Below are 58,588 nucleotides of genomic sequence, written 5' to 3'. Positions count from 1 at the left end.
TTCTTTCCCTTTCAACTAGTCACAAAGCAAGAAACATTTTTAACAATCTCTGCTTGTTTGAAAGTTCAGATTTTTCTAAGTTACCCTAGGGATTTTAACATACTTGTTGAATTTAACAAAATCTCAAGTTGATAACTTTACCTTCCTCTCAATTAATACAAGATCTTATTTCTCTACAACTTACATGCTGTGCCTGTTTTCTGACTCAGAAGTTAGATACTTTTGGAATACACATTCAGTGTTTACTTTCGCCATTTTTACTTTTTTTCACTGGAATCTAATCACTCACTTCTCTCCATATATACATATAAAACTTTCTTTTACTGGTTCTGTTTCTGTGCTAGAAGCCGAACTGATATAACAGACACACCACCGTCACCACAAAACCCCAGTTCAACCCTGCCACAGTATAAGCTTTCTGGGATTTTGGCTTCATGTGGGTAGCCATCCTCTCGGCCTTTACAGGCCTCTCGTTTTTGTCTGTTCTCCCTGGAGTGCAAAACCTCAGGTAGCCAGATGCCCACTTGGCAGATAGCAGCCAACCTTAGATTGGTTTAACACCTTGGATTTTTACTTCCTTATCTATAGCAAGGATCTTCCTTCTTTTCCAAACAGTTCAGCCAAGTGTTTTTAAAGATGCTCTAAGAATTATTCAGAATTTTTAGTTCGATACTAGATGACTTCTCTGGACATCTAATTTTCCATCTAACAGGAAATGGAAATGATCATATTTATCCTTATAAACATTTTCTTTGAGTTATTCTCTAACATTTAGAATGTCCCAGGAGTCTTCAAGCAGGGTGCACCAGAAGACTTTCAAGGAAGCATAGAGAGTAAGATATTTTTAAGAGAAGTGATTTCCGGATCTTTAAACTCGAATATATACTCTTTCCTAAACTGATTTGTCTGAGAAAAGACTGTAGTGTGCTGGTTCTTTCTCACCTATTTTCTTAGTCAACTTTGTACTCTTGTGCCAAAAGAAAGGGCAGGAGGAAAAAAGGAAGGAAAGGAGGGAAGAAGGAAAAGAGGGAGGGAGGGAGGGAGGAAAGGGAAGAAAGAAGGGTACTTGTCATCTTACTCATGCATTTCTGGAGTCTGGATCTTACTCATACTTTTCTCTGTGTTGCAGAAAACTTCTGGGTGACAAAAGGGACAGTTCAGCAATGGGTCCCTACTGAGAGTTCCACGGGGGCAAAGCAGAGCAAGCTGGTGTGTGAAGAGTTAGAGCAGCCGGCTCTATCCCCTTGGTTCACCCACGGAGTGGGTGCAGCAACGCTTCATGCCATCTCTGTCCTTGAGTTGAATGCAGAAGTGAGACTGTCATCACAGAAATCTGTGTCAACACTGTCATTTTCAAATCAAAGTCAGACTTTTTCTAATGTAAAGTACAAGTGTGATCTGGCTCTTTAGTTGGACGATGAGGATGGGCCTTTTCCTTAAGGTTACAAAGCAGACATCCTCATTAAAATGAGGGAGCTAATTATGTAGCTTCAGGGTCATGAGGGAAAACGTACAAGGTACATGTAATATACAGTAAGCTGGAAATTATGCCATTTAAACCACTTACACTGATGATTTAAAAATTATACAGAAGACACACATGACATTTATGTGATGTTTTAAACCCAATAAATTTAATTAAACACATAGATGCTAAATTAAAACTGTAAGAGGACATGCATAATTTTAAAAGCTGCTTCAGGGCTTCCTCAGACGAGTTTGAAGACCACTGTTACCATGTTTCTTTCTTTAATGTTTGTGTTTTTAAAATTGCTTGTACAAGTACAGTCTTAGTACTTTCATAATTTTAAAATAGATTTTGAAATGAATACAGTTCTTCATTTATCAGAATTTTTAGTTCTGTTCCACCTAGTTACAAACTATAAAAAATAACTAGAGGGACTATCAATTACCAAATACAGTAGAATGTGGGCTCAAAAATTACTTAGATTTCAAAGACCCCTTAGTGATTTTAGTTCAGCAACATTTGAATGACATGCACAGAATGACATTTTGGCATTATCTGTAATGACCAGAAACTGGACCAAATAGCCAGATAAATTGTGTCACAGTCATACAATGGAATATTACAGCACTGAAAATGAATTCATGTTATACATAACTTGTGGATACATCTCACAACATAATGTTGAGTATAAGAATCTATACTCGCAAGCGTGTACTCTGTAACTGCATTTACATAAGGTCCAAAACTACTGTGTGGTGGTAAGACCCACAGTGACGGTGCCCTTTGGAGGGCAATGAGGAGCAGAGAGGAAAGAGGAGGTTTCAGGGGCGCTGAGGGTATGTGGCGTATGCACCTGGACGGTGGTTACACAGGAGAGCTCACCATGTGAAATCTATTTACTGTGTACTTGTCTGAATGTATGTTTCAATAAAAGTTTGCTAAAAGGTAAAAATACAGAAGGCTTTGTGCTTCCTGACACTAAAAAATGCCATGGCAAATATTTTGTTAAATATTCCATTTTATCTATCTTTTATTGCTGCTGATCACAGTGATCATATTCTGATCGATTCTTCATCACTCAGAGTATCATTTAGCCTTAGCCTGCGCAGCCAACGCAGCTTCTTCACGCCACTTAGCTTTCTTTGCCAGGTTCCAACTTGTTAAAGATTCATGTCTTTCTACAGCCTACAAAAAAAAAAAAAGCATTGTAACTCTTGAGAAAAAATTTGCGTTTTAGGTAAATATATATAGGAGAGATTCTGTGAAGAGTAGAAAAGTAATTTAAAACATCCCTCACACATAGTATTCAAGAAAATGATCCTTTGGTATAGAAAAAAAATTGCTTCAGTTATTCGACTTCCAGTCAACAGGGCAGCTGGTATCAGGTATCTGCCCCACCCTCTCTCAGGCACACATAGATAATGTTGTTGGATAAAAAGTAACAAAAATGTTAGCTCAAAATAAATAAAGGGAAATGATCAGGTACCAGAAATGAAAAGAACTGAAAAGGCATGAATTGATGGGGGAATGAGAAGGACTGGAGCCGGGACAGAAGGACATGGTTTCATTCTGGAGCATTAGGAAAAAATACTGGCTTTAACAGCAGTGGCCTGGGAATTTAACCTCCATACCAACAGGAATGTCCAGGATTTGGATCCTGGGAATAGAGCTGAGCTACCAATAAAAAATTGGAAGTATCAGGAAACAAAATTTGAAAACTCTTCTCACCAGCTATAGGAACTGGCAAAGAAAATAGGCATTGATGTGAGAAGGAAAAAAATCACCTGTGAAAAGAAAAGATAATTAGTATCTTAATAGGAAGAACTCTTGCTAGAAAATAGATCTGAGGAAATAATCTAAATGCAGCACTGAGTTAAAGACACAAAAAATAGAAAACTGAAGTGACACGGAGAAAAGAATGAGGAGTTTCAACACACATTCATAACATGTATGCAACATACATAATAACAGACAATAGATACACTGTGGGGAGGGGCTGTGTTTAAAGCTATGACAGCTTAGACTTTTTCAGAAGTAAAGGAAGTTATATGAGGGGAGACCCCCAAAACAGAATTTATTTCTAAAAAACTGTGTATTTATTCTCACATGTTTAATCTTCAGTCACCTTTAAGGAACTCTCTTTTGATGCAGAACACCTATCAAGATGTTTTTTCTACTGCTCAAAACAGTTTTTGAACTTGTTGATTTTAATGCCTTTTAGTGCTTCTGCCATTTTTGCTTTCTCCTCTTTCACATGAGCAAAATGTTTCCCTGAGGACTTTTTCATCCAGGGAAACAAAAAAAGTTGCTCGGAGTGAGATCGGATGAATAGGTTGGATGAAGCAGAGGAGTCATGCCATTTTTGGTCAAAAACTGCGGAGTACTCCGCGTGGTGTGGGCAGGTGCACTCGTAGATCCATGGAATGGGCAAACACACTGAGAGTCTTCCAAAAAATTCAGTGAAGCCAAATGCAGCCTCTCACAACAACGCCAGCTGGTGCACTGATACACATGGGTCCAAGAACTCTCACCTACCAGGGAAGCCTGTACTACAAAGGCCTGCCCTCCAGGAGATAATTATGATTTGGGGGGGCTCCTCTTGTAGATTCTCAGACTAAAGAGCATACAATGGCCTAAGCAGAATAAATAAAAGTTTGACATTGGTGGCTAACATGCACCTCACCTAACACATCTAAAATAGAGGACTGTATGCCAACAAGTTCTTTCTCCAGCCTTATCTCAATGATGGCACTATCATCCATCTAGTTGTTCAAGTCAAAAACCCAGGCTATTGGGTTTCTTTGTTCCATTTTCTCACACCTTCTCACTTTGAACTTATCACAAAGCTCTCTTCTTTTTGCCTCCCCAAATATATTTCAAATTTCTAACCTCCACCTCCATCTGCCACAATCTTAGTTAAGGTAATTGCATTAACAACTCAAAATAGAAGGTGAATTGGAGAGAGGCAAGAGGGACAGCAGAGACACCATTTTAGGAAATACTACAATAAACTAGGAAACAAACCAGGGCAATATCAGGAGAGATGGTGAGGATGGGTCCAACTGTGGATATATTTTCAAACAGACCCAACAGGATTGATGACTGTCATGACTTACTCATGAGCAGCCGGAAAGATGATAACATAATCATCTTTCTGGGTAGCTGGGAGAGGCCATCATGGATGGGGTGATTAGTGAAGTTTTCTCAAAGGACAATGAGAGGAAGCCATCTAAGGCAAGAACAAGGAAAGGAAGGAAAGCCCAAAGAGGAGGAGGAGTTTGGTGTATTAAAAAATTAAAAAGAACCAGTGTGGATGGAGCACAATGAACAAAGAGAAGATAATATGAAACAAGGAGGGTCCAGACAGTCACAGGCTTCGATCTGTCATTTAAGAGCCAGAGAACCAACTTGTGGGCAGTCATTTTAACTAGAGTAGGCTAAAAACAAGAGATGACCAAATTGTTTTATTTCTGTTTAAGTGTTCAGCCCAGCCAATTTTTAAGAAATTTTCCAGCTCATGAGAATAATTTCAAAGTAGAAGTCCTTTGCCAAGATAAGCTAATAGAAATAAATGGACATATACACAGCATCAGTAAGCTTACAGACTCTAGGTCATATGTGAATCATCGGGCTCAAATGCCCTTGAAAACCTGGGAAATAGACAAGAGCAATACACAAAATTACCAATGTAAATTACCGTTCCCTGGGCACTTAGCCCAGAGAATTAAGATGCATGGATCCAAGCCAACTATTCTGTGTATGCAGCTGTCAAAACCTAGTTCCAACTCTTACTGCACTACTAAAACATAATATTCATAAACAAGAACGTTATAATCACTCTCTAAAAGGCTTAGTATCACAAAGAATAGAGACACAAATAAACCGGAATGTGTCCACAGGAGAGCTTCAAATAGAGGAAAGTTTTTAGGGAGACTGGAGAGTAATTAAGACTGGGGAAGACTCGCAAGGATGTATTAGATGTCTCCCAATATTCGTGGGGCTGCTGTACGTGGTAAAAAGTGATAAGCAGATGGAAGGATTTGGGGAAGCAAGAAAAAAAATTAGAGAAGAATGAATTAGCTCTTAATTTCAATCTAGAAACCCCATACTAAAGATGTCAAGAAATGCGCTTAGATACAGGATATAGACAAAGTAGTCAGCATTCGTGATTAATTCCAGCTTTTGCATTTCACGATTCTATGCAATAGCTAATTGAGTTTATAATTTAAGGAATGATCTAGTCTGGATAAGTTTCATACAGCAAAGTTCTTCTTGTGCAGAGTTTTAATCAGGTGATATACTGTTCTGGGTTTTTGTTTTGGCTTATCTTACAAATAGAGACAAGCTTTTGTGCCTCCTGCTCATATAGTTAATTAGTTGACTCAAATTTCCATGAACAAGTTTATTTCCAGTGTAGACAGATATATGTGGGTGACTCAAGGCATCTAAAACAACATTGTTCTTAGGTTGAAAGAACAGCAATAGTCCTCAAATTGAGAAAGCTCATATTTCTTAAAATTCACTTCTATTTTTCCCCATGATCCCCAGTGAGAACATACTGTACTTCCGTCTGTCTTTTATTTTTAAGTCTATCTTAATTTTAAAGAGGTACTCACCCTTTTGGCAGATGCTATCACTGCAAAGCAGGCGATAATAGTGAGTCCGATCATTATGTAACAAGCTTTCACTCGAGCTTTGTTTCTTGCGGCATCTATCATTTCTGGCCTAAGTCAAGATAAGTATTGTTAATTATATTAAAGCAAGGTGATTTTCGGACTGGAGTCATAGGCAATGATTTGTAATGTTAATATTCCAAAAATTTCCCTTAATGCAAATTGCAGACCTGAAAGACCTCCAAATGCTAGGTCATCATCTTAACAACTTCCCATGAACAGGTGTTTACTAATGTCAGCCATTGAGAAACACCACAGTGTAGTATTTAGTTTTTAACGGCTCAAAATAGAACTACAGATAGTACGGTCTGACTCTCCATCCTTTCCCCCTCCACTGATCGGGGTAAAAGTAAGAATTAAAGCCTCTTTATGTCTATGACTCATGTTCATTTGGTCCTTGTGGTCTTTGTTTTCAGTTTTAAACAGGCAGTTTTTTAAAACTCATTTTCATCATTTTGTATTTTACTGGCCTCTCAATGTCTTCTTGTCACGTCCCATAGCATCCAAATTAAAGAGACTATTATACATTTTGTGAGGATGACTTATTATACTGTTATAATGCATTACATATTTTTTATGAGAATAACTATAGAGAAAAGGCATTTCCTGCATGGCTTTTGCATGAAGTTTTTTAAAAAAATGATTACAATCAACAATTTGTCAAAAAAGGAGAAAGAAGATTCCATTTTCTTATTATTCTGAACTTTGATATGCTTACTTGAAATTGGGTAGTCTTATACATTAATAAAGTAATATACAAGTTGTCCAAAATTTCAGATATACTACTTACAAAGTAGTGTTACAAGACTAATTATGACTGTAAGCCTTTTATTTTAAGTCAACTTCAAAAATTTGCAATACTATGAAGTTCCAGTTTACAGATAATTAAAAAGTGATTCTGGAGAATGTACTCAGCAGTACTCTTTCTTATCAAATGTCAAGTTTAAATAAAATGCAGTTACATTAAAAAATTCCATAAGGACAAATTGCAATTTCTCTTAAAAATGAAAAACTTGCCCTGGTTGGTGTTGCCTAAGTGGATTGAGTGTGGGCTGCGAACCGAAGGGTTTTGGGTTCCATTCTCAGTCTGGGCACAAGCCTGGGTTGCAGGCCAGGTTCCCAGTAGGGGGCGCACAAGAGGCAACCACACATAGATGTTTCTCTCCCTCTCTTTACCCTCCCTTCCCCTCTCTCTAAAAATAAATAAATAAAATCTTTAAAAAAAGAAAAGTTTTTCTACTAGTTGAAAGAGCACAGAAAACCAATTACCTAGCCTGTTTTCCTTAGATTTTAGGCAGACTGGTGTAAGTTTTAAGATGCTAATTGCAAACAGGTGAATATGAAGACATTATTAGATTATATTTGTTGTTGGCTTTTGTTCCAGATGGAAGCTAAAAGATCCGATATTTTTTACCCATCCATCTGACTTTGATCTACTGTACCAAATTACTTTAGCACTGAAGGAACAAGAAAGAGGACAGTCTTTATTAAATATCATTAATGGCTGGTACAACAATTATAGGTCACTTGGCAATTATATGTCCATTAAGAGCATAAATAGTGAAAGCTGTTTACCCTTTAAGTCTAACACAGCACAAGAGGCATATCCCTCCTAGGGAATAATGCTTTTAAAAATTATACAAAATAAAAAAATAAAAAATATTCAAATACTTTCACGTTTCTGATGCAAAACTATAATACTTTGCATAAAAATCTTGTTTAAAGTTAAATTTCCCTGTTTGGTGTTGCAGGGTGAGTGGGGTGTATGGGGACTAAATGATAATTAAAAATAATAATAAATAAAAGATTGAAAGTCTAAAAAATAAAAAGAAAAAGTTTCCTGTTTATAATACTACTCTTAATTGTGATCCTGAGGAAATTATTGCTATAAAATGGGCTCTTCACACACACAGATATGGTAATGTATACTGGGACTAGCGTCTCTTTTTAAATTAAATTAAATTAAATTAAATTTCCCACCCCCAACACTATTTATCCCCCTAATCCCCTCTTCCACCTCCAGGGCCTAGTTTAATTTACAATAATGCTGGTTCTTTACATTCTTGATTACTTTGTTTACATGACTAGACCTCAAAATCCCGCGAAATCGAGGGTGATGTTTTAGCTTGCTGAGGCTAATTTCTTCTTCGGGCTGTCTGCAGTTTGGAGTGTATGGATTTCAAAAAAAAGAAAGAAAGAAAAATTTGTTTTATAATATTTTTAAAAATCTCTGTGGATGGATAAATGCTGAAAACACATTTTATATTCCATGCTTTTTCAAAATTTTAGTCTATTCTTCATTGAATACTTTCATCCAAGAAAGGAATAAATGTTTGAGAATTCATTACTGAGTGAACATTTTTCAGCACGTTCTATTTGTTCATTTAATAAGATGCTTTTAGTGACTTGTAAATTAATAGGCAATAAAAGTGTAGGTAATATGTGCAGAACAAGATGTACGCCCAGGTTTCATTATCTATTCTAAAAGGAATTGATTATATTGTATAAAGATAACATACAGTCCATCTTAAGTTCTTATTTGATATTGTAGTTCTAGTCTATTTTTAAAATCAATTTAAAAAGTATTGAATTGATTTTAGTTTCCTTCCCTTCTTAGCCACTGCCTCCCAAAAATGCTGCGTTGTTTTGCTTTGCATAGACTGAAACTGCAGAAAGAATAGTTTACTTTTCTTTAGTTTACATTTACTTTTCTTTTTTAACAGGTTGCATTTACCCTGGAGGTGAAGTTGTCAGCTTGCTTTATCATTTATAGAACCTTTTTCTTCGGTTTGGGACGGTGAACAAGCCAGCGACGCTCGCGTCCAGCCCGACTAAAGCCGGCGCTCCGAAGGTCGTAAAGCCACCACGCGCACCAGGCGTCCGCCACCCCAGAAAAGGAGGTCGCACGATGCTGCCCCTTCCCGGAGATTTTCCAGCCCACACGGGGGCCACGATCCTTCCTTGGGTGCTGCTGGGAACTGCCAGCCGCCCCCGCCCCGGACCCCGGGTGCCCCCACGGACGCCCACGGTACAGACCAGGACCGCGCCTTCCGTTTGGTCGAGAGCTTCGGGGCCTCCGGGCGAGGAGCTCGCTGGGAGCTAGCCGGAGGCGCGTGTCTGAGCTTCGGGGTAAGTGCTTACTGAATTTCTGGGTTTTCACGCACCTTCAGCATCTCCCTGTACGCTTTACTGCCCACTGCTCAGCCGGGAAACTGGACGTTTACCCGAACGGGGGCCGTAGGTAAATTCCTTAAAATGGTAGGTGTTGGTGTAAAGCACTGGGTAGCGTGCAGGCGGCCTCCGTTCCAGGGCGCGCCCAGGTCGGGTTATGGATGGACCCCGCACCCAACGCGGCCCGGAACAGAGCACACTTACGGGATTCGAGGCGGGATGTCCTCCATCGACTTGAAACGCCCGGTCCACAGCAAGATTTTCTTGTCGAATTGGGAAGGCTTGTGCTCCGCGGGGACCCTGTGAACCTTCCCTGCTGCGAAAGCGGCAGAGATGGACGGAAGAACCGAGACAGCCACAGTACTGCAGATCAGCGCGCGCTCACTCCTGGACCCCCAGCCCTAGCTCCTCACCCGCCCTGCCCCAACCCTCTTCCCACGCCTGACTCACCCGCACCCTGGGGCCCAGAACCGCTGGGGGTCCCGCTGCTGCAGTGGCGGGGGAGACCCTGGGAACGGATATCCGCCAACCGCCCTCCTGAGGCTTCTCGAAGAGCCCCCGGGGCGCAGCGGAGGATGCCCCCGGAGAGGAGGCGCAGGAAGCTCCTGGACAGCATGCTGCGTCCTGCTTCCGAGCCAGCAGCCACGGGTCGGACCACAGCACTAGCTCCCTGCACCCGGTCCCAGTCCTCGGAGCTCCCGGGGGAGCTGGGATGTGCAGCTGGAGCCTCTGACGCACGTACAGTCGGCGCGCGGTCCGCCCCCCTCGCCCGCCCTGGTGGGGCGGGCGACCGGGGACTAGGGAGTCACGACCCTGGATGCAGATTCCCGGGGAGCAGCCTGCCTCTGCTTGAAAGCTCTCAGAGCTTGGACCCACCATCTGTTTTTAAAGGCTCATATGAAGGCGTGTATATCTTTGTATTGAATAGAAACGTGTTTCCATCAGGCTTTCTCCCTTTGGTTCCACTTTCTGGTATACAAGAGCACACTAAATGCAAGTGCAGGACGCTGCGCGTGTTTGCCAAGTAAGTGTAATGACAGGCACACGCTTCTGATTTTGAAGTTAGTCCCTCACCACCCCCCGCTCTGTGCCCATGCTTCTCATTTCCAGACAACATCACCTAAGTTGTTACAATTGTTTTGCTCCACCTCTTAGTAAGACCAGCCTCCCCGAACTTACTTCAGAATGAGCCTTTCTTTTACCTTCCACCATCCTCCCTCTGCAAAAAGCAGGATGTATCTGTCAATTGTTCTGTGGTGACTAAATGGGAACAGGACTCAGGAAAAGGGCTCGTAGGAAAGCTGTCTGTACTGAAGGAATTTACTTTCTCCTATTGCAGGGACAACAGGCCCCAGGCAGGTGAAAGTGCTCTGGGGACCCAGACCAGGCCCAGCCTACCCTCCTCTTGTCCACTGTGGCTGAGACTCCTTCCACACCTAGACGTTGCCTGGAACTTTCACTTGGATCTCCAGATATGCTTTTTTCCCCCTTAATAACTATAGTGTCAGGCTCTTGAAGGCAAGATCTCTATACCTGTGTCTTTCACATAATGATGTTTAAAAGAAGACAGAGCCTTACCTCTGTAAAGAAATATGCAGTGAGCGGAGTCATTGCAGAAAAACGCGGGCTTTGCCTTCGTACTGAGGTTTAAACTCCTGATCTGTGACTTCAAGCATTTACATCATCAATCTCGGTCTCTTTGGTAAAACAAGGATTACTATCTCTTAAATTCATTCATGTGGTGACTACAAAACCCCTGCTGTATGGCAGCCATTCTCAGAGCTGGAGAGCCGTGAACAATGGCAAGTGAGGATTAATAGAGGAAGGAAAAAAACAGGATTTAAAAAAGTAAGCAGGGGTGGGGTGAAAGCTATTTAGAAAAGATGGTTAGGGATACCCCTTTGAAACGTGCCTGGCTCAAAATAGCACTGCAGAAAATGTATGGTTCCTTTCCCATTTTCTTGTTTGTTTAACTCGACCCAAAATGCAAAGGCATTTTAATTCATGACATCTGTTGTGGGGAATTGTAGGAGACTGAGTTCCCTGACTGTAAGGATTCCTCAGGATATAGCTGAAAATTTGGCATTTAGCAGATGCTTAATTTGTTAAATAAATGAATACATGAATGCATGTCTTCCATAGTAAAATGGACTCTCTCTGGGCTAGTTTCAGAAAAGAAGGCAACACTTGAGGGCTTGCTACACAACGAACTGAGAGGATGCCTACTGACAAAGGGGGCTGCCGGACATAGTGTTGGATTGTTCCAGGAATGTGCTACTTGACAATTATTCAAATGTGTTATTCTTCCATTATTCAAATGTGTTATTTTTTCTTTTAATACTTTATTTTTCTTCATGTTACTGAGAAGAAATTTCCATACAGGTAGAGGAAAACATCTCTGAGAGACCGCCAATCATTCATAGTTCACTAAGGAATATAGAACTAGCTAAATAAGTTTACTTCCCTGGAGAGATCCAAATGTCAGGCATCGACACGTGATTTTCTATCTCACATTTTTCTAGCCTGGGAGGACAGGCAAGAGAATAAGGGCTTCTGTCATGAGAGAAAGGACAAGTTCCATTCTCGTCTCTATTCCTGATGGGATTAAAATACCACTGTTTGGCAGTGAGCTACATTTAAAAATTACAGCTGCATGAGAGATGTTTTCTTTAGTTCTAGAACTGGAACAAATTCAAAAGAGACTTGAATCAATTTCTAGTAGAAGAAAAAACAAATTGTATTACATTATCCCTCCCCTTCCCCCACCCCTTCTCCTCCTTCCCCTTCCACCAGGGTAGCTCATTTATTCACTGAGTGTCTCCTGTGCGCTGGGCACTTTTCTGGGCTCTGAGGTTGCAGCAGGTAAGCACACTAACATCTTTGCCCCTCACGAAGTTTACTAATCCACGGAGTTTTCAGTTTAACTGTTCTATACTGTATTGTTTTTCAATCCTGTGGTTCATCTGACTTGTATATAGTATTTTCGGTTTTGTTCCTTCAAGTCTTGTTTTTTAAAATTATTTTATTTTAATTGTTGTTCAAGTACAGTTTTCTGTCTTTTACTCCCATCCTGGCCCACCCTCCCTCCCATTTCCACCCCCCTTAGTTGTTGTCCATGTGTCCTTTATTCTTGTTCCTGTAAATCCTTCTCCTTTTCCCCTGAAACTCCCTCCCTCAAGGCTTATTCTTGATTAGTATGGTTTATGTTTCCATTTTCTTAGGGTAAGTTAGTTACTTCTTAAGGTATACTGTTATAACTAGGAATACATTCTAAATAAAGTCATTATGTAGATTGAGTGGAAAGTGTGGATCATTTCAAAATCATTATTATTTTTCGTTACTAAAAGCTACCGTGTGCTTGACACCGTGCTGAGGAAGGAAATTTGAAGATTGCTGCAGAGCCATCCCTGGGAAGCTCCAGCCTGGCCGGGGTGTTCCCTCTTCAGGAAATGCATCATTCGGAGAGGACGGGCTGGGAGGGGCCCTAACTAGCTTGTTCCAACCTCTACACTTCTTTTTTGTAGGGGACGTTCTAAAGTGACAGTTCACCTGCAGACCCAGCTCACAGTTGTCTCCAGGACTTGTGGCAACCTTGGCAGTGGGTGGTCTAGGCCAGGGCCAGTGGCTCACTGGTACTAAGTAAGCATGGGCTTAGGACACCAGCCAAAGCTCAACATGAGATCTCAAAAACCTTTAGTGAGTTCCTACACACAAGCCTTCAAGTTATTCCTCTTAATTCCCATTTTCACTGTTTTCATTGTAGTTCAGTCCTTTATTCTCTTTCAGCCATCATCTTATAATGACCAATGAAGTATTTCCCCACCTCTGGTCAATTCTTCCTCCAATCCTTTTTATGCCTAGACTTCAAAGATAGTTTTCTAAAACAATAATGTAAAACTTTCACGGTGGCACTGTCTTTCTTACTCCTTCTCTATCCCTGCAGCCTATATCCTTATCCACAGACTACAAAAATAACTGAAAAAAATCATGATCAGCCAGGGAGGACTCTTTCCAAGTCTCCTGCTTTGGTGTTTTGAATAGTCTGATTCAAATTTTCTGCCCTTGTCATGTCCCTAGACCAGTGATGTTCAGTGATGTGCTGTAAGAGTTTTTAAAACACACAAGTAATACTTGACTATTTAGTCAGGGGCACTGACTACTTTTACCTTAGATTGTGAAATAAAAAAATGACAACAGTCAACACAACAATAGCCATCTGGTATAAGTGAGTAAAAATTTATGCCAACTTTTTGGTCAGATTGGCAAAAATATATTTCTTGGTGTGCCACAGAATTTTAGTAATTAGTTAATATGTGCCACGAGATGAAAAAGGTTGAAAATCAGTCCTAGATAATTAAAATGGCACCAGTCACAGGTAGGTAGGTCACACTGAATTTCTCTGTCCTAATGGTGATGTACAGCAGCTTTCAACTAATATCACAGTTTGTGTAGTTCTGGCTCAGACAGCTGGGTAAGCACTGAGTGTGTGACCAGTGCTTTCCAGGGCCCTGCTGAGTTCTGACTGGTTGAGTTACCTGCTGTCCCATTGTTATAGACATTAGTTTGAGAAATACATGCAGAAGAAAAGAGGCTAGGTTAACTGCTTTCAGCATTGTTCAAAGTCTTTTATGTTTTCCATACTACATAGCCTTTATTTGTTCTAGCAATAGCAAATATGAAATCCATGCATATTTATGAAGTACTGTTTTTGCAAACTGCCCTCAGTAAAGTTAAGAGGCATCTGCAATGGCCCCCAATGGTTGATTTCAGACTCCAGAGTCCCTGGTAACAATACTGTATGACAAAGTTAGCATTTTGTGGTCCCAAGAACTAGTAAATCTGCTACAGACTTTTCACCCTTGAGGCACAATGAGGACTTTACTTGGTTTAAATCTGCATGCTTCAGTCGGATTCTATGACGACCTGCGGCTGCTTCTCTAGCTCCCAGGCCCACACCACCCTTCACACACACGTATGCATTTGCACACACATAGGAAATGGGACTTGCAAAATCAACCACACCACTATAAATGTACAATATAACAACACCTTATCTGGTTACAAATTAAGAAGGCTGTTCTTTCATAAGCATGATGTGAATGACGCCACCCCAAATTCCCTTAAACCAGTGACCTCTTGTCTTACATGTATTTGTACAGTTCTTCTTTGGCTTCTCTCAGCTGCTTGTGTCTCTCTTAGCTTATATGCTCATATATTCTCAGAAATTGGGAACTGGCTTATTTGAATGTGTTGCTTCTTTAAGGCTAAAAGAAGACCCCAACTTATTAGGAGAATTTCTTTTTCAGACCTTTTTACTTGGGATTGCTCATACTGATTTCTAATTTTCAGTGTGAAATATACTTATATTGAGACAGAACTAAGTTAAAAAGCTGAGATTAAGTTGTTTTTTGTTCATTTTGTACATTTCTACATTTGTAGGGGACCAGTTTGTCTTAGCCTGGCAAATGTGACTCAGCTCTGTATGGAAAACCTACAGAAGCAAAGTGGCGGGCAGGAGCCAGACCTTCAAACCGAGTTTTCCCGTGGGAATCAGGCCTAGAAAATGCATACACATTGTTATGGCTTGCTCTTGCTAAAACTCCCTCACCCTGGTCTAAAGCAACAAATGTGTATTGTTTATCCTCAAGGTAACTTCCAAAGTCTGTGTGAGCTCTCCCAAGGACAGAGCTAATCAGCTCATTGCCATCCCCCCTCTGCATGTTATTTTTGTTTCCTGATTGTACCTAAAATGTAGACAATAATGTTCTATGTGATAGATAATAAATCTTTCTATGATGTAAGACCCCAAGAAAACAATAAAAGCCAGTGTAGGCAAGGGTCGGGGCGCTCCCCTCTTGAGGGAGTGGCCGAGGCACCATAGACACTCTCCCCTTGAGAGAGCAGTCGTGCCTGTTCCCTTTTCCCACACAGGATTGTCGTCACCTGTGCATTGATTCTCATTGTCAACCACAATAGGTGGACTCTGCTGGACAGGGTCTGCAACACACATTTCCCATTATATCACCATTTACTAATTAAAACTTAACTGTTATTTATGATAATTATAATGACTTACAAGAGAATTTGTTAAATATAATTAGCAAGGCACTAGTATTGCAAATCACCTAAATTATCAGAGTTCTCCAAGAAGTGGTCTGGGTTGGGTTAAAAAAACAAAATCTATGGGAATTTTTTTTCATTTTCTTATTTTAAAAAAATTTTATTTAGTTTTTTTTTTCTTTTTCTTTTTTTATTTAGTTACTTTTTCAAGTACAGTTTTTTGTCTATTTCTCCCATCCCAGCCCCCGCCCAGTCCCGTGCTCCCCACTTCCCTCTCATCTCAACCTCCCCTAGCTCTCGTCCCTGCGTCCTTCATATTTGTTCCTCCAAATCCCTCCTCCCTTTCCCCCTTAAATTCCCTTCCTTCTCCCCTCTGGTCACTGTCCCCTTGTTCTCTATTTCAGTGTCTTCTATGGGATTTTTTTAAAGGTTGAACTGGATAAGCAAGAGACAAAGTGTGAAAAAGTTGAAAAAATCATTTCTTCATTCAACCAGAAAGTGTAGATTAAATATGTATTATTACATATCCAAGAGTTATCCCTACTAGGCTACCCCAAAATCAAGCATTAAAAATATGTAAAATAACTGTTTCCTTGAATGTATACTCAATTTTAATGTATTATGTATACTTTGACTAAATACTAACTCTAAAAAGCATTTACAATTTTGACACGTATTATTCAGTAATAAAGTTCTGTTTAGATCTTGCAAGAGCAGATGAAATGGGATGGAGGTGTATGTACCTAAGTGTTAATTAGTCTTTGCTTCTGTTACAACCATCATGTTCTGAGATTGAAGTGCTTCGTAGCTTCCTCTAGTAGTCATCTAAAATCTCGACAGCTAGCTCATGAAGGCCAGGCTGTTCGAAGAGGCCATTCAAGAAGGGCTTGCAGCACTTAGTAGCGGTGCAAGTGTTTGTGAAAATCTGAACTGTGAGGTCACTTTTATGTATACTGTCTCAATTGCCTTTATAGAATAAATTTGGTTACACATAAGTGAAAAATCTCCTGCCTCATGGAGTAATTGGCTGTAATTAACCATAAGATGAATCTTTACCACAATGTACAAAATGCACACAAATATACAAAAAATGCACAAAGATGACTACTATGACATTTTAGAGAAAAATTAAAATGCGAATCATAATAAAATACAAGAAGAAAAATGGCAAAGTCAGTAACAGGTCCCTAAATACAGACTTATGGCTCCTATTCTAACTATAGAATATTGGGGTATTTGAGGAAGCCCAATAAACTGATACCTCTGTTTCCTGCCAATTGTAAACCAATGGAGAAATAAAAGTGTGCTGATGGGAGACTAAAATTTTACCTGTATTATTTATAAAGTTGATTGGAGAGTATGGCATCTACAAGGCAAGTGGATTTCTTAATACAGAAGCCTATAATTAGGTAGACTGACTCATCAAACCCTAGATTACCTGGACTTGCTGAAGCCCCATCTGTACACTGGAGTAGGCCTTGTGAGGTAGATTTTCTGAACTTTCCTTAAAATGAAACTTGCCTCCCTCTCTGAGCTCAGGTCTATTGTCAAAAGAAAGCCTGCCAAAGAAGGGAGGGACTGTGTGGTCTGTTTCTTTTTTATCACTTCCCCACCTTATGCTTCTCTTGATGCTCTGACTGGCCCTAACTCCTCTCCCTTTTCACTAGTCCTATAGGTGTTCTTTAAATTTGGAAATGAGAAAGGTTGAGAGAAGAGGAAAGGTCTTGCTGAAGAGATTCGTTTGTGATCTGATGCGGGCACTCTCTGTCTTTGATGGCTGTTACCAGCTGACTCTTTGTCTAAGAGGTAAGCTGCTTTGTGCAGGCTCCTGTGAGTACCCTCCTCCCCCTCCCACCACGTCAGTGCAGTTAGAGCTTGCAGATACATCTCTTCTTTGCTGCTTTAGTCACAATGTTTTGCATTTAAATTTCACAGTCATGGGTCAAACTCCAGGCTGCATGTGTCAAGTTCTCCAAGCAGTTCTTTCAAAATTTCACTCCTCTGGTTTGAGGTGAGAGAAAAGAACCTCTTCCCCATCCTACTCTCCTGGCCTTTCCAACATCTTAAGTATTAATAAGGTAAGTGATGATTTTGTGTCTTTTGAGTGTGACAGAATCCTTTCTAATTGGTCTAAACTGCAGATTTTATTCAGGATGTTATAAAGCTCATGGTATCATGGGAATGCTGGAGGACTGGACTCTCAGCTGAGATTCCAAGTACCACCCACAGAATTGGAACCACCCACAGAATTGGAACCACCCACAGAATTGGAACCACCCAGAGAATTGGCCTGGGGGAGCTCCGCCTCCTGCCACTTTGGAGCTCTGTTCTGGTTGGGTAGCTGTTGACCCCAGAACATGTTGCCTCTTCCCAATTCTCCACATATGTCACTTCTAAACCAAAATCTCATATGAGGGCATAACAACAGTGAGGTAGAATGGGAAATATATGCTGTTTGTGGTTTGTATTGGACATGTGGACATACTCATGGACACCCATTATGAATGCTGCCTTTCCAAGATGAAATTTTGATGATTTATTTTTCTTTTCTTCTATTTTTCTTTTTCTTTTTCTTTTTTTTGTTTTTAGGGAGAGGAAGGGAGACATAAAGAGAGGGGAGAGAGAAATATTGATTTGGTGCTCTACGCAGTTATGCATTCATTGGTTTAGTTTCATACGAGCCCTGATTCGGGATAGAACCCACAACCTTGGATTATGGAGACAACATTCTAACCAACTCAGCTGCCTGGCCAGGGTGGTGATTTCTTTTTTGTGTCTTCAAAGACAGCACAGTGCCTTGCTTTAAGACATGGGGATATTTAGCACCTATTGCTTTGTGTATGTTGTGAGTTAGGGCTTTAATTTATTTATTTTTTTCAATAAGGAGAGCCATTTTTCCCACCATCATTAATATTTCTGCCATCCAAGTTTCTGCATTGATTTTTAATGTGACTAGAATAGATCTGGTATTCGTTTCTGTTTCATTAGTCAGATCACTATCTCTTCACCAGCGCCGTGTTATCTTAAATCCCCTTATCTTGTTCTTCAAGAGTATCTAGAGTCTTTGTTCTGCCCTAGGTATCTTAGAGTCTGTTTGTCAATCCTGTTGAGATGTTTGCTGAAATCAGTCTTGGAGAGTTGATGATACAGGCAGTGTTTACCGTCTCTGTGATAGCAAGTTGTCCAATCCGTGATTGGAAGTCTGCATTTACCCAGATTTTCTTCTATATCCTTAATAAACACTTAGTTATTTCTCTGCAAAGGTATTTTTCTGTATTTCAGTTGATTTATTCTTAGGTAGCTTATAGTTTTTATTACTTGACTATTTTAATGATTATTTTTTGATGGGTTATTATCAATGAATGGAAATGCTGTGTAGTTTTCTGTCCTGATCTTGTATCCATCAATCTTGTCAGACTTTCTTACAGTTCTGTTAATTGCTTTGCATGTGTTCAGTTTTCTATTTATATAATATATTATAAAAAACTAGGCATTTCTGTTTTCTTTCCACTTTTATACCTCCTTGTAATCATTTGCTGTGATCTGCAGAACATGTTTATGAGAAGGCAGGATAGTGGATTTTGTCCCTGAATTTAATGGGAAACTTTTCACATTTCACCATGAAGTCTAGTATCGGTGCTATGATCTGAGTATTTATGACCTCATTCCTTGACCGCCCTTTCAATTTTGGGTGTTGAATTCCTAAAAGCCAAGATGGTGGTATAATGAGGTAGATCCTTTGGAAAGTAAGCCCTTGGGAACGGGATTAGTACTTTTATTGAAAATGACCAAGAAAGCTCCCTCGCCCCTTCTGCTATTTGAGGTTACAGTAAAAAGACGGCCATTTAGGAAGTGAGATTTTAGCAGATGTGGACTCTGCCAGCATCTTGATCTTGAACTTCCCAGCCTCCAAAAGCATGAGAAATAAATGTTTGCTGTTTATAAGCCACCTAGCTTATGGCATTTCTTTTTTGTTTGTTTTTGTTATAGCAGCCTGAATGTACTAAGACAATGGCTTGAAAGTTGGGGTGGAGTATTAGTTTCCTAAGGCTACCATAACAAATTATCACAGTCAGAGTGCCTTGAAACAATATCAATGTATTATCTCAGTTCTGGAGGCCAGCAATCCAAAATGAAGGTTTCGGCAGAACCCTACTTTCTCCAAGACTATAGGGAAGAATGTTTCCTTGCCTCCTTTAGCTTCGGGTGGTTTCTAGCATTTCTTGGTGTTCTTGGTTATAAATGCAGCTTTCCAGTTTTTTTCTTCTATCTTTATATCATCTTCTCTCCTGTGTGTTTATCTCAGTTTCCAAATTTTCTTCTTATAAGTACACCAGTCATACTGGGTTTAGGGCGCACCTTAACCCTGTACGACTATATCTTAACCACACTGCATCTACAAGGCTCTCATTTCCAAATAAGGTCACATTCATAGGTTCCAGATACACGTGAATTTGGAGTTGGGGAGGTACTATTCAATCCAGTATAAGTAGATAGATTCGATCAGGTAAAGAATAATGTTTTTTCTGTTCTTAATTTGCAAGGATATTTTTATGTATGAATGAATGTATGTATGTATGTATCTATTTTTAGAGAGGGGAAGGGAAGGGGAAAAAGAGGGAGAAAAACATTAATGTACGGTTGCCTTGCACACCCCCTACTGGAGACCTGGCCTGCAACCCAGGCATGTGCCCTGCCTGAAAATTGACCCAGCAACCCATTGGTTTGCAGGCCAGCACTCATTCCACTGAGCCACACCAGCCAGGGCTTAATTTGTAAGGATATTTTTAAAAGAATAAAAGAGTATAACTCATTAAAAGAGATTCTATGCTTTTTTCAGGTAAAATGGGGTTATTACATTAGCAAACTTTGGATGCTTAGGTTAAAAGCTGATTGTAAAGTTGTATTATTTTTGATATACTAATGAATTTCGATTAGTCAATAGATTTCTTTAAGATACTTATTCTTCTACTTATTTTGAAAAATTATTTTATATTATTTCATCACCATTTATTCCCTGCATACCTTCTTCTACCTCCATGTACCCTCTCTGCCCCCTGCAATGATCAGAGAAGCCTAATTCTTAATCAGAAATTTGCTAGGCATAAAATTTTAAAATAGAAAATTTTAATTTCTATCTTAAAAATTTAAGATAGAAAAAATTCTCTGCTTTTCTGCTTTTAAGAATTTACCTTTGCTTTCTATTTTTAATTTTCTTATGTTTAGTAAACTAGTAAGATATATTTTTTAGTCTAATACCTGCATTTGTCAGTATTGATCTAAATAAAAATGTCAATATTGGTGTTTATCAGGAAATTGCTCTACAAGTATTTCATGAGGGTCTTAGTTCCAGTTACACAGGAACAGGCAAAATTAGGTTTATGGTTATAATAGAAATGCATGATACAATCATTAGTTAATGATAATACTTTCACATTCTCACAACTGCAAACCTACTTTTACCTGTGCCAGTATTGTCTATACATAAAAAGTAAAAATGTGATTTCCCACCAGGTGGCAGTAGTATTTCAAATTGCTCTCCAAACACCCAGACAGAGTAGGTGCACTTCACTAAACCCAAGGAATATGATGAGGACGAGTTCTGTCCTTGCCCTCAGCTAACTCACAGTTTGTATTCTGAATCTCCAATACATGCACTTTTTGTCTTTTTTTTCTTTTAGTAGTTAAAAATTCTAAGTATAGACTCTTCTCACGTATCAGAAGTAAGTGTGAGTACACTATTGCCACTTAGCCTGAACGACCAGTGAGTTAAGTGATGTGCCTGGAGTCAAATTATGAGCTTAGTGTCTTACCCCCAGCCCCCAAAGTAAATCTATTAGATACTCTGTAATAATCGTGCCACTAAAAACAGATGTGGTTTCAGACATTGCATTTTTTCAGGATTTTTTTTCTCTACCTCCAGACAAGTGAAACTGGAATTTATTTAATAGAAAACAATTGTGCTTTATGGCTTCCAGTTCACATTTATTACACTCTCTTTATAGTGTATTCTTTCACCCTAACTAGTAGCAATAGAGTTGCAAGTTGATGGGAACAGTCTTACTCTTATAATCTATAAATTTCTATATACTCCATTAGATTACTTAAATATATATTATTAAAATAACATTAAAGGTAACAGAATTATCCCATACTCATATATCCTGAAAAAATATTTTCTATTTTTCTATAGAGTCTTTATCCATATTTATAAAGTTCTAATTAGAGTACCCAAAACATTTAAAAATTTTTACTTATGACTTCATAAGCAATTTCTATTTTGCCTCCTAATCTTTATCCTTTTAAGTAGTATCATAATATTTAATTATAAAAATAGGTTATATTTTAATTTATTTCTATGGTGGACATGGATTATTTCTAATTTTATCTCTTTCATTATTATTCTGTTTTAGAATATTCTTTATCATTTATTTTTTATTATTATCTTATAAAACATGATTTTCTTTTTTTATTTTTATTTAATTATTTTTCAAGTATAGTTTTCTGTCTCCCATCCCAGCCCACCCCACCTGTGCTCCCCACCTCCATCCAATTTCCAACCCCCTTAGTTATTGTCCCTGTGTTCTTTATACTTGTTCCTCTAAATCCCTCCCCTTTCTTCCCTTAAATTCCCTCCCCTCTCCCCTCTGGTTACTGTCCCCTTGTTCTCTATTTCAGTGTCTTTGTTTTTATTTTGCTTGCTTGTTTGTTCTGTTGTTTAGCTTCTTGTTAAAGGTGAGATCATATGGTGTTTGTCTTTCAACACCTGGCTTATTTCACTCAGCATAATGCTTTCCAGTTCCATCCATGCTGTTGCAAAGGGTAGTAGCTCCTTCTTTCTCTCTGCTGCATAGAATTCCATTGTGTATATGTACCACAATTTTTTGATCCATTTATTTACTGACGGGCACCTAGGTTGCTTCCAACTCTGGGCTATTGTAAATTGTGCTGCTATGAACATTGTGGTGCATAGGTGTTTGAGATTGGTGTTTTAGGGTTCTTAGGATATAATCCTAGCAGTGGAATTACTGGGTCAAAAGGCAGGTCCATTTTTATTTTTCTGAGAAAATTCCATACTGTTTTCCATAATGGTTGTACCAGTCTGCAATCCCACCAACAGTGAACTAGGGACCCCTTTTCTCCACAACCTCTCCAACATTTGTTGTTTGTTGCTTTGTAAAACATGATTTTCACTGAGATAAAAACAAATCAGCAAATGGACTGGTTAAGAAGTTATTTTTATTTAGTTTTTCGTTCTGAAATAAAACATGCTTATTGTCATGAAAATTCAAAACAATCATGAAACATAGAGAGTGAGTCTACTCGATTGTGCACTTTTGATAACTAACGTTATCAGCTAGATACTTCTTTCCAATCTTATATATATAATATATGCAAAAATTACACTTTTCTATCATTCACAATGAATGGAAGGCTCTTTTCGTATCTGTTTACATAAACTTACCTCACTTTTTCAAATGGTTGGGCAATTTTTTGTTAAACAAATGTTCCATTTTATAGTGGATTCTTTATAGACATTTAAGTGTTTAAAATTTTTAACTTTTAAAATTATTATAAAGATTGTTACAAAGAATATAGGGTAAAAAAATCTCTGAGTAGGTCAGATTATATTTCTGAAGATTAAATTCCTAGCAGAGGAATTGATAAATCAAAGACTGTTTCTTTGATTGTGATGAATATTGACAAATCCATCCCCCTAAAGCTGTTCTGTAAATGTCACAAATTTTGAACTCTGAGAATACAGTATCCGTTTCTCTCCATATCGGGTTTTGGTTCCTTCACTGGAAAAACAGGTTTATGATTTTGACCTGATAGTTTGACTTGGATGTCTGTAAGATTATTAACAAATCTTTTTAAAAGTTTAAACATTTTAGGTCAAATGAGTGAAAAAGTGTTCATATACCACTCTGAAAATCTCTTCTTTTTCTGTGTACACAAATGTGTATAGTGTACTAATAGGTAAGCAAGTCTGAATTCATAACACCTTGGCCATCAAATAGCTGTTTGACTTCAGGCAAAACATGTAATCTTACTGTTCCTTAATTTCCTCCTTAGTAATAGCTACCAACCTCACAAGATTGTTGTGAAAACAAATAACAGTGATGAGGATAGTAATAATATTTTGAATAGTGATTTATAGCTTTCAAAGCACTTTAATGTGCATTATCTCTTTTGATTTTTATGAGAACCTTATGTGGTGAACGAGGTGAGTATATTTATCACCATTTTTTCACATAAGAAAACTAAGGCACAGTTAAGACTTGGTAACAATATCAAGAAATGTTTTTGAGATGTTCAAGTCACTATGCAAATGTAATACCAAGGACATGGACACACTTGCATAGTGTTCCTGGCAAAGGCACTTCAGGGGAATAGTGTGTGCGTACAGCATTTCTTTCACCATTTCTAAGGACCCCTTTCTCTCTGCTTTTCCCACCCAAACTCCCTGTGCATGGTTATAGAGAAAAATTTAAGTACCAGAAGATAGATATGTGTGTGATTTATAAATGTATACATTATATGAATACCAAAAATTATTGAACAATCATTGCTTTTATACAGAAATTCTTGTCACCCACACCCAGTGGAAATAGGATAGTTAAGTTTTCTTCTCTCCATCACCATGGGAAGCCTTGGTTGTCCATCTAACTAGTAACTTGTATTTCCTCAGCTTTCCATACACCTTCATTACAAGCAGTGATTTAGGGCACTGCTAAACTCATTCTGGGTGGGTTGCACACCGGGTTCTAAGAGTTAGCTCCGGCACACTGTGCGTACTCTCTTAGAGGAGAACAAGGAAAGGACTCTTATGTGCTTAGCAAAGTGACTTGTTATTTTCTTGCCCAACCTGCAGGGTCAATTAAACTATATATATATAGTTAAATTAATTAAAAAAATATATTTTTAATTGACAAATATATATATATATATTTGGGGGGATGGGTAAGATACTTGAAAAAAAAAGAAAGTACAGACATTAACAGAAGTATGACCTAAAGTTCCAAAAGTTGGCTTATCCTTTTAAAAAATGTACAGATCCAATAAATTCTTTCACATTTTTTTCTATAGACAGAAGGCAAGAAATATTAAATCTTAAAGTTTATTACGATAGAATGATTGCATAATTAATAGTTTATTATATTATAATGTACATAAAATATAGTAATATTTTTTCTCTAGCTTGGATTATGTCAATAATAAGTAACTTTTGGAATGTTGTATTTTCCATGGAGTCAAATTTATAGTACAACGCATATTTCTCAGTTGGTGATTAAACACATTCAGTGATTTAACTACATTATTTAGCTCCCTTCCCAGAAAAGGGAAACCTGTGAGCTCATGTCTGACACTGCTTTATTACGAACACGGAAGGAAATAAGCAAACAAAAATGAGAATGGTAAATGCTTTATAAAAGGATATGTTTGAGAATGGCCAGCCTGTTTTTTTCAGTTGACTAAAAGAAATAGTTATTGAAAGCCTACTAACCGCCAGGAATTTGGGGTACCAAAATAAGTCAAATAATACCCCTGTCCAGAAGTTCACACAATTAATGGAGCTTAAACTATGTAAACTTTGGGAAAACTATGGAACTTTAGACTTGAAAGGAAATTTTGAAATAAATTTATTTCATTCCTTTTCATTTTATGAATGGAAAAATGTAACCAATGGTGTGAAGCACAAATGTTTTAATCATAATTTTTTCATTTAAAAAATAGAAATCTGAGAAAATATGGTGAAGGAAAAAAATGCATTGTCTCTCATTAGCAATAGTTTAAAAACAGTTCAGCTTTCAGCTCTGCTGAATCAAGATGCTCAAATCACTCTCTTCCTTTCCTTTTTCTTTCGTTTCCCTTCCTTTTCTCTCCCCCCTTTTCTTTTCCTCTCTTCCTCCTTTTCTTTACTTGGCTTTACTTCACTCTTCATTTTGAACTCACTTTCTTCTGTTTCAAGCAAATGTCTTCATGTAACAAGAAAGGTGATGACCAGAACCTTATCATTCACCAATTAAAATCTGGGAGAATGTTTCTGCCTCCCTCCAAGGACAGAAAGGACTCAGGTGAATTCTTTGGCTCAGTCAGAGTCACTGTTCCACCACTGTGGTCCTCCAGGACTGACAATCCCTCCAAGTGGCCCATAGAGTGGACAGTTCTTCAAAGAATTGTAAGGAGGGATGGGGGGACTTGTAAGGTTACATAGCAAATATCTGGTCTTGGTTACAAGCTGAGACCAGAAAACAAGCCTCCTAGACTATAACTTTTTCAACATCACCGATGGTCGTGCCTGTTGAGGGTGGTGGTGTCCGCTTCTTTTGACTGAATGCCCAGAACTGAATTTAGTACAAGAGCAGCCACTATTCCTGGACTTTATTTAGTTATCTGCCTTGTTCCATTACATATTTGTTTTAAAAATATTTATTTTAAGAATTTTATTATATATTAAATAAAATTCACTTAATATCTTTTTTATGTATAATTTATTGATTATTCTATTATAGTTGTCCCAGTTTTTCCCCTTCATACTCAACACCCCCCATTCCCTCAGGCAATCCCTGCACCTTTGTTCATATCTGTGGGTCATGCATGTAAGTTCTTTGGCTTCTCCCTTTCCTCTATTGCACTTTACATCCCCATGGCTATTCTGTAACTACCTATTTGTACTTGCTAATCCCCTCACCTCTTCACCCATTCCCCCACAGCCCCCTCCTATCTGGCAACCATCAAAATGCTCTCCATATCCATGATTCTGTCTCTGCTCTTCTTGTTTGCTTAGTTTATTTTTGAGATTCAATTGTTGATAGATATGTATTTAGTACCATTTTATTGTTCATAGTTTTGATCTTTTTCTTAAAGAAGTCCCTTTAACATTTCATATAATAATGGTTTGGTGATGATGAACTCCTTGAGTTTTCTCTTGTCTTGGAAGCTCTTTATCTGCCCTTCAATTCTAAATGATAGCTTTCCTGTGTAGAGCAATCTTGGCTGTAGGTCCCTGCTTTTCGTGACACTGGATGTTTCTTGCCAGTCACCTTCAGCTTGCAAAGTTTCTTTTGAGAAATCAGCTGACAGTCTTTTGGGAACTCCCGTGTAGATAACTAACTTCTTTTCTCTTACTGCTTTTCAGATTCTCTCTTTATCTTTAACCTTCAACATTTTAAGTATGATGTGTCTTGGAGTGGGCCTCTTTATATATATCTTGTTTGGGACTGTCTGTGCTTTTTGGACTTGCATGTCTATTTCCTTCACCAAATTAGGAAGTTTTCTTTCATTATTTTTTCAAATAGATTTCCAATTTCTTGCTCTTTTTCTTCTCCTTCTGCTACTCCTATGACGCAAGTGTTATAATGCTTGATGTTATCCCAGAGGCTGCTTACACTATCCTCATTTTTTGGATTCTTTTTTCTTCTTACTGTTCTGACTAGGTGTTTTTGCTCCTTTACATTTTAAATCATTGATTTGATTTTTGGCTTATCCACTGTACTGTTGTTTCCCTATAAATTGTTCTTTATTTCAATTAGTGTATCCTTTGTTTCTGAATGTATATTTTTATGCTGTTGAGGTCCTCCCTAAGTTCCTTGAGAATCCTATAACCAGTGTTGTAGATTGCTTATCTCCTTTTTGTTTAGTTCTTTTTCTGGAATTTTCATCTGTTCTTTCCTTTGGGCCATGTGTTTTTATCTCCTCATTTTGGCAGTCTTCCTGTGTTTGTTTCTATGTATTAGATAGAGCTTCTATGACTTCCTGTCTTGATAATGTGGCTTAATGTGGTAGGTGTTGTAGAGTCCAGTGGAACAGCCTTCCCTATCACCCAATCTGGATATTCAAGGTGCACCCATCCTGTGGGCTGAGTTGAGCCTCGATCGCTGTTGGCAGTCAGCCACAAGAGCATACTCCTTTGCTTTTAACATCCCAATCATTTTCATGTTTAACTAGTCATATGTTTTGTCTCCATTTTTTAACTTTAAATATTAAAATTTTTTTCTACTGTAGTTTACAGAGGCATATTAGTTTCAGGTGTAGGATCCAGTGACTAGACATCTTTCCAACCCCAATTTTGAGTTAATTTTTGCTGCTCTAACCAGGTGTGCATCTTACTTTGCTGGCAATGGCAATGAGGTCCTGCCTGAAGTTTTGGTTTAAAGACAGCCCAGGAGCTGTGGACACTCAGGCATTAGAAGGAAAGGTAAAAATCACTGAATTATTGTGCTGACCAAGATATCAAGAATATTTGTGAGATTTTCAGGAGCTACTGTAAAGGACATATGGACAAAACCAAGGGGGAGGGTGGAAGCAAGAGAGGGAGGTGGGTTTGGCTGGGGTGGAGTGGTGGGGAACAAATGCAGACAACTGTAATTGAATAACAATAAAATAATTTAAAAAAACAAATAAAATATAAATATATTTTATTAAGAAAAAAGAATATTTGTGAGAATATTTAACTTACTCATTCAACATTATTTTAAATATGAATTTAGGGGGAATGGGCTTCTGATTTTTTTAAAAAATTTTAAATTCTCACACAAGGGCATTTTTTCATTACTTTTAGAGAGCAGAGAAGGGGGGGACATCAATGCGGGAGAGAAACATCCATTGGCTGCCTTTTCATACATGGCCCCAACCGGGGATTGAACTGGAAGTCTGGGTATGTGCCCTAACTGGAAATTGAACCAACGACCTCTTGGTCTATGGGACCACAGTCAACTAGGTAAGCCACACCTGCCAGGTCGTGGGGGTGGACGTTTTAAAACCTAGAGTGTACAGATAACTATTTCACTTGGACTTTGCTCTGAGGTCCTCACAGCTTGGACTGAGTAGCTTCTGATTTCGTTCTGCCAGTACAGGCTGTGTGTGGTACAATGTGCAGTATTTCCTGACCCCTGCATTTGAACAATAAAATAGTTTTGTATGTGTGTTTCTGCAAGCAGGGCCAGAGGGTAACTCTGTATGAGTCAATCTATTATAGAACTCTAGATGCCTCCCTGTCCCCCCAGCTCTCTTTGTCTGGAGCAATGGGAAAGTTTCTGGCTGAACAGTGATTTGGACTTGATAAAGACAACTCTTTGTCCACAAAGAGTTGACCAGTAACATCATCGAGGATTGTTGGTTGGTTATACAGTTTGGGTCCTTTTATGTGTGTTCTTTTTGCTTAGTTTTGTTTTCTTACTTCTTAAAAATATTTAGGTATTGCCTTTGTAATAAGAAAGGAAACCTTTTATTCTAAAAAGAGTAAGTAAATCATTTAACTAAAATCCGATTGATTTTAAAAGCCTCAAAAGTTAACAGAAAAATTAAAGTACAACAGTCATTTTCTTAGCTGTGTGATTCATGTGATGGAATGGATACAGTTTTTGCTTCATGGAACTCAGAACTTAATTTCTTATGTTGAGTAGCATTTTTTTCTGGAATAATTATTGAGAGCTATCTAATTGTAGTAAAACTGACAACTCTTATGAAACAATATTTCCTTTATTGTTCTATTGGCACAACAGTGCATGATCACACTCAAGAATCTGGAAGCTCTCCTGCAGCTTTGCTCTCATGTCAATAGGAGAAACTGTTTTGGCATCAACAGAGCAATGAGTCAGTAAAATCACAAACAGACCACTCATTTCTTACCATGTTCCTGTACATCAGAATATACTATACCCTTAATCACCGAATGAGAGATTACCACCATATTGTACGTGAATACATTTAGACTAAGCAGTAAATTAGGACTCCTTGCAGGTCTTAAAACAACTGAGTAATGCAAAGAGGTGTTTAAGTTATATAAACATATCTAGTGGAAATGAGTAGAAGGTTTAGTGAAAACTTCTGTAGTTTGGGATGAAACATCGGGAGAGCAGAGTCAAATTAGAAGGCTATCGCACAGTCTGTGAAAGACTTGATGCATGCCTGGGTTAAGGAAGCAGTGAGAGGGATAAGGATCACGGCAAGGGTGTGGGGAAGTGCGGGAGTTAGAAAATAAAAAACAGCTGATGTACAAGAGTACAGCATAGAGTGGCATCAAGGATGGATAGGATGAATTCCCAGGTTCTGCTTAGTCCAGAGGTGATACAGCATTCCGAAAAATGGAAAACAGGAGGAGCAGGAGCTGGGAGAAGAAGAATGAATTGAATTTTAGACATACTGCCTTTGAAGTGTTAGAGGGACAAGCAGGTGGGATGGTTAGAGAGTGACCTGGACCGTGTGGTTTTGGGAGGTCTGGGTCATAGTTAAGACCTGAAGTTGGATAATAATGTAGTGAGAGAGTGTATTGACAGAAAAGATGTTTAAATTGAGGCTGGAACTCTGTGGAAGACCCACATTTAAGAGTCAGGTGAAGGAGGACATACCAGCAGCACAGGCCAGAACTAAGTGGTCAGGGATGTCAGAGTAGGGCCAAAAGAGCCTTTACATCAGATTGAAGAGTTTTGATAACTGAAAACTTTAAAATATAATGAGAACGAAGAAAAAATTAAGGATAAATTATACCACAGATGTCATTAATGATCATTGAATTTGACAGTAAAAAGTCACAGGTAACTTTTCTGTAACAATTTCAGCAGAGTGATGTAACTAGGAACCAGATTTCAGTGGCTTCAGAACTAATGGGTCACAAGTCAACAATGACGCTGTCCTTCTAAACACTGATTTTATTCGATGGCACCCTTCAACAAGCCGGACTAGAAGCCTATACTTCATCCTTCACCAGCTATTTCAAATATATTATCATCTTCTATACAGTTTGATTACATATACATTTTCTCTTTTCTCTTCCTGGTATAGATCCTAGTCTTCTCTCAGCTTGGCTCTATCCTCTACCCTGTCTCAGAGTCATCTTCCTAAAATAAAGCATTGCACTTGTCATCTTTCTGCCAGAAACTTTGATGGCCACCTTCTAGCCATATGATGAAGACCTAAGCTCCTTATAAGAAGACTCCAGTCTTTGGCACTCATTCGTGACCTTGGCCTCTGCATGCGAAAGAGGACTCCTCTCTAGTAATACCAAAATAACTGCACTTCCCTCAACATACTTTCTGTGGCTGCTCCTGCTGGCCCTCTTTATCTGGAACAGCTTTATGTACATGCTTTGATTAGCTAACTCTTATTCATCTTTCAGGATTTCAGCTAAACATCACATCCTCTATGTGGCTTTCATCATTGACCAGGGTGGCTAAGTGCCTTCACTATATGGTTAGAATGTCCCATACAGATTACAATCATAGAATTCCCATACTGAGTTGTGCATGTCTGTATGTGACAGTCTTCCCCTGGATTTTGAGCTCCTGGGAGTCAGAAATGATGCCTTGATCCTTCTGTTCCTTTGCATTTAGTATCCCCTGGCACAAGGTAGTTGCCCAAAGGCTTCTGCAGCTGGACTGGGCAGTGGAGATGGGAAAGTAAAGGTTCTCAGGAGACAAGGAGAGGACCCAACAAAGAGGTTTGAAAGAACTGGTGGGGAAGAGATAAGGATGCTACATCATGGGCTGATTTTGACTAGGGGAGAGATACCTTTAACTATGTGCCTGTGAGAAAGGAGGTCAAGACAGAGGCAGATGGAAGTCATAAGAGGCAATGAAGCAAGGTTCGGGTTGAGGAATCTACTTTCTTTGCTAAACGGATGGTTGGACAGAGGGGGAGTATTCAACAAAATGTTGGTGAAAATGCTGACAGTGAAGAAACACATAGAACATGCTTGCTTGGAAAGTAAATGTACATCTTAAATACAGAGACCCTAGAAACATTTTATGCTGGAACATGCCATCTCTTAAGGACGCATTCATATACTTGAAGTTCTTCTTCGGGGCCAAGTTTTAGATGCACTTGTAGCATTTTCCTTGCATGTGTGTGCACATGATGGTATCTGAAGATCTTTGCTTTTCTGCCAGGCTGCAGGCTGGCCACCAGAGCTGGGAGTGGCCGTGGTGATGTTGCTGTTAGTGGAAACCAGTGAAACATGACTCATGGCAACACTGTCTGCACTGTGGGAAGAATAGCTATAAATCATCTTGAGAAAGGCAGATTTTGTGTTAGTATTTTGCTTACAAAGGATAACATAACATTTGGGGAAGAATGTGCAACATAGGATCCCATAGTTAGATATTAAAATAACGATAAGCTCCACAGCTGGCAGATACTTGCCAAATGTAGTAGCGTATACGGGGATGAATGGGATCCAAGCTATGAAGTAAATGAGCATGCCAAATGTTATGAATTTGGCTTCATTGTAATTCTCAGGTAATTTCCTGCCTTTGTAGGCAAATATGAAGCAAATGAAGGCCAGGATGGCAATATAGCCCAGCATGGTGCCAAAGGCAAGGAGGGACCCCTCCCCACATTCCAGGATAATGACTCTGGGCAAGGACATGTTTTCTTCCACAGCAGGGGCTGCAAAGATTAGCCAGAGTGTGCAAATGACACCCTGGACACCTGTGCAAATGAAGATGATGGGGACTGGCTTATAGATGCACTTCAGGAAGTTCTGTAACTTGGGATCGAAGCTGAAGGCTAGCAGAATTTTCAGGGACTTTGTCAAAATGCAGGAGATGCAGAGAGTAAAGCTCATGCCAAATAGTGTCTGCCGGGTTTTACATGTGAAGTCTTGAGGTTCTCCAATGAAGAAGCCTGTACTGGCAAAGTTGAGGAAATGACAGAGAAGGATCACGTAGCAGACCATTAATCCCCCGGATGATTTCACAACGGGTGTATTCAGGTTTCTTGTAAATATTATGCCAACAGCCAGAACAAACACGATTCCCAGTAGGGAGAGGGTCAGGAGCAGGATAGCCAAGGAGTCATTCCAGTTGAGATATTCCACTTCCTTTTCAAAGCACGTCGTGCTCTTTACAGGGGCCCAGTGAGTTTCATTGTTACATGAAAGGCAGCGATCCATGTCTAAAAGACAGAGGAGATTCGGTTACATCACAGACATTTAAACTAGGCAGTTTTCCAGAATGCTATAAATAGAATCTTCCTAAGCAATAGTTCTAACTTGAAAATGGCTATAGATAATTGTCACAATGGTTACTTATTCAAATAAAGCATGCACAGGACCCAAAGAAAGTGAGAAAGGATGAAGGTGAGGAAAAATGAAGAGAAGGAGAGTAAAAAAGAGAAAGGGAAAAAAAGCCAGCTAGGCTGTGAGTCTTTAGGAAATTAATATACTCAAGTTAGATGTTAGTCTACTGTGAACTTGCTGTCAATAGCTGGCGGTTCAGGGGCTGTTAAACATAAAGGCTTTAGAATCAGACAGATCTCAACTTCTTCTATCACATAATTCCTGTGATCTCAAACAAGTTAATTGAATGTCCTAGGCCTTTTTCCAATTCTCTTTAAAAAAAAAGACTCTGCCTCATTGGGGTGCTGAATTTGGTGAGATAATAACTATAAAATGCTTTGTGTGGTGCCTGCCATAGAGCAAACACTCACTGTGGTGGGAGCTGCTGTTGTAAATAAGGTTGCAGTTCTTTTAAAGCACAGACACTATGGCTGGGTCACCCTAAAGCCCTCTGAAAGAGAGAGAACATGAGATTGTCATCAATGACAGCTGATAAGAATTACAGTTTATTTTCCCCCCAGGAGGTAAGGAACCTTGAGCCTCTCACACAAGCAGTGATAAGGTTGGGGATGATTTATGCCCAGACTGATTGCAGGTGCTTCCCAGCCAGTGGATATCAGAGTGATTGCATTTGCTCTCCGCCTCCACCCTCTGGTGACAGGGTCCCAGCTACTTCCAAAAAGCGTCATACAGTGCCTACGTTTCTTCCTCCTTAACTCAAAGTCAGCTTGTGTTTCTGTTTATAAACTTCATTTCCTTCCAGCCTCCTCCTCTTCCAAATCAATTTCCCTGCAAATATCCATTCTTCCCTGTCTTTCCTTAACCACTGATGCTAGAGTCCTCCATTTTATTCATTCAGCGAATATTTATTGGCCTTGTCTGTGGCCAGCTGTGCACTGGAGATGTCTAAAGGAATAGATGCTACGCTCTAGATTAGCCTAAATCCTTGATTTTCCTCCAAATTCGTGGTCAGTCTTTTGTACTTGTTCTTGGAAGCAATTTGCCCTGGGTATGAAAAGACAGCCTAAGTTTTATCTTGAAAAACTCTGGTACATCTTTATGGAAAATAAATGCTACATACTCTCTTGGTATTTTTATTCATCCCACTTGGCAGAGAGTTGCTAGATACCATATTGCCTGGAACTCCCACCCCGCAATCTCATTACCTAATTATTTACGGAGCAAAGCCCATTTCAGTTTGGAGTTAATGGCATTGTAAAACAATGACAGAATATGGGTATTGGAATATTTACTTTGGGATACTCTTCCCTTTGGAGCCAATAAGAAAAAAAAAAGAATAAGCATTTGGGAGCTATTCTGGCTCTGGGGTTCTCAGCGTTTATACAGTGAATAGCAATGCTACCATAACAGGAATATGATGTTTTTAAAGTAGGCTTAACTCCAGAGAAAGTGCTGATAGCCCCTTTTAGGGTTCTGAAGGCTGCTGACCTCACTCTATTCTCAAATTTGTGTATTTTGCTCTGATTTGTCAAATGGTTAACAGGTTCGGCAAACATCAGTTAGTAGCATCTCATCTCTGTCAACAGTTCATCCCCTTGTCTCATAGAAAGTTCTTTTTTAGGCTTCACTTTTGCCTCTTGGTAGGGATAATGAGATCTCCAGGGTATGTAAACCTCTGTGCAAACAGAGATTTCTAGCACACTCAGTTTAGGTAGCTCAGCACGTATGCATTTATAGTTATTGTGCCCCAACTGCACGTCAGGCGTGTGTGTTTGTGTGAGAGAGAGAGAGAGAGATTCATGGCTAACAACTGACAGAGTACAGCCACTGTTTTAAGAACCACTGGAGAGGAATCCAGCTGACGGATGACATTTTCCCTTGGAAGAGAAGTTACGTTCATATCTCTATTATACATTGTTTGCAAGTCTGCTAATATAATGGAAAAAAATTCCAAGATAAAATAAAATTTCACTGGAATTTAATCTAGGAGTAGCATGAGATGCTTTTTCCCCCTGCAAATGAAAAAATAATCCAAAATAAAATTCACGTAAAAGAAAAAATCAACTCGAGAGCGACGGTCCAGGTGTATCGCTGTACATGTCGTAGGGACTATAATTACCCGTCTGATTAGTGTAGTGGTTTTCGGGACAGTTCACACATTCATAGCAGCAGGTATGTTGACTTTTTGTGGTTTTCTTCATTTGTCCAGGACTGCATTCCTTAGAACATTTGGATTGAATTCGCTGCAAAGTGAAAAGAAATTCAAATACATTTTGAAAAGACTCATTCTAACTAACTCTGACTTAATTTAAAGACGTATTTACTACATAGATTTTGGTATTTTTAAAAAATAGTGTAATACAATTGTTTGTCATCTGAAGAATTGTGAACCAGTGTAAAAATAGAAAATACCGCAGACAGTAAAACTGCCTTGTGGGTTCCGCAGGGCCAGCGTTGAACCTGAAGTGCCCACACTCCCGGAGGACGCTCCGAGAGCACCAAAGGGTTTGACACCGAGATGAGCTGGACCGCATTACAGGGACCAAAGTGAAACCTTTCTTCCCAGTAACACAGTTGCTTGTATCTCCCCACATAAGGGACAGCAAAGGCATTCTAAAGTATTGATAACTTTGGGAAGTCAATAGATTCAGGATTATCTGATTAGTTGGACTACGAGTTTTGAGGACTCCACAGAAATGCTATTAGTCCAGTTAGCCTGCATATTGACAAAGGGATCTTGAAATCTTACCTAACTGATCTCAGGTATTACTAGTTTCTACTACCTTCTCGAGATATTCACGACGCTTCCATCAGGAAGGCGAACTTGTCTCTCTCTCTTTTCATGGTGGTCGTCCCCTTCCATTTAGTCACTAAAGACAACAATCAGTTATTTGTCCTTGTATCACCTCCCCCCTCACTGAGTATCTCTCCTAAAAAGTCTGAAGATAAATCTTGGTAATAGAAAGACAAATGCATTTTTATCTTTCAAGAAAAACAGTCCTTTGCTTTACTGAAACGTCAGAAGGTAAATTAGAACAAGGACAGTGGCTTGAAGCATTACTACATTTACTCTCTCATCCAACAGTATTTTTTGGTCTCCTGTTATATGCCAGGCGCTGTTGTGATTGCTGAAACCACCGCAGGGTTTAAAACACAAAAATCCATGTTCTCATAGACCTTCAGTTCTAGTTGACAAAAGTGACAATGAATGTGACAAAAATAAGCAAAATATGTAGAATGCTAGACAGTGATAAGTGTTAAGAAGAAAAAGAAAGACAGGAGGATGTTTAAGAAGTATTAGGTTGACACTGCAATTTTAAACAAGGTGACGAAGGATGGACTCCCTGAGATAGTGACACTTTAGGAAAGGAAGTGAGAAAGCAAACCACATAGACAGGCAAGGAAACAGCAGGTGAAGGCCTTGAGCTGGAAGAAGGGAAGGTGTGCGTGCAAGAGAGAGAAAGGCCGTGGGGTTGTAGGAAGGGACGAGAGTGAGGGAAGGGAGTAGGAGACCAGGTGGGGAGGTACGGTGGCAGTTAAGTAAGGTATTTGAAAGGCATTGCCTTTTACTGAGAGAAATAGGGTGTATGGGGGGTTCTGAGCAGAATGTTATATTTTACAGGATCGCTCTGGTTGCTGTTTTAAGAACACACTGAGGCGGGTAAGAGTGGAAGCAGAAAGCAGTTAGAAACCTATTGGCTTTGTCTGGGTGTCAGGTGATAGTAGCTTGGAGTCGGAGTGGTGGCAGCCAAGTAGAGGCCAAAAAGTGTCAGATTCTGGACCCATTTGAAAGTAAAACTTTGATTAGATTTGAAAAATAACACAAAGAGAAGTGACAAGGATTGCACCAGATTTTTCCATGAGCAACTAGAAGGTAGTGGTCATTTATTGAGATGGGGTACTTGTGGGAGCTCAGTGTTAGAGAAAATCTGTGTATGTGACTATTAGATAGCCAGGTAGATATTCTATCCATTAGGCACTTGTGCATTTATTTGGATTGAAACTTAGAAGGTAAAAGTCTGGGAGTCATTTGTCTTCTATATAATGACATTGTTTAAATCCATGATCCTGGATGAGATCACTAAGAAAAAGTGAGGATAAAAAAGGAGCATCTGAGCTCTGGGCACACTGATATTTACAGGCAGTGGGAATGAGGAGGAACCAGCCAATCAGGCTGAGAAGCAGTGGCCAGAGACAGGAAGGAAGTCAAAATGTGGTGTCATGGAAGCCACTGAAGCATCGCAAAGAGGGGAGCACATTAGCTGGTAAATAAGATGATTTGGGGATTTATTAACATTGGTGAACTAGACAGAAAGGGTTTTGATGGATTGGAAGAAGTGAAAAATTATGAGAGGAGAGAAATTGGGGCCAGTGAATATGCTGAACTTTTTCAAGGAGTGAAAAAGTTCAGGGACTTATTCCCTTTGTCTTAAAGGGAAATAGAGGAATGGGCAGCATGTGGAGGGGGAAGTAGGATACCAAAAAGGAGAAAAGGATTTTCTTCCCTTTTTCTAAGAAGAGAGGAATAAGAGCATATTTATATCATCATGTCGATAACATAGACAAGCAAATATCTGAGGATGGAGGGGAGAGTGGAGAGTTGCCAGAGCAATATCCTTGAGTAAGTGAGAGGGGTTGGGATCCAGAGGTCAATGGGAGGAGGTGATCTTGGCTAGGAGCACAGATAATCTCTTCGAAGTGCCAGGTGGAAGGCAGGGACGCAGGCACAGGGGTGGTGGCAGGGGAGCACTGGAGTTCTTCTCTGATTGTTTCAGTTTTGTTAGTGAAATAGGAAGCAAGGTCAGCTGAAAATGAGGATGGGGAAGATGTGTCGGGGTCAGAGAACAGAAGAGAAAGTGTAAAATAGCCATGTGTGTAGGTGGGCAAATTAATGGACTAGGGTAATAGTCTGATTGACCAATAGCATTAAGGCCTGCTAGAGGTTAGAGGTCATGGATTTAAAGTGAGAACGCTCAGCAAGATGTTCCCCGCCCAAGTTCAGCTATGTGGGAGCTACATTGATTACGTAGAGACTTTAACAAGGATTTTGCTTTGATCAAATGAGAATGACCAAGAGAGAGCGAAGGGGACAAGGGAAATTGAGGGTGTGTGCAAGGGAGAAAACATATAGGTGGAGTGTGGAATTTAATGAAGGAAGTTGAGGGCAGTGGACAGGCAGTAGGATTACTAGAGGTCCTGTTGGGGTCAAAGACTTTTGCAGTTGAGATACTGATTAATTTGAATGCTACAAAGCGACTTACAGCAGAATTACCTTAAGATTCCTGAACTCATTTTTTGTTTCCTGGTTTGTGACAGTAAAGACGTCATGCTTCAGGTCATATTGTGCAACCTTGGTGATAGCCATGTGGCCATTGATCTCCTTCCAGAGCACAACGTCATATCCAGTGTTTATATCCCCATGGGCATCGAAATGAAAAAGCTCCCCTCCATCCGTGAATGTCACATTTTTCAGTACATCGAGTAACTGTAAAAATAATTGTAGAAATAAACAGTAATAGAAATATTGTAAGTGTGTACATTGTATCAACTATAACACTGCCTTACAAGGACTATCACTTAAAAATGAGAAAAAAGACATCCAGAATTAGTGAGTGTGGTAACTACTTGTGAAGGTTCTTAAGTACTTGGCAACAATTTGAGAATTCTAGCCTCATTTCTGCCAAGGTCTTGCTTTGTGAATTTGAGAAAGCAAGTTAATATTTATGGGAGGTAGCTGTTCTCACCCCTGTCATTGAAACTTGAGCATCTTCATTTTCCCACTGCAGAATTTCAGAATGAGTCCTCTGGAGCAATGCCTAGGCTCTGATTATGGTTCCATATTTCATTAGTGGTGTGATCTTGACAATTATAATTTGCCCCTAGAGCTCAGCTTCTCCATTTGCAAAACAAAGTGAAATATACCTGGTAGGGTGATTGGGAGGATTACATATAATTCTGAATGTACAGAATGTAGCCCAGTACCTGGCCCAGATTAAGTGTTAATAAAGGCTATCTTCATACCTGTTAATGCTTGTTATCAGTGAATGGGGATGATATGGTGCAAATAAAGAAACATACTTTGAGCCTGTCAGCTAATAATGTCACCTGATATTCATATAGTACTTGGTAATACTCAAATCTGTGATATCCTTTTATTCCATAACAGCTTGGTGAAGCACGTTGAGTAGGGATCATCTTCCTGTTGTCTTATATGAGGACCCTCAGCCACAGGGTGAAATCGGAGGACACACAGCTAGACTTTCATTTTGTGGTCTTTCCATTGCATCTAACAATATATTAATTCAAAGTCTTCTCACTATTTTTTGTTTCTGACTCGAAAGTAATCACTTATGTTTCATTGGAGCTGTAAAGGGCAGGAAAATGCATCCTTCTTAATAGTTCATTTTTATTGTATTTTTGTCCCATTATCATTTGTATCTTTTCCTTCGAGAGTCACCGTTGGCCTGCATCATTGGCCCAGTCTGAATGGATAACCCAAGCCAGTCATTGTCCTGCTCACTGCCCCCCAAATGAAGGCTGAGGGACAGAGATACCAATCTGGGAGATAGTCCAGTAACAACACCCTGCCCTTGGGCATGCACTGAGTAGCATTCCCATAAGAGAAGTTTAGTTGATGGGTGTACACAATACTGACCACCCTAAAGCCATACTATATTACCCCTGTGGGAGGTCTGGATCTTATTCCCGCCAGTGGTTTTCACTTCTGCTTCAGTGATTGAATGCGTAGCATAGTGACTTCTGAACTCTATTTAGAATTTAATTCATAAAATGTCTTTTTTAATTGAGAGGACAGGAACACAATGCAAAATTACTGGTCTCATTACCCAGTTTGTTCAGTGAGCACTTGTATGCAATACAGCTAAAACGGGAACTGTTTTATGACAAATAAGGAGCCATGCTGAGCTTGTGCTGCAGAAGAAGAACACTGAACGAGGAGGGAGGGAAATAGATTGCCAGTCTGTCTCCACCATTCACCTGATATATGGTCACGGCTAAGTAAATACCCTCTGTGAACATGCCAGACCTACTCAGTGTGTAGGTCTATGATGCCTTGTGGCTTTTGTTGGGTGCAGAATCTATGAAATGAGGTAAAAATTGTTCTGTTTTAATGGAATTATTCTTATTTTATTCCTTTTCAGTTAATCTTTTATGAATGTTTCTTTCCTCCATATTTTTGTCAATAGAAGAAAGTTAAGTTATATTTTAAGGTAAATATATTAGCTATGAAAGTCATGTCAAACACCAAACGTCACTTTAGTAAACTCCCTAAGTATATTGATATTATAATGCATCCTCATATTCTTGTAATGAATGTAAATTAGTGTAACGAATGTAAATTAATTACCATTACATTAAAGAAGGAGGATATTAGATCTAATCTGGTGAAATTAACCAACAACAAATCTTCTTCTAGCAAATTCATGGAAGAAAAAAATGGAGGGAATAGAAAATAAGGATAAGTGAGGGCCTGCTGTCTGTGTTTCCACCTCTGCTTCTGTGTTGATTTTTCTCCTGTTGCTGGTTAAGCAATTCACACACATAAGCCCCAGTGACTCAGTTCTTAGGGAGCATGTTCTTTTCCACCCTTGTGTTTGAACTATGATGGCCACCTGTTTTTTCCAGCATTTAATCAGGTTTTACAGGGTGAAGTTCTGACACATATACGTTCTGTAAATAATGATAACATTGGAGGATGTAAATTAACTAGTGCAGTTCGATGCTTGTTCTTACAGGAAAGGGGGTGGACGCAAATAAAACAGTGCATTCATTACTAGTTAAATACGATAGAACATTCGCTCTGCATTGAGGCAGAATTTAAGCATTAAGGCTCCAGTTATTAAACTATTAAATGCCTTTCCTACCAATTGTTTATTTATTTTTCATCGAGACTCTGAAATTCTCTATAAACCAGCACGGAAAAGTTTAGAGAGTAGGATTTGCATTTTCATTATCAGCCAATTCATCTCTGTGTGATGATGACCTGTCTTTGAGAACAATGTCCCAGGAGGCCACGCCGGCTAAGCCAGTGCTGTTGATGTTTTCCACTTGTCCAACTGCCCTGATGTTCGCTCTGTCTCCACAAGTCTGCTGTGCTTGTGAAAAGAAGTATCTCTGTGAGGAGTTTACAGAATAGCAGAGGAAACCGCCTTGTACTTCTGATGTCCAACCTATGTCTTTATTTTTCTTTTGTGAAGTTGTCTGTGGTATAGTGAAAGAACCCCTGGACAAAGGCTGGGACAGTTTCACTACTAACTCTGTGGGTGACCACAGTTCAGACCCTTATTGCTGAGGTCCCCCCATTTCTAAACTATTGCAAGTCTCAGTCACCAGTAACACTTCCTCTTGTCATGTCTTTCAGATGGAGAATAAAGCATATGAGTCCTAATATAAAAATTACAAATGATGTATGTCTGTGCCTAGTAGAAATGGCCCTAAATTTTTTTAGTTATCATTTGCCTAATCACTCCAAAAACAGTCTTCTTTTAACATGTCTTTTCTGACTTCTGGACTAATATCCCACAACCATTGCTACACTAGGATGCCTCATAAGCTTTTCATTTTCAAAATGGAATGCTTACTATTTCCTGTTCCACCTGGGCCTCCCCTTTTCACTGTGTTTTCATCTCAACAAATGGCACCTGTTGCTCAAATTTTTAAATGATTTGCGGCACCTTTGCTTCTGTCTGTCATCCTTTACATACAGTTTCACTTCAAATGCCCTCTTCCTTCTTCCTCTTAAATATATGGATGTGCCAAATACAGGGCAGGGCAAAAGTAGGTTTACAGTTGTGAGTCTGTGAAACATAGAGTTGATTCTTGTATTATTATTTATTAATTATTGTATTGTTTTCCCTAACACTTGTAAATCTGTTTGGCCTCACTTGTGCATGTCTTTCCATCCTCATTGTCCTACTTGTAGTACGATGCATCCTTATCTTAGCCTGGATTGCCAAGTTGGCCTCTCTCCCTTTAGTCCTATGTTCCTCTGTCAATGCACCCTGCAGTGAGAATGCTGCTTCTATAATGGAAAGCAGGTCACATCACGCTCCTGTCTGAAAGTATCTTTAATTGGCTCCCCTTGGTTCTAGCACCTCCAAAACTAAACATGTGTGGCAGATGTTTTTATTGGAAGGGCGGTCCCTGTACCAGCAGTATTGGTAGCACCCAAGAGCTTGTGAGAACTACAGATGTTCACTTCTCCCCTGGAACTACTGAATTAGTATCTGCATTGTAATAATACTCCCAGACAAGTCAACTGCATGTCAAAGTTGGAGATGGTCTAATTGACAAACCCTCCTGAGGGATCCTTCACGGACATCCCCCTGCCCCCACTAGTCTCATTTGCCTCTACTTTCCACAAAAGACTCCAGTTTTATGGTGCTATTTTCTGATTCCCTAAGACACCATGCTATCTCTCCCTTCTGAGACTTTACCGAAGCATTTCTGCCCTGGCTAACTTCTACCTAGTCATCACATTCTTCAGAGATGTCATGATCTTTGGCAAAGTTCTCTCAGTGACCAACACGGAATCAGATGCCTCGGTTATGTGCTTCTCCGCCATCTTGTATTTATATGTAACATTGTCATTGAGCACCGCCCTGCATTGTAGTCAGCTGCCTCAGGGTTCGATTGTACTCCTCACTAGGCAGATGAGTCCTTTAGGGATAAAATCGTCTCCGTTTCTTTAATATTTTTGGCATTCAGCACAATGCCTGGAACCTTGAGACATCCAACAAGTATGTGCTAACTTAATGCCTTTCAGAAGTTCGACGGTCAGACATCCTCATCCCACATACTCACTGACTACCTTGTATATCACCAAAAAAAGGAAATAAAAAAGAAAGCCAAAGTCACTGATCGTGCTGTCCCTGAATGCTGCTCATGAATATCACTACAGGTGGAGCCAAAGTAAGGATTATCTTCAAATATTGGGAAAAACTAAATCCTCTAAAGTTATTTGAATCTAAAATCATACAGAACTATCCTTTAAGTATTAGTCAATTTTGCCAGGGGACAAAACAATCTTTAGGAATATATCTTTGATGGTGATTCTATATGTTGCTGATCTTTTAAATTTAAGGTCTATGGATATTCCCTCATAGAAAGGTAAAATCATTCACATTATCTGTCCTACTGAATATGGGACAGATGTAGCTCACTCACATCATGATGAAAAGAACTAGTCACTCCCTTCTTGCTTCTTTCCAAACCGTTCTTGTTTGTTTCTAGATAAACAGACTCCCGGGAACATACAGGATGACCCCGGGCTTCTAGTGTTTAAATAAAACATTTTAGTAGACTCTGTTTACATTATACTATCTCCAGTCTTCTCCTCAGAATGTTTGAGATTTATTCCTGATTGAAAGTGCTTTCCCAGATTTTGAGGGGATACACAGCTCTTGTTATTCGTATTTTGAATTCCTTCCGAAGCTTTTTCTGTCTCCTCCCATTTAACCTGTCTCTGTGTGGCCTATTTTCTCTCCATTGCTCTTTCTCAATCTCTCATTCCTAAAATTCTATGTTGTGGTTTCATTATGGTGTCCACTTAATTTATAGTTTTTACCAGTCCCTTATTAAAAGTCTTATACTACAAAAAGTATGCTTTCAAACAGACATCTTACAATTACTAGGCACGTACATATATATTTAAAAAGAGAGTTGCAATTTTAAAAAGATCCTAATTTCTAATCTTACCTCTTCATTAGATTTTGTGTTTTGCATTTCCAAGGTGAAAACCAGCTTTAAAATTAGCCACCTAAAACACCCCATGACCATCACATGATCCGCACAAATGTAAGCTGATCACCTCGGGCCTTGGAGCTTGTGTTTATACGTGGTTAAGGTAAAAATTACAAAAGTAGAAATAGCTTGTTCTGGATTCCCACTTGTAAGATTAGAAGAACTGAATACCTTTCACCTTCTTTTCCCTTACACATTTAAAACAAGTATGTTTTTGGAACATGATTCTGCCTCAAGGCACATAAGTTTAGCTTTGAATACACATTATTGAATAATTTGTTCTTGATGAGTAAAATTTATCATCATATAAAGCAGCAATTTGCTTTTAAATGACTTGTTAAGGGACATTTAAAACACAATGGAAAATTTTCACTAAATAGGGCCACCTTAAGCTTTGAGTTTGTACAAACTAATCAAAGAGAAAAAAGGGAAGTCTTCTTTTACCCAAAATTAGTGAATTAAGATATCATGGGAGTTGTTATGAGTGACCTGCAAACAGTCATTTGAAGAAGACCGGAGTCCTGGAGTGACCGCCCTAGATAAGAGTCATTGGAGGCTTTGAGAGTGCAAGCCACCAGAGACACCGTGGAAAGGAAAGGAAAGGGCGTGGAGAGCGAAGATCCAGACTAGAATCACCTTTCTGGCACTTCGTAGCTTAGTTTTTGCATCCATAATATTTAGCAATTATAAAAAGAATCATTAAGCATACTTGATCTTGTGTTTGTGAAGAGCATTGAAGGAGGTAATTCTTAATGAAGCCTTAAAAAACTGTATGGATCAGATACAAATCCATGAACTCAAGGAAAATAGCACTGTCAACAGAATTTTCTATGAAATAAAAAGAAACACAACTTTGGTGGGTCAGAGTAGTAGGTGCAGGTAAAATAACTGCTCTATTATCCTGAATAACAAAAAGCTAATGGTGGAAAAGCAGGTTATCAAGCACTGAAGATGTCTCCTAATAAAAGGAATATTAAGAGCCGTTCATGTAGCTCTGCAAATTAAACCAGGGAAAGAGATGGAAGAGATTATGGTAGGGGAATTTTCTTGGGGTATGAGTTAGTACCTCCCATGGTTGAAAGGCGTTGGGCTGCTGGCAGTCTCGAGCGTGGCACAGGTCCCGAAGGGCATACCCGAGGGCAAACATGGCAAGCTGGATACTGCGAACAAGTCCCGGCTCAGTGTAATCCCACAGGATGTCATTTCTCAGGGAGAAGTTCCCATCTATATCCTTGTGAGCGTTGTAGGCCAAAGTCCCATGAGAGTGGTGGGAAATGCATTGACTGAAATCACTGTCCCTGACGTGAGCACAGGCAGACAAGAGTATGGCATATTCATTTAAGGGTTTGTTATGATTCCTGGGAAACATATGCAGGTTTTGAACAAAGGACTGGAAAGAGGACATATTCCCATCTTTAAAGGAAAACCCCACAACCTTGCCAATCCTTTTAACATTAGGAATGGTGGTAATCTTGGTAGCAGTCGACCAATTATCACTAGCAATCCAGACCTTGTTTACATTCCTTTTGATGGCTTTACTGAAGAGATTGAACACATGGACCTGCCCCAGAAACACCACAATGACATTGACATGGGCTTCTGCTATGATTTTCTCAAGTGTCTGATTGATCCTGATTTCAATGGTGTCATCTGAGAGGAAGGCTGGGATGACTTCTTCGAAGGCTATACACACATTATTTGCCATGGTCTGAATTGCAAAAGTGTCGAGAGCCAGTCGTCCATAGTCATCGTCTGTGGTTATGATGCCGACCCAGTTCCATCCAGACTTCTGAATCAGGTGGGCCATTGCTTTGGTTTGATAGAAGTCACTGGGCACCGTCCGGAAAAATGAAGGAAAGCGAATTTTGTCACTTAGGATTTCTGCCGTTGATTCGTAACTCACCTGGAAATCGATAGTGTCTTTTAGTTATTGGATTGAAGAGCTCCAGATGGCTCTAAATAGCAGGTGTTCCTCTCTTTGATTTCTGTGAGTTTTCATAACCTTTTAAAATTTCTCTGGTCCTTTTCATCCTTCCCTTTCAATGAACCCCACATAACCTAAATCATGATATTTAGTAGCTGTTTAGAGTCATCGCTCTCCAATTACCCCATGTTGTGTATAGGACAAGCTTTTTGAGGGCTCAGGCTCTCTCTTATCTCTTTATGTACACTGCTATATCACAGGTCAGAGCCAAGAGTGGATACTATTTAAATACTTAGAGGTAAATACAGGAAAAATGCAATAAGTCAAATAAGCAAATTGCATTTTGGAGCACTTAGTATGTTCAAGATTTTGTCTAACTTACAACTTGGGTGATTTTTATTTTAGAGGAAATGAATCACTCAGCCATATACTCATCCAGTTCAGAAGTCAGCAAACTTTTTCTATAATGGACCAGATACACAATAGTTCCAGCTTTGTTGGTCACATGTGGACTCTGTCATATATTCTCCTTTTTTTGTTGCAATATTTAAAGTATATGTAATAATCATTTTTAACTCAACATATTAAGAGATTGCAAGCCACATTCAGACTGCAGGCTATAGTTTTGGACCTTTGATCTAGTCAAATAAACACCAGCACTTGGGGAGATCTCCCTGATGTGTGCAAGGTTTGCCTGATTTACAGGTAGAGTCTTTTGGAGAAAGTAGGGGTGGTGAGACTGGGGGGTTTGTGAAGGATCCATCAGGAGGGTCTTGTCAACGAGAGCATCTCAAACTGATGTGCAGTTGAATTGTCTGGGGATATTATATAATGCAGACACTAATTTAGTCTAGTGACAATTATTACCTTCTATGCTACAATTGCTCTGTGTCACTTGCTTGGTGAATGCTAATAATAATAATTAAGATTATTTTCACTATTTAGAGCATCCACAGGGTGAGGTGGAAAAAATTAGGCTTTGGAGTCAGACTCTGTACTTAAGTAAATTCGGTGAAGTTAGTTAACATTTCTTAGGTAGGATTCTCATGAAGATTATAGGAGAGAATTTAAATGGACATTAGCCACGGTAGACCTTCACTAAACCTTAGCTCCTCTCAGTACCTGGCATCGCCATACCCACCTGTGCTGTGAGAGCTGGGCTTCTGGAAAATTGATTTACCCTGAAGGGTGCCCCTTTTCTTTCATGTGGTGTATCATGGAAATTATATTTTTACATTAAACGATTACTGTCAAAAGAATCTACTTAGCTTACTTATCACCTAACTAGTATTATATATTGTCTGGAAATTTTGAGCCAAAGTCTTATCTTTGAGATATTCTTTTGTTTTATCATTTTGGATTTCAACTTTTTGTTATCAACTTCATTAGGCTGTAACACAATGGAACTCCTGATTCTTTCATGGGTATAGGCACTTATTAACACTAGCTCCAGAAAGTTACATATTTTGAATTCTTTTGCATGCTTAGTTTCACTTCTATCAGACTGGTCATTTCTTGAACATCTGACTCTAAGCCCTTTTATTTTCTAACATTTGGCTTCTAATCTTTCTTGAGCTTAGAAAACAATGACCTATTGGGTTACAAAGTGATGTGACATGAAGGTAAGTAGCTCAAAACTAAAGTCAAGTGGACTTGCTTGACTCTGAGTAGTGCGCAAGAACTTACTGCAGTAACAAAATAAAATTTATTTTGTTTTTTTAGAGACACTTTCGTTTACTCTCTGGTTATTGGCTTGTATTACAGAGATATGTAGTTCCACAGTGTCTGCTCAATGCCTTCTCATCACACTCAGAACAAATGCAAATCGCACCACAGCTTTCAAGATGCTACATGACCGGCCTTGGCCTCTTTCTCGACAGATGCTCTCTTACCCTGCTTATTTTTACTCAGCTAATCTAGCCACATAGACCTTTTTTATTATTCTTTAGACACGCTAGCTATGTAGTGGATGCTTTTTTTCAGTCTACATACTGTCCTTGCCTCTTTCATCTGCCCTTGGCTGCTGCTTCTCATTCAAGTTTCAAGCTAAATGTCATCTCCTCAAAAAATTCTTCTTTGACCTCCATTCCCCTTACTTCTCACTTTCCCTTCTGTTTTCTTCATAGCACCTGACTGATGTTATTTCAGAAACAAGGCAGTTGAGGTCTTCAGAGGTTTGTGTCTGGTCCAAATCATGCTAAAAACATGTCTGTCATACTAGACATGACAGATTGAAAAATGACATCCCCCTTACCGCTTTGTCCACTATCTGATCTGTACAGAGAACATATTTTTTAATGAAGAGAAAGGAAAGTAAAAGCAAGTTTCGAACAAGTTTACCAGGTTACCCTGACCTTTCACAAACCCACCGTAAGGAGGTAGAACAAACCTACCTGTGGCATGAGCTGTAAATTCAATATCCTGGAGACAGCCATGCTTATTTCCGAGTACCCAGCCCCTATGACAGCCTTAACCCTTGGTATGTAGCTAGAATAGTCACACTTAAGCTCCACAATTTCTCTCGAACAGTTGAACTTGGAAAGAAACCTCAGAGCAGCTGCCATTGCCACCGTGACTTCTGCACAAGTGTCATAGATTTCGTACCCCAGTTTGACTCCAGGTAATAACGTTGAATTATTGATCATCTCGATGCTGTGTATCATGGCAAGCATTTGGAGAAAAGCTGATATTTCAAACCTGTTGAGAAACAAGTATTTCTTGAAATCAGAATATAACTTTTCTACAGACATGGCGATATCTCATTTTATCCACATCTTTGCCTTGAAATAGACAATTTCTGGATCAGAAAGTGAAGCTAATCACTTAAAGGGTCTAAACTTATTTATTAAAAATTTTTTTTGATGGAAACCTTTCTAAAAAGTATATAAAACCCATAGTTTCTCAAGTGGATTCTGTGGAACAGGATTTAACCTTGTCTTAATGAATTTTGGGATACTTTTTTAACACTCCATTTAATATTCTGCAGTATGAAGATGTGCTTGATTTTTTTTCTTTTTGAAGTTAAATGTCAGCATTTTATTGCTGTCCAAGTACCTGCTTTGTAGATTCAGAGGCTATCTTATCATTTTATGATTCTAATCTGTTGTAGTTGGGAATCAGATTAATGTCTCTTAAGGATAATTTACCAAACAGACTCTGAATAAAGTCCCAGGAGCCTTCTCCTAGATACAGTAGACTGTTTTAGTTCCAAGACATAGCTATTGCCTATTTCAAAGGGTTTTCTGATTGACTTCTAGATTTGTGACTATTCCAGAGCACTGAGTTGTTTGATTACTGATTTACTGTTAAGTTTATTTCATCCACCACCATATACAAAAGTTTACAAACACAGCCTAAAACATAGTAAAGGTTCAATAATGTCTTTAAATGAATAAAGGGAGATATTATTGTTCAGGTTTTCCTATTCTACAGTTTCCTTCTAATTCACTGAGTTATGATAAATTAAATATAACTATTTGAATAATATTATTCATCATTGTGAATTACCTAAATTTGAAGTTTAGCAAATTTGCATTAAGTTTTAATTTAAATACACAAAGAAGGAAGGTTAAAGGAAGGCATTGTCTGCCTATTAAAATGCATAATGTGTTCAGAGCACCCCACATGTTGGTTCCATGAGCAACAGAAACTCTTTGGTGTATTCACCTCAATGGCCCCAGTGCCTGGAATTGGGCCTTGTTGACACAGGTAATTGTTTAATGTTGAATGAATATTTTTCTCCAGGAGTGACAATAAGGTGAAAGGATGTTCCAGTTAATGATTTATTTTCTGGAATACATTTGCTTATTAGATCAAATCATTCTTCAGTGTTTTCCATTCTTAATCACTGGCCTACAGCTGTGGGTCTCAAATCTGTAGTCATTCTTTGGGTACCAGTTTAGTGCTCTGAAAATCTTTATTAATTATTTTGGGATGTCCCCTGCTATTCTTCTCTTTTTAATTTTTAAAAATATGTTTGTTGATTTTAAAGAGAGAGGAAAGGGGAGAGAGAGAAATATCAGTGTGAGAAACATTGATTGCCTCCTCCTGTATGGACTCCGACTGGGGATCAAACCCCCTACCTAGGTATGTGCCTTGTACAGAAATTGAACCCCCAACATTTTGGTATATGGGGATGATGTTCCAACCAACTGAGCCCCACTGGCCAGTGCTGTTTCCTGCTATTCTTGATAATCAATAATTATGATAACAGTGGTTCAACATGCTCAACTTTTGACTAGAATGCCAGGAAAGAACTTCAGTGTGATATAGGATCATATTTTATCTGAAAGCATTCTTAGAGGACTTGGTAAATACTTTTTTAAAAAATTAAGTATAGTTGGTATAAAACATTAAGTACTTTTTGATAAAAAGGGGGAAAGAGGAGATAAAATTCACACACAAAAGCATCAAGATAGAGATCAGAATGTTAGAGGTTAAAAGAAGCATCAGGGCCACACTGCCATAGTTACCAAGGCTGATGCCACCTGCGCCCTTAGAGGTTCTCCGGCCCCCTATTTTACATATGAGAACATTGGAACTTGGAACTCAGAGAGTCTAAGCAATTTGCCTTAGTCTAAATAATTAGTTTGCCCTGAAACTAAAATTCAAATTCAACTATCCTGCTCTCTTTAAAGAAAATTCATCTGTAGTTTCTTCTACCCAGCTTTCCTTCCCCATATTACACGGTGCTTGACGTCTTTTCTGTCGTCCAACTTCCACCATGCATGTAAAGTGTTTCTCGAGGAAGGAGCACTTTGAGTTGAGGTAGGGCCTTAATGTATCATAAAATAATTAGATTTTTCTCAAGAAGGAAATAAAGAGGCTGGCAAAAATGATAGCGTAGAGAAAACATTTAATGTAGTGCATTTTAAACAAAGAATTAAATAACAGATTCATGTTTAAAATAAAACACATGTTGTGAGTGATAGAAACACAAACATGTCAGTATGTGTGTTGTGGACAGTCTATAATGTCTTATTGGTTTTCTCAAGTGACTTCAGGGATTATTTGGGGGGGGTAAAATACATATAAATATATTAATAAAAACATTCATTGCTTCTGCACTTGGAAGTTAGTTATGCATACGCCACTGTTGTATCTCTCTTTTAGCAGAGCAGAGCAAGACTACGTCAACTTGAAAACATGAGAGTTTAAATTTTATGAAAACAAATTAGATGTCAGTACAAGTACACATTTACATAGTTGGAAATTTAACTGTGCTCTCTAAGGCTGTACTCACCCAACACACCTCCGGATGTCTGGTCGTCTGGGATAGACTTCTGAGGACAGCATTTTATCATGAATGGCAAACAGACCTCCAATCATGACATGCCCCGGAGCAGTGGCAGCCACAAAGTCATCAGGGCTCTGACAAGGCTGGGACGTAGCAAGAATGATCACACAGCATGTAATCAGTACACTCAATGAGGCCATGTTTCTGTCTCCTAGCTCACTTTATGCAAGTTCTTAGGAATCATTAAGCTCACAGAGTGCCAACAACACGTTCCTATTTCACCTGTAAACCATGTAAGGTATAGTTCAGTGTCCAGGGCCAGAAACACTCAGTATTCAGATACTTGATGATACTCAAAACATTTCTTCGCCAATAAGAACATATCAAACTTGCTAACACTCCTTTGTTGGACATGTGTAACAACAGCAGGAACGCTGGGTGAAAACTGACAGAATTAGAAACACAGGGACAGTTTTGTACTTCAAGGGGTATCACCTTCAAGGCATAAAAGTTTTTTTTTAATTTATTTTTTTTATTGATTATGCCATTACAGTTGTTCTATTCCCCCCTTCATTCCCCTCTACCCTACCCCCTGTCCCCATCATTACCTCCCCTTTAGTTTATGACCATGTGTCTCAAGTCCTTTAGATTCTATATTTCCCATACTATTCTTGCCCCCCCATCTATTTTCTATCTACTGTCTATGCTACTTATTTTCTGTACCTTCTCTCCCCTTCTCCTCCTCCCACTCCCCTGTTGCTAACCCTCCTTGAGATCTTCATTTCTATGTTTCCAATCCTGATCAGCATAAAAGTTTTAATGTAGTTTATAAACTGTTTAGAAAAATAGAATCCAACTTTGATTTTCTTGGAAAAGCTCTATTTTAAAAAATGAAATTCAGTTAAGTTTAGGTATTTATCATGTCCTGTTTATATGTGTTAGAAATAAGTAGCTTTTGTAGTGATGAAATGCGATGAAACTTGTCTGGCACAGTGTTTTGCTTTGAACGAGAAAGGTCTGTCATAGCTCACTGACACTTCTGCAGTTTGTGGGCTGTATTTTTATAAATTTGAAACTCATGTTAGGCTATCTGTTCTTGAAAGCTTAGGAATCTGACCTAACATGATATTATGGATATAATTTAGAATTTAGAAGAGATAGATGAATTTCAGTAGCTTAGACACCATTAAGAAAAAAGGCAAAATTATAAATTTTACATTTTAAAATTCATCTTATTCAAATATTGGATTATTAAGGAACATATGATGGGCAAGCAGTTCCAAATCTAATATATCCAGTTTGTTGGATGGGTAGCAGATATGGTTAAGGGAACTTCAGAAAATAAAGGAGTACAGTGATTGTTTTGTGTTTCTCCTCATCCAAATCAGCCTTAGTTTCCACTGGCAGGTGGGGTTATGCCATCTGAAGAGTGGAGAAGTTATAATCCTTCACGCCTCGTCAAGTGTATCCTTACATCTTACCGTTTTCACCAGTGGCAGGATTTCCTCTTAGGAACCCAACTAGTTAACTTTAGTTGTCTGGAAAGTTTAATAAGCATACATGAATTTGAAGACTCTTCAAATGTTTTATATTTGCATTTTATCCATTTTAATTTTAATATCATTTGCATATGTCTGTACACGCGTGCATTTGGATAAATTTATGTTTTGTAATGAAGGTTATTTTGCTTCAAGGCCTTCTGTAATTGCAAGGCCAAAGGTCTTCTGTAATTGCAAGGCCAAAGATGAGCTTTGGTAAATACACTAAAAAATAAGACATCAAAATAGTTGTTCAGCAAAAGTACATAATAGGTATTAAGTATAATAAGACCCTCATGTAACCATATTGCTCAGATTCAATTCTTATTTGAAAAATCAGTGACAAAAGTTATGCTGAGCAATTTCTCTAAGATTGCAGTTTTAATATTAAGGGTCTTTGCTATCTTCCAAAACTTAAAGATAAACTACATTTTTTTACTTTTATCATCGTAATTTAAGCTGGAAATGTGTTTCTAAAGCAGGCCTTCTGAAGGTATGGAAAATGTTCCAAAACCCCTTGCCTTGTAAAATGCAGCGCTGTGTGGCAGAGAGGTTTCAACTTTGGCCCAGACCTGGGCGACTTTGTCCACCACTTAGCATGTGGCCATGAGTGAGTTACTTAATGCTTCTGAACAATAGTTTCCTCATTATAACATAGGTGAAACACTTGTAGCTTCTAAGTCATGTTTGGAGTCTTACTGAATCAGTTCGCAAACTTGCTGCATTCTGGTAGGCACTCAACAATTAGCTACTGTCTTGGCTGTGGCTGCTATAGCAAAAATACCATAACCTGGTGGAATCTAAACCACAAACACTTATTTATTTGGGAAGAATATAACCATTTATACAAACTTCACTGGGAAGTTCAAGGTACTTATTTTGCTGGCAGATTAGATGCCTGGTGAGGGCCCCCTTCCTCATACATGGCTGTCCCCTCGCTAGGAACCTCACAAGGTGGGAGGTAGAAGGGAGCCTTGTCTGCCTATTTTTATAAGGACACTAATCCCATTTAAAAGGGCTCTGTCCTCATGACCTATTCACTTCCCCATATCCTAATACCATATCTTTGGGAAGATGCAAACATTCAGACCATAGCAGCTCCCTCCTTTCCCTTCCCAAAACCAGAATGAAAGTTATTAATTCTTAAATTTGGTGTGCTTTCTACAGTTGTTAGTTCATTGTTCAGAGTTCTTTCTCAAACATCTTAAATGCATCCCTGGTAGAAATGATGTTTGTAATGGTGCCAGTGTTTACCCACCTTGGCTCAGGAATCCCATCACTGTGCTATACCCTGTTGAATTGTCATTTATCACTGACATGCTCCAGCATATACTGTCCTCTCCACTGTAGTCCTGTCTGTAACTGAAGTTTATCTTTGAGCAGTTGATTTAATCTACAGCTTTAATATTAGGCAATTGTCTTTAATGTGCAATGTAGGTGATGTTATTCTCCTTAGGGGACTTCATGGAAGTCTGTGAATCCCTTAAAGTTGTATAAAATTGAGTGAACATGCCTACGTGGATTTCTCTGGGGAGTGCATTCAGTGCTTTTGCCAGATTATCAAAGGGGTGTGTTATTCCCAGAAAAGTTAAGAACTGTCCATTAGAACAGATTTGAGCCTTGCTTCCTAGGAAACACAGGAATGTCTTCTGAGATAATAATCCTGCCTTTGTTACCCATTTCTAACTCAAATCATCCTCACTAATCTTCTACCAATAACTTCAGCATTTGTTTGATACACATAACCATTTAATACCACCAACGCAAAGGATTACATGAGCAAATTTTGCTCATGTAATGTGTAGGTACATCATGTAGTGATGTGTAGGTGGTACACATCACTTCTCTTCCACCTCAGAGTGGACCTTAGGTCACTGCCCTGAGAGGACCAGACTTGCTTGCCCTGAAGGTTTGTTTTTTTATGGGCAAAATTAAGCATAAATGGTATATATACTAGAATAGTGTTTTATTAGTTCAGAACAGGCCAAGTGTTCAGTTTTTAAAAGGTATTTTTATTTTCTTTATTCTTTTTACACCATATGGAAAATGCTAATTGTTATTGAGATAATTGTAACTAGAAGGTGTGTATATTCCCTCTGCCCCCAACTCTCTCTTAAAGACTTTAATATTTTAGGTTATCATGCAGAGCTACGTTTCATAATCTCATATGGAATGGGTAATGTAGCATTTTACCATCTCCCTTAGCTTGGGTAGTACAGTTCCACTTATAAAAGTACTTTTTTTCACCCATCTTATCTCTAATTATAAAGTAGGCAAGGAAATCAAAATCCAGAAGGAGCTACCTGAGTATGTAATCACTGCCTCAATCTTCTTTTTATGTATAAGCTAAATCTCTCATATTGCAAAATATATTTTGTTTACAGAAAAAGCTTTTGTATAACAAGTTGCATATGCCTGAAAGCTATTTTTAATATCAAACTAAATTATAAATTCAGTAGAAAAACAAATGTACCAAATCACCACTTTATTACTGTTGATACAATTAGTTGATAGAGTTAACTTCTCACTTTTTAATCAGTTTTTGATATGTATAGACATAGCTCAGGTTAACCACTTTATTTTCTCTATGGTACACAAATAATGCATAATTTACAAAATATATTTTCTTCAGAGATTTACAAACTGCACTTGTGCCCTCACATTCCCTAATAAACATTCTGCACACAACAGATGCTTGTGTTAGTGATTAATCTAGTCCTCCGTGCTCAGGTTGCTGTGTTGAGCTTAAAGTAGAAAAAGTATAAAGATCATTCATTTCACTCTGAAGATATTGATACTGGAGTATTTCAACCTTCTTGTATTTAATTTTTGTTTAAATGTCATTTCCTGGAGAACTTATTTTCATGCCAACTTTTATTAATATCTACAATTGTTAGTTGTTTATTTGTTCACTCTCCATCACCTCCATTTTATTTTAAAGTTCTATATGGATAGAGATTATGCCCATATGGCAGACACTCAATAACTAGTTGTTAGACAAATGAGGGAGTAATTGGAACAGCACAGAAGTGGGTGAGTACAGCTTTGCCTGCCCTTCTTAGCTGGGTGGATGTAGCTTTAAGAACCTGCAGCACTGGGAGGAACCTCCTGGTGAAGACCACTCACAAACTAAAAGCAGAAACTAAAAGCAGAAAGCACCTCCCACTGCTTTCCTCCAGAATGGAAATGTGTTTGGGAAATCAGTGACACCTGCTTCCCTATTGATTCATTCTCTGCTCTCCACTCCTAATGAGGTGCTATAGTAAGCACCTGGCTGATTGTAGACCCAACAAACTGCTCACTACTGACTTATTTGTTTTCAACATACTTCATCAGGTTCATAGTCCATGTGAGTGTCACATGTTTGTGTTTTAAGGATAAATAACCTTTTATATGTGCTACACATGCAGCTCTTAGTTTCAATCCAATAGCAAGAAACAGGCCAAAATAAATAAGTAACTAGACAACAAACTCAGAAGCTATGCCATATGAACAGCTTATCAGCGAAAAGACTGCAAGATTGCTCGGGAATAGGAATACTTGAATATATAGGTTTCATACGAATATAGGCAAAAAGAAAAGACTGGCAATTTGGAGTGGGAAAGAGGACATTGTGTAAGAAACAAGATTGGGTCTTCTCCCTGGAGATTCCAATCAACAAGTTTAACCCCTCAAACAAAGGTGGACAAATTTGGTTAGACCAGGCTAGTGAATTATTGCAGATCTGGCTGCTTCAGTTGGCAAACAGTCATTGAAAGAGTTTTTTTTTTTCAAAGTTTACTTGTAGAAAGAGATAGTGGAGCTATTGAAAACAAACAGGTAGAAACCTCTCATGATTGAAGAAGACAGTATAACAGATAACTGTATTAGGAAGATAATAATTCTGCTTATGACTATGGTGTAGAATCGAGTTGGTTACAGTCAGTTGACCAATAGTTTCATTTAGCTCTTTGAATCTATCAGTTTGTCCTCCAATACTGTACAAACGAATGTGTTTAACTGTAAAGTGGAAAAAAGTAGAAAATGAGAGTTGGAAACAAATGAAGTTTAGTCATAAATATATTGGTTCTGAGAGAGACTATTATCAAATTTCTTAAGTTACTCTGAAAGGTACACCGATTAGCAATTCCATGCTTTGGGGAACTGTAGAGAGAACTTGGATCATATATACTTGCAGTTCTATTCTGAGGTTTGCTTTATCTAAATTAGACTCAGATAATTACCTGACAATGGATCAAAGTTATTTTTCGCTTGCCGGTAAATGCTTTTCTTTCTTGGGAAAGAGGTGTAGTAAACCATACCTAGAGTATACTCATATTCAGTACTTACTGAGTGTCTACTGTGTGTCTGCCACTATTCTATTAATAAGGTGCTGGGAACAGAAGTGAACAAAACAGGAAAGAAAACCCCCTTAGAACTCCATATTCTAATAGGGGAGGCAGACAGTTTGACAAAATACATGTTTTTAAAGTGTCTTAGAAGGCATTAAGAAGGTTTAAAGAATAATAAAGCAGTGACGGGCCATAGAAAGTTTCAGAGAAGGGGTGGAATTTTGTTCAGGCCAGTTGGTCAGTTAAGGCCTTACTAAGAAGATGACATTTGAGCAAAGGTCAGGGACAGAGCTTGGTGGATGTAGGAGGGATGTGGGATCCAGGATGCAAGTGCAAAGGCCTGAGGGGAGAGCACATCAGAACCCCATGGACACCAGTGCGTTTGAGTAAAGGGGGAGAGTAGTAGGAGAGGAATTGGAGAAACAACAGGAGACCGAGTCATGAGGGCCTCGCAAGTCCCTCTGAAATAGGAAGTTACTGCAAGGGTCGGGTTAGTAGAGCGCAGTGTTCTGATGTATCTTTTTAAAGGATCACTTTATTTGTGTTGAGATTAGATCGGAGGCCATAGGTGGCTGTTGCAATAACCCAAGCAGACTGATGCTGGCTCTGACGAGTCTGGTGGGAGTGAAGAAAGTGAGACATAGAAAGTCTGTCTACAGATTTAAAGAGTAGAGCCAAACAGAATTTACTGAAATAATTAAGAAAATTGCCAACTCTAAAATTCCTGTTTTTCCCCCTTTCTCAGTTTTCAATTATAGATATACTAAGGATGCTGAAGCAGATTTAGGAAGTCAGATTACTTGGCTATAGAGCCAATAATTTTGAAGTAAATAAAAGTTCAAGAAAACTGTCCTGGCTGGTGTAGCTCAGTGGGTTGAGCACAGGCCTGAAAACTAAAAAGTTGCTGGTTCGATTCCCAGTCAGGGCACATGCCTGGGTTGCGGGCCAAGTGCCCAGTGCAGGGCATGTGAGGAGCAACCACACATTGATGTTTCCCTCCCTCTGTTTCTCTTTCCCTTCCCCTCTCTCTAAAAAATAAATAAAATATTTTTAAAAAGTTCAAGAAAACTATGTACTGTTTCTCAATACTTTTGTAGTATTATATTTATTCTAGAATATCAGATAAAATGAGATAAAAGATGAAATGCAAACTGTCTTTTTTCTTCCTAAGTATGTGTAGTAAATATTACTTTTAATGTGGTGCGCCTGCAACATTTAATTTTAACTTCATGGTTCTGTCTTTGTGTTTACCTAACAATAACAAAATGTATCCATCTTGGAAAATGCAAAAGGTCAAAGGGTTTCTCCTCCATTTCTCTTCAAAGACAGTTGAAGAGAAAACAGGAAAAAAACCACAGTGGACATTTTCCACTTTTGAACTCTGATACTATGTTAGTGTATTTTTATATTTCACTTTTGCGATTGGTTTCAAATCTCTATAATTTGCTTTAGTAAACAAGAGATGATAAAATCATTTTCTTGTGATTAGGAAGTAAACAAAAAAGTTAACTCCACTTAAGAAAAAAATTCCAGGGGATACAAGAAAAACAAAACACGGATGAGGTGCCTTTCAGGGAATGACAGCCAACTTGCAAAAGCAAGGTGTCTGGTGACTTGCTAGTTTGAGTGCCAGGTACATCTGATAATTTTAAGTAAGCTACTAGAAGAAAAAAACTGTTTCCCAAACTTCTTGAAGATGTTAATCGTTGTTCTTTGATAAAAGGATTGTTTATCTAAATAAAATTAGAAACACTGGTTTAATTTAAGTATTCAGATTATTTATCACTTATCCCAAGGGCTCTCATGTCTTAAACTTTATTCGGCCTATAGGGGTATAGCCATCTTTCGTGAAGTACTTGTTCTAAGTGTTTTGTTCCTTTAAAAATGGTGATTGACTCTTTTTGTATTGATTGAAGGAGTTCTTTATGAATTCTGCTAGACATAAGGATTGAAAATACCTTTTACCACTCTATGTCTAGTCTTCTCACCCCCCTCTCCATTTTTATTCCCTCTTTTAAAAAAGTCGGTAAGTAGGCCCCAATCGGGTAGCTCAGTTGGTTACGTCATCTTTCCTATACGCCAGGCTGTGTGTTCAGTCTCTGGTCAGGGCACATACAAGAAGCAACCAATGAGTGCATAAATATGTGGATTGATAAATTGATCTTTCTCTCTCTCAAATTAATAAATAAACCTTTTTTAAAAATTAGTAAATGAATCTTGATATCTTGTCAAGTAAATGAGAACTAAAACATAAAATTAACCAGTTCTGAATTATAATTCTGACTCTGCCACCTAGTAGTTGAATGAGCCTAGCCGAGTAACTTTACCTCTCAGTTCCCTTATCTATGAATTGACCTAATAACACTGAACTTCTGAGACTGCGATGAGGGTTAAATAATACCAAGC

At 38.7% G+C, this 58,588-nt stretch overlaps 2 protein-coding genes across 2 annotated transcripts; both read right to left on the bottom strand.

The window, feature by feature from the left end:
* Positions 1 to 1,618: 1,618 nt before the first annotated feature.
* FAM162B (family with sequence similarity 162 member B) lies at positions 1,619 to 10,062 on the bottom strand. The gene is made up of 4 exons (XM_037158071.2): positions 9,763 to 10,062; positions 9,517 to 9,628; positions 6,085 to 6,193; positions 1,619 to 2,653 (listed from the first exon to the last, which is right to left on the bottom strand). Exons 1-4 carry the CDS (start codon positions 9,926 to 9,928, stop codon positions 2,555 to 2,557), a joined length of 486 nt encoding a protein of 161 aa, XP_037013966.2. The 5' UTR covers positions 9,929 to 10,062; the 3' UTR covers positions 1,619 to 2,554.
* An 18,844-nt stretch (positions 10,063 to 28,906) lies between these two features.
* On the bottom strand, positions 28,907 to 50,584 carry GPRC6A (G protein-coupled receptor class C group 6 member A). The gene is made up of 6 exons (XM_037158115.2): positions 50,320 to 50,584; positions 47,471 to 47,774; positions 44,220 to 45,056; positions 37,665 to 37,877; positions 34,512 to 34,635; positions 28,907 to 32,268 (listed from the first exon to the last, which is right to left on the bottom strand). The coding sequence occupies exons 1-6, from the start codon at positions 50,511 to 50,513 to the stop codon at positions 31,154 to 31,156; spliced, it is 2,787 nt and encodes a 928-aa protein (XP_037014010.2). The 5' UTR covers positions 50,514 to 50,584; the 3' UTR covers positions 28,907 to 31,153.
* Between the last annotated feature and the right edge of the window lie 8,004 nt (positions 50,585 to 58,588).

The sequence above is a fragment of the Artibeus jamaicensis genome, unplaced genomic scaffold (genome assembly GCF_021234435.1).
Source record: "Artibeus jamaicensis isolate MK-2021 breed Jamaican fruit bat unplaced genomic scaffold, CSHL_Jam_final contig_387, whole genome shotgun sequence".
Classification (NCBI taxonomy): domain Eukaryota; kingdom Metazoa; phylum Chordata; class Mammalia; order Chiroptera; family Phyllostomidae; genus Artibeus; species Artibeus jamaicensis.
Note: the sequence above shows the minus strand (reverse complement) of the source record. Positions and strands in the feature narration are given on the sequence as shown.

Coding starts and splice junctions, on each gene's coding strand:
- FAM162B (XM_037158071.2), bottom strand. CDS start 9,928: ATGCTGTCCAGGAGCTTCCTGCGCCTCCTCTCCGGGGGCATCCTCCGC. Junction 6,194..9,516: donor GACATCCCGCCTCGAATCCC/GTAAGTGTGCTC, acceptor ATCTTGACTTAG/GCCAGAAATGATAGATGCCG. Junction 2,654..6,084: donor TGATAGCATCTGCCAAAAGG/GTGAGTACCTCT, acceptor TTTTTTTTGTAG/GCTGTAGAAAGACATGAATC.
- GPRC6A (XM_037158115.2), bottom strand. CDS start 50,513: ATGGCCTCATTGAGTGTACTGATTACATGCTGTGTGATCATTCTTGCT. Junction 47,775..50,319: donor GACATCCGGAGGTGTGTTGG/GTGAGTACAGCC, acceptor GTTTCTCAACAG/GTTTGAAATATCAGCTTTTC. Junction 45,057..47,470: donor ATTTACAGCTCATGCCACAG/GTAGGTTTGTTC, acceptor ATCGATTTCCAG/GTGAGTTACGAATCAACGGC.